This window comes from Bos taurus, chromosome 25, assembly GCF_002263795.3.
Source record: "Bos taurus isolate L1 Dominette 01449 registration number 42190680 breed Hereford chromosome 25, ARS-UCD2.0, whole genome shotgun sequence".
Taxonomy (NCBI): Eukaryota; Metazoa; Chordata; class Mammalia; order Artiodactyla; family Bovidae; genus Bos; species Bos taurus.
In genome coordinates, this window is record NC_037352.1 from 847,377 (window position 1) to 915,656 (window position 68,280).

General features: G+C 61.0%; 3 protein-coding genes across 3 annotated transcripts; 1 reads left to right on the forward strand and 2 right to left on the reverse strand.

The window, feature by feature from the left end:
- Positions 1 to 5,480: 5,480 nt before the first annotated feature.
- On the forward strand, positions 5,481 to 12,742 carry SSTR5 (somatostatin receptor 5). The gene is made up of 2 exons (XM_024985222.2): positions 5,481 to 5,558; positions 10,907 to 12,742. Exon 2 carries the CDS (start codon positions 10,956 to 10,958, stop codon positions 12,060 to 12,062), a length of 1,107 nt encoding a protein of 368 aa, XP_024840990.1. The 5' UTR covers positions 5,481 to 5,558; positions 10,907 to 10,955; the 3' UTR covers positions 12,063 to 12,742.
- Positions 12,743 to 19,060: 6,318 nt separating this feature from the next.
- On the reverse strand, positions 19,061 to 21,598 carry C1QTNF8 (C1q and TNF related 8). The gene is made up of 2 exons (XM_015460308.3): positions 20,696 to 21,598; positions 19,061 to 20,091 (listed from the first exon to the last, which is right to left on the reverse strand). The coding sequence occupies exons 1-2, from the start codon at positions 20,898 to 20,900 to the stop codon at positions 19,541 to 19,543; spliced, it is 756 nt and encodes a 251-aa protein (XP_015315794.1). The 5' UTR covers positions 20,901 to 21,598; the 3' UTR covers positions 19,061 to 19,540.
- Positions 21,599 to 25,012: 3,414 nt separating this feature from the next.
- TEKT4 (tektin 4) lies at positions 25,013 to 31,005 on the reverse strand. Its single transcript, NM_001038069.2, has 6 exons — positions 30,372 to 31,005; positions 28,539 to 28,609; positions 28,061 to 28,204; positions 26,873 to 27,095; positions 25,844 to 25,998; positions 25,013 to 25,282 (listed from the first exon to the last, which is right to left on the reverse strand). Exons 1-6 carry the CDS (start codon positions 30,903 to 30,905, stop codon positions 25,066 to 25,068), a joined length of 1,344 nt encoding a protein of 447 aa, NP_001033158.1. The 5' UTR covers positions 30,906 to 31,005; the 3' UTR covers positions 25,013 to 25,065.
- Between the last annotated feature and the right edge of the window lie 37,275 nt (positions 31,006 to 68,280).

Genomic DNA, 68,280 nt, shown 5'->3' on the forward strand with positions numbered 1-68,280 from the left:
GCTCCTGCCCCACAAGCTGCCCCCCACCCCGGAGAAAAGGGAGAGCTGGGTGGGCCCCGGACAGGCAGAGGGAACACAGCAGGGGGCTTGGGGGGTCCCAGGAAGAGGGCAGAGCAGAGGGCAGTGGGGAGCAATTGAGGGTTGCAGGGGAGGTGAGGTGGGGGCCCTTGATCTGGGTCTGTGCTCCCCGCCAACTCCCTACTGAGCCACTCCAGCTCAGACCAGGCCCCGCCCCCACCCATTTTCTCCCAGACCAGTTGAGAGCCTCTAATTTGTCCTAATGCCTTTAATTTGTCTTTTCAGCTGGTTATCACTGTGTCGGTTTGATGTTGAGAGAGTCCACGTGAGCGCACAGGCAGGGCCAGGTTCTTGGTGCCTTTGAACATTTTCTACCTGAGGCCCAAAGCCCCTGACCAAGATGGGGTCCCGGTCAGGGGGCTCTGGCATTTGGGGGGCGCTGCTGGGCTGGGGCCTTTACAATCGTGTCTCACACCAGAGGCACAGATGTGGGCGCTGAGCAGCAGGCTCTGGGGGCCCCAGCTGTGTGTTTCCCAACCCCTCTGTGTCAGGTCAGTGCCTTCACACGACACGCGTGGCCCGGCCTGAATCTTCAGTGGAAAGCCCAGTCTCTGCACCCCGTCCCGCTGTGGGATGGGGCGGGTAGCGGGCAGGGGGACACGGCCAGTGCCTGGGTGATTCCTCAGGGCCGCCTCCACACGCGAGTTGCTGTGCAGACCCTCCAGGAGGGTTTTGCACGTCTAACCGCACTTCTCATTCGGAAGGTTCCATCTGGTTGTTTTCCGAATCCCCTGCCTCTTTCCATGCTGTCGGTTTTCACTTCCGCTGTCGTCAGTTGAATCACTTTATGCTGATTGCCTGATCTCTTCTGACTCGTTCCGCTGTTTCATTTCTCGTCCTCAGAGTGCTGGTGTGCCTGCTGCCACCCCTGTGCGTGCGCTGATCCTCAACAGGAGCTGCTTCTTGCGTGGGGCCTCTGCCTTGCAGTGGCCACGTGCCGTTGCTGGGCCCTGGGTGCTCTCTGCAGAGGCCCACAGTCTCCTCTGCCCAACCACCCAGAGGAGCCTTCCCAGGGCCCCGCTGTGGCCTGGCGTGGACGCCTGATCACTCTCAGCCACAGGCCCAGGGCCTGGCTCTTATGCAGTGGACAGCAAAGCCAGCCCGGTGCTTGGGAGGGTGTCTCGGGGTGCCCCTTGCGCTGAGGCAAGTGGAGCTGGGTGGGCTCTGCCTGCACCAGGGTCAGCTGTCCTGCCCCACTGATGCTCCAGGTGGTCCCTCACAAAGGTACCAGGGGGACCAACCGGGAGCCCGGGGAGGCGTTGCTCATAAGCAGTGCTGACCAGTGATCACCACAGCTGGAGGCCTGGGGCTGAATCCAGCACTGGTTCTAGAAGCGGGTGGTGCGGGAGGACCGTGGACCTGTGTCCCCCCAGAGGGGTGTCTAAGTCTCCCTCCCAGTAACTGCGGTGGGACGCTATGTGGAAATAGAGGCTTGCAGGTGTGACCGACTCAAGGCTGTGAGGGCAGCTCCCGTCCAGTGACTAGTGTCCTTGTGAGCAGAGGGAACTTGGACACGCAGAGAGGCGGCCATGGACGGAACAGAGGCAGAGGTGGGTGAGGGAGCGCCAGGACGGAGGCGGGAGGGTCCCTGGCCTGAGGAGCGGGCGCGGCCCTGCCCACCCCTGCTGCCACCTCTGGCCTGCAGACCCTGGGAGCCAGGCTCCTGTTTCAGCCCCAGTGTGCTGCTCCTTTCCACAGCCGCAGTGACCGCGGTGGGGCTCTGCCCGTGGGGCCTCCCTGTGCCCCCAGCCCTCGGCCGTAGGCGTGAGTGAGATCTGCGAACAGCGCTTGAAGCCGGATCCCTCCAGGCACCTGGTGAGCCCAGCTTCAGCCCCGGGGGCCCGGCCCACCCCAACCCCCACACCAGCCCCCAGGTGTCATGAGAGTTGCATGCTCTGCTCCTGCCGCTGGGGCCTGGCCACCGCGCTGGATCTGTCGGAATTGGGTCAGATTTCGCCACCATCTAAGGGGCAGTGGCCTCGGTGTTTAGAGCCCAGCGGCAGTTCAGGCCTCTGGGCACAGAGCTGGTCCCACGGCCGCCAGGATCCCAGGCCGCTGGGCGTGACATCAGCTTGGGCGCATCCTGTGGCCCGTAGGCGGCGGGGCTAGGTGCCAGATCATCTGCAGGGACTCGGGGTCGGGCGTGACCGTGGTCTCTGTGGGGTCCCCGGGCCCCTGGGGCGTGACTTGGCGTGCAGGCAGCATCCCCGTGGGTATAGCCTTTGACCCCACAGCGATCCCTTCCTGGGAGGCCCCAGTCTTGCTCCTGAGGCCTCCAGGTGGATGAGGCCCACCTGAGCGAGGGCGTCTGTCCCTCAAGCCACCTGACGCAGGTGTAAGTGCAGGCACCAGGCCCACACCTGCGCCTGCAGCGGCGAGCAGCTGAGTGAGCGCAAACCTGCCCATCACAGCCGGCACTGTGGTGGCTCGTTTTCCATGTTTTCTCTGTTTCCCTTTACAGACGAGGAGCCAGCGCTCAAAGGAGACCACTGGCCTGGGTCCGCGGCTGGCCAGGGCAGAGGCAGGGTTCCCCAGCCACACCCCTACCTGGGCCGCCGCGAGGAGTCTGGGCTGCGGTCTGGGGTCGAGACGGCTCTGGGGCCCACACTGCCCCGTGGGCCAAGCGGTTTGCTTGAAGGAAGGGTGGCCAGCACCCTGGTGTCGGGGCAGCCACGGGGCCAAGACAAGGCCCTGGGTGTGCTGGGAGGCGTGATGGATGTCCTGGGTAGAGTTTGCTGATGGCCTGTGTGGATCCGGGCAATGAATGCAACAATTTTTCTCTTGAAAAAAATCAGAAGTTCTGGGACTTCCCTGCAGGGGGCCCAGGTTCAATCCCTGGTCAGGGAGCTAGATCCTGCATGCCGCAACCTACACCCAGCACAGCCAAATAAATAACTATTTTTAATAAAAAATCAGAATTTCTGGTGATGTTGGCCCTGTGTTCTCGAAGGGCAGGAGCTGAGAGGGGCTGTTGCTTAGCCAGTGGACGGCAGGCCAGTGGCCGAGCCTCACCGTGACTCAGAAGTGCTGTTCCTCCTCTGTTCCCCCGGCTGAGGATGAAGCGTTTGGGAGCCTGGCAGTGGCTCATGGCTGGGGGCTCAGATGCTGAGACAGGATGAGGGGGCTCCATCCCGAGTCCCAGCCCCGCAACTCACTGCTGGGATGGTGCAGTGGGGGCTTCATGCTTTTGTGCCAACTTACTGATCACTTTTCGTCTGGTGGAGAAATCTGCTTTCAAACGCCACTTGACTCTCAGATGTAAATGAAATGAAATAAACTGATGAATCACTAAATTCTAACATATTAGAAAACAGCGCTCCTTTGGCATCTGGTGACTTTTTAATTGATGTAAAAGTTGGTTGCTGTGAACAAATCGAGACAAATCTGCTCTTTCTGACTTGCCTCCGAGTGGGAAATTAAGCGACTTAAATGGACTCTGAATGCGCCGTCACCAGAACACACTAAATGTGGAAATACAACACAGAGCCCCGCGGAGCTCTCGTGTCTGTGGGGAGAGAGGGGAGGGCAGCCGCTCCCTGCCCCAGGGACGCAGCCCATCCTCCCATGGGGAAGCTGGGGCCACAGAGGACCCGGCAGGCTGTCCGGACATCCAGCCACAGCCAGTGGGGTGTCCAAGCAGAGACCAGAGCATTAAGCCCTGGGGTGAAGCCGCTGCACCCCACGTCCCACCCTGACGTCTGGGAAATTGCTTCTTAACAAAGCACGGACTGAAGCCTGAGACCACGGCCGAAGGCAGTGCACACAGCGGCACCTGCAGTCGCTCACTCACCAGCACTCACACCTTCTCAACCAGGACAGACGCTGCCAAGGGGATGTGGTCTGGGAGCTGCTGGAAGCTGAGGGACAAATAGGCAGCATGGAGCGGCCAGGGGCCTCCTGAAGGAGGGGGCGTTCCAGCTACAGGTGGGGAGAGGGAGGTGGGCTGGCCCGGGAAAGGCTCTGCAGTGGGAAGAAACGTGGCGCAGGGAGGAGGGCCTCCTGGCCCCCAGGACCCACCCAGCTGCGGGGTGGCTCCAGGTGAACTGGAGTCAGCCTCCAATGCTTCTGAATAGTCATGGGGCGCCTCAGCCCTGGTGCCCGAGCAGGGGCGGGGCAGGGTGGCTGGAGGGGGACGTCGTGTCCAGCAGCCACTGGCCTCAGACTCTGTAAAGGGAGACGGCAGCCCAGAGCGGAGCTCCAGCGAGGGTGGGCCCCATAAGAGGGGTCGAGATCATCCATGGGGGGCGCCTCGGGCACTGTCCCGTTGCCATGGCTCCTGGCTGCGGCTGGCGTAACCTCTGCAGAGTGTCCCCAGGTTTCACCTCAGCTAATCTCCTGGGGCTCAGAGGCCAGGGGACACCTGCCAGAAGTGGGGCACAGGGAAGAGACACACCACCTCTCTCTTCTGAGAGCCCAGGTGATGCCCTCCTGGGTGTTAAGGTGTGTGGGCATCGCAGCCTGCTAGGTGTAACTGACCAAGCACCCGCCCACCCACAGGGCCCATCCCTGCCGTGTGCCGGGTCCCGCCCTCGTGCGCGCTCCTGCACACAGGACAGTGAGCCTCAGAGAGGCTCTCCCTGGCCTTCCTGTCCCCACTGCCTTTCCCGTCACCCTGATCCTCTCCGTTGATGACAGTCTAAAAGTACCTCTATTAAGTCACTTTTGGTTTGTCGCCCGTCTCCCTGCTGGCCTCGGCGCTCAGAGTATGGTCTCGTCTGTTTCGTGCTAAGTGCCATCCGCACCAGCCCGTGCAGCCATGGCCCCTGGGGACGCAGGAACTCCGTGTCTCCCACCTGAACACGTCCAGAGGGGGTGTGTGAATCTGCTGAGTGTGCAACAGGCCACATGAGAGTGCCAGCCAAGCAGGAGATGCTGTCCAGCCCTGCCTTGCCACCTGGCTCCATCCAGAAGGCCTTGTGCACTAGGCTGCAGGGACCTTGGCAAGGGGACAGCTCTGCTCTGATGCCTGCGTTCAGGTGGCTCTGGCACCTGCTAAGGGGAGACCCCCGAGTGAACCTCCCGGCCAGCCGTCCTGACACCCATCGCTGGGACACGGCCCCACTCCATCTCTCAGAGTCAGCCTCCTGCCCTTTTCCATCCTCCTCAGACTTTCAGAAGGGCACTTTGAGTCCCCTCCGACCCCCAAGCTCTGGTCTGCCGCCCCAGCGGACCTAAGAGAACGAGGTGAAGACGCCACCGTCATCAGAGACGCCGCCACCGACGGGACAAGGGTTGTGGGCGAGCTGCGTAGACCTCAGGGAAAAAGCGGGCAGAGGACAGACTGGCGCGGGCCCGCGGGGAGCCGAGTGCCCGCCCCTACCCCGCCCCAGCCCCGCCCAGGCACCCCCACCTCCCTCCAACGCTCGCCCCGCCCCGCCTCCCCGCCCCGCGCGCCCCGAGCCCCAGAGCGCAGCTCGGAGTCTGGAGCCAGCGCAGCGGGTGCGCGTCTCCCGAGGGGCCACAGGCAGCGCCGTCCCCGGGTGAGTGCCGCGCTCCTGCCCCGCACCCCCGCCCTCAGAGCCCCACTACACTCTCCGTGGGTCTAACCTCCTAACCTCCTGAGGGCAGCCTGCACTCTGGCCCTGGGTGGATCCACACCGCCCCGCAGCCTCCCTGTCTTCCGCTTCTCTACACTCCTCCCTCCCATGAACCCCTGGAGTTCGCTGCCCGCTGCCAGGGGTCCCTCCCCACCCCTCTCATCGGCTGCCCTCTCGGTCTCCCCGGCCCACCACCTGCGCTCGCTGGCCACCCTCTACCTGGTCAGGGCAGAAGCCTCCGGGAGTCAGGGCCGGCCCCCTCTGCCCTGCGTGGGGGCCTGCCAGCCTTCCTGCGTTGGGCACCACAGTGGGGCTGCCCAGGATGGTGTGCGCAGCTGGAGGCTGTGGCTGGAGTAGGTGGTGGGGGAGGGGGGTAAGCGAGAGTATGAGGGGGGGGCTGGGACTTCTGCGTGGGGAGACAGACGGTGGTGGGCCAGCACTGGGGAGAGGGCGGTGGTGCTGGGCCAGGGCGCAGAGGGCCTGGTCCGGGGGCTCACCCTGGACTGGGAGGGAGTGGGGTGCAGCCCTGGGAGCTGGAGCTGGGGACGGAACCCCAGCATCTCCAGGGCTCCGGTGCTCTGGGCCCCTCCTCAGAAGGGAGTACACGGCCTGGAATTTCGCCTGTGGGCCATCTCCCCGCCCAGGGTCCAGGTGGGGCCTGGACTGCTGGCCCTGGCCTCCCGCGAGCCTGGGGCCCCAGAGAAGGCGAGGGCGGAGAGACTCTGCTACCCAAAGTGTGAGGCAATCCCGGGTGCTGCTGAGTCCTGCCGGAGGAGACTGTGCTCCTGGGGGCAGCGGCCACTCGTGCGGAGGACCAGGAGCCCCCCAGGCTGACGCGGTCGATGCGCCAGTGATGGTAAAGGCACCACTGGTTCCCAGGGACAGTGGCTGGGAGTTCTAGGGGCAGGAGCCCCTAGCCCTGGAGACTCCCCGAAGGGTGCGGAGGCCCCACGGAGACCCTGTTGTCACACGCGCACCTCAGGTCCCTTCGTGGGGAAGGGTGCCCCAGGCCAAGGCTGCCTTAAGGACAGATGGAGCGAGTTTAGGGGTGAGGAGAGGGGTGGCCATCAGCTGCCCCCCTGAGCTAAGCCCTCCCTGGGGAGGCAGGCCTGGGGAGTGGGGCTCTTGGGTGGTGCTGGGGACTGTCCCTGCCCCGCACAGGTGAGGACCCAGGAGCACCAAGCTGCCGTCTCAGTGGGTTCTACAACTGCCCCTGGGCAGCAGGGCCGGCTCCCTCTTGCTGACCAAGCATCATCTTAGCCTGTGAGGGGCTGGGCCCAGCACTGGTCCTCCTGGGGGCATGGAGCACTGGAGCACCAAGGTCTCCTCCCTGTCCCCAGGTCCCCGCAGAGGTTCTGGCTCCTCTGCGGAGCCCAGGGCTGCTGGTGCTGGGCAGGAGACGCAGGCTGTTTGGGGCAGGCAGGTGGGAGCAGCTATTCAGCACCCACTGTATGCGGGTCATCACAGCAGCATCCTGTGTCGGGATGGTTTTCTCTGCTCGGTGGCTTTGTACAAGTCTCTGTTATGGGAGCCTGGGCCCAGAGAAGTGGTATGACTTACCCAAGACCCCTTGGCCAGCATGCGGGGGGTGCTGGGGCAAGGGGGTGGGCTCTTCCCTGAGCCACAGCAGCGGTCCCTTCCTGGTGGGGGTCTGGGTCGGAAAGCCCCAGTGACGGCTTGTGGTCCTTCCACCGCCACCCTCCCCATCCCTTATCTGAGAGGAAGGGGCCGGAGGGATAAGTCCCCATGAGGGTGTGATTCCTGTGACCAAGATTGCTGTCCCTGAATAGTGACTCTTGCAGAATTGGGCTCCAAGTGGCAGGCATGGCAAGATCTACTTAATTTTGTTCTTTGCTGCTCTAAAGTTTAACTCAGGCCTTGGGGTGCCTGGGGGGAGGGGAACCTGGCAATCTGCTCAGGTCACCTTGGGTTCTGGGTGTCAGGCAGCCTCCTGAAGGCACTCATCTGATTCAGAATCAAACTCACATTCAGGCCCATTGAGCTCCTGCCCCACTCAGCCTCCTGAGAGCCCTTCCTTGGGTATTTTTTGAGGGAGGGTGTAGTCCCCAGGATTCTCTCCCCAGATGCCAACAAAGTCCACCCCACCATCTCCACACCAGAGTCTAGCATTCATTCCCCCGCAGCACCTCAATGGAGCTTTAAACATTATTTTACATTTAATTTTTTTTTATAATGTGAGGGAGCCTTCTGTGCTCAGCCCTGGGGAACAGAGATCAGCAGGCCGACCCCCCACCCACCAGAGCTCCACTGCCTTGGGTCCACTCTTGGGGTGTTGGGGTGGCCCTCCTGCCAGCCGGGTGCCAGTCCCGCCCACCCCTGCCCCCAACTTGGAGCGCAGCCCAAGGGACCCCCAGCTTCATCTTGAAATGCATAGACCCCAGGAGCCTGTGTGCATGCGTGCCAAGTCCCTTCAGTCATGTCCAACTCTTTGTGACCCCATGGACCATAGCCCACCAGGCTCCTCTGTCCATGGTATTCTCCAGGTAAGAATACTGCAGGGGGTTGCCGTGCCCTCCTTCAGGGGACCTTCCCGACCCAGGGATCGAACCCGCATCTCCTGTGTTGCAGGCAGATTCTTTTCCGCTGAGCTACTGGGGAAGGCCCCCCCACCCCAGGAGCCTGCCTTAACCTTTTTTAAACAGAGGTTTTGTCATACACCTCACATCCGGTCACAATACACAGCAGGAGTGCTGGCGACCCGGACCAGCAAATCCTGCAAGACTCATAGAAAGGTCTTTTTCCGCTTCCACCCGGCTGGGGGCCCTCCTCTGGGTGGGGGCTTCAGAGGGGACAGCGCTCATCTCTCCTTGGCTCCTGGGACCCTCGTGGGCGGGGCCTGCTGTCCTAACCCCCTGCGCTGCTCCAAGGTTTCTGTCCAGCCTCTCTGCCCACATTCTCCGGAGTTTTCTCTTCCTCCTCGACACTCTGTAGGTCACTCAGACACTGTTTCATCTTTACTTTATCCGCTCGGGACAGAGTTCGTCCCAGGTCAGTTCTGCAGGCGCCCCTGCGCCCCGACCTCTGCACCTGCTCTGAGGGAGTCCCTCAGCCCCTCTTCTGATTCTGATTCTCTCTTCATCTGTGTCCAGACTTTCCTGGATTTTTTTTTTTTTTTTGTCCAAATGTTGATGTTTTTCACATCCAAGAGTTGTAATTTTCAAAAATAGACGCTTGTTCATTTTACTTCTCAGATAGAAGCCAAATTCATTTCAGAGTATTTTTATCCACGCCTGGAGGATCCTAAACATTTCTAAACGTATCTCAAGCACACTTGTTCATTTACTTTTATGTCACCTGATCGAATCCGCTGATCCCCCTCCGCTCCGCTGATTTTCCGGGTCGAGCTTCCCGGCGGCCGTTAGCGTCTGGCCACGCCGCGGTCGGCAGCGTCCCCCTGCCCTTGCCAGTGTTGTTTATGCTGCACCCCCTTGTCTACCAGATGTCAGTCGCCCACCCCCAACCCCGGGGCCCCCGGCCCGGGCCTGGAGGCCGCTGGGGATGCCCTTGGTGCTGAGGTGACTTTGGGGGCACTGAGGGTCAGCTGACCCCGGCTGGTCATCACAACCCTTTCCAGTCCCCTCAGGGCCTTGTCTGGGCCCCCTGGGGGCGCCTAGACCCCCATCCCGGCTGAGGTGTCAGCCCCCATCTTCCCTTCCTCCCCTCTTCATCAGCGGAGGTGGTTCCTTTCTCATGAGGATCACTATTTTTGTGAACCATTTCAACGTACAGAAAAGTACCAGAGTGATACAGTGGATACGTGTGCCCGTCACTGTGGACTTCAGGTGCCACCTCCCCAGCCCTGCCCTGGCTATTTCTCTACAAACCCTATCAGCCCTGCTGCTGCTGCTGCTAAGTTGCTTCAATCATGTCTGACTCTGTGCGACCCCATAGACGGCAGCCCACCAGGCTCCCCCGTCCCTGGGATTCTCCAGGCAAGAACACTGGAGTGGGTTGCCATTTCCTTCTCCAATGCATGAAAGTGAAATGTGAAAGCGAAGTCACTCAGTTGTGTCCAACCCTATGCGACCCCATGGACCGCAGCCCCTGAAGCCTCCCCCAAATCTGCCTGCCCCACATTGTCCCCCCGACCACACAGACACACACAGACACACACACACACACACACACACACATGGACACAGACAGACAGACACACGGACACACAGACACACACAGACACACAGACACACACACACACACAGACACATGGACACACACAGACACAGAGACACAGACATACACACACACAGAGACACACGGACTTACGCACACACACACAGACACAGACATACACACATACACACACACAGACACAGCCACACACAGACATACACATACACACAGACACACACACATACGTGCATTTCTTCCTGGCCCGCGGCTCGGGCTGGAATCTGCCTCTGCCTGTCGTGTGTTACCTGTTCACAGGGTGGGGTCCTCACTGACCCACCCCCGCTCAGGGTCCTTTGCCTGGGGCTGCAGTCTGCTGTCCTGGGACTGGGGGTGCGGCCCCGCCCCAGAGCACGCGCAGCCCCGTCTCCGGTCGTCTCCTTGGCCCAGGGACATCCGCGCTGCAGCGGCAGCTGCTGGGGGCAGGGAAGCCAGGTCCTTTTGGCCACGCAGCTGGGCTCTGCTGGGTGACGCGGACACGGCTCACAGGTGGGCTGGCAGAGCCTCTGCAGCCTGAGGTCTTGCTTTTCAGCCACGCAGAAGGCTGGGAGCCTCTGGATGGTTCCAGGAGGCCACCTGGAGTCCGGCTCTGGGGTTCCCCAGCAGAGTGGGCCTGGGTGTCTCCACACTCTGGCTTGCCTGGGCTGGGGGTGCCTGGCTGCTGTCCCAGCCTCCTTGTCCCTCCCCTCCCACCTGTCCTGCGGGTCCCTGGGGAGGCAACTCCGAGGGTCCTCAGTCCGTTACCTGCGAGGTGAGGTATCAGTGCCCTCCCAGGACTCCGTGAAGGTGGCCTGGCTGAGCCGGGAAGGGGGCCTCTGGGTGCAGAGGGCTGAAGGGACAGTCAAGTCTCTGGGGGCTGCTGTGGCATCTCGGCTCCAGGGGCTACCTGCCCAGTGCCCCCACAGCCACCGACCCACTGCTCCTTCCTCTCCAGGTTTGTTTTCCAAACAATTTGCTTAATGTGATTCCCAGCCCAGTTGAACATGAGTAATCGTATTTACCCGCCGCCCCGGGGTAATCCCGTGCGTCCTGGGCAGGTGGGGCAGGCGCAGGGGAGACGCCCTCGGCTCAGTCGCTCTGTGTCCTTCCTTCTCTTGCAGTGGACGCCCCGGCGCTCCCGCTCAGCCTGCCCTGCCCGCAGTGGCCACGATGGAGCCTCTGTTCCCGGCCTCCCCGCTGACCACCTGGAACACCTCCTCAGTGGTGCCCAGCGGCAGCGGCGATGAGAATGGGACGCTGGCGGGGCTGGGGCCCTCACCAGGTGCCCGGGCAGTGGTGGTACCAGTGCTCTACCTGCTGGTGTGCGCAGTGGGGCTGGGCGGCAACACGCTGGTCATCTACGTGGTCCTGCGCCACGCCAAGATGAAGACGGTCACCAACATCTACATCCTCAACCTGGCCGTGGCCGACGTGCTGCTCATGCTGGGGCTGCCCTTCGTGGCCACGCAGAATGCCATCTCCTACTGGCCCTTCGGCCCCGTGCTGTGCCGCCTGGTCATGACGCTGGACGGCATCAACCAGTTCACCAGCATCTTCTGCCTGACGGTCATGAGCGTGGATCGCTATCTGGCCGTAGTCCACCCCATCCGCTCTGCCCGCTGGCGCCGCCCCCGGGTGGCCAAGCTGGCCAGCGCTGCGGTCTGGGCCTTCTCGCTGGTCATGTCGCTGCCACTGGTGGTGTTTGCCGACATCCAGGAGGGCTGGAACACCTGCAACCTCAGCTGGCCGGAGCCCGTGGGGCTGTGGGGGGCCGTGTTCATCATCTACACGTCCGTGCTGGGCTTCTTCGGGCCGCTGCTGGTCATCTGCCTGTGCTACTTGCTCATCGTGGTGAAGCTGAAGGCATCCGGCGTGCGCGTGGGCTCCACGCGGCGGCGCTCGGAGCGGAAGGTGACCCGCATGGTGGTGGTGGTGGTGCTGGTGTTTGCGGGCTGCTGGCTGCCCTTCTTCATCGTCAACATCGTCAACCTGGCCTTTGCGCTGCCCGAGGAGCCTGCCTCCGCTGGCGCCTACTTCTTCGTGGTTGTGCTGTCCTACGCCAACAGCTGTGCCAACCCCCTGCTCTACGGCTTCCTCTCCGACAACTTCCGCCAGAGCTTCCGGAAGGTTCTGTGCCTCCGCAAAGGCTACGGCGCTGGCGCCGAGGATGCGGATGCCACGGAGCCACAGCCGGGCCCGAGCAGCCGGCTGCAGGAGGCCATGATGCCCGTGCGCAGCTGCAAGGCCAACGGGCTCATGCAGACCAGCAAACTGTGAGTGCTGAGGCTGCGGGGGCAGAGGGGGCCCGGCAAGGCTGCGGGACCCACAGCCACCTCTTCTGCCTTTCCTCCCAGAGTTGGGGGGCTGGAGCTGAAGAGACTAGCCAGACAGCAGCGGGCAGGCGGAGCCGCCTCCCAAGGCAAACAGCAGACTGGAGAGGCCATGGGCGCGTGCAAATGCTGGACCCCGGAGGAATTCGGCTTTCAGTCTGGTCTGGCCGGAATGGTCCTCTCCACCCCCAGAAACACCAGCTCATCCCCCTCCACCCCTGGCCCCAGGCCTGAAACAGGTCCTAGAGAAGGTGCCTGGCAGCCTCACTGGGGGAGGCCTGGGCTCCTGGATGCCCGGGCCTCACTGTGATCATGGCTGGAAGGAGAAGAAGGACATGGGGGTCATTCGCCCCCCACAGGCCCCGCTGAGACAGCCCTGCCCAGTGTCCCTCCTGGGGTCCATGGCTGGACCAGAGGAGGAACCAGAAACCAGGGGGCGCGGGGAGTGGGCAGCGCCGTGCTGGGCAGGGGAGAGTCAGGGTCAGCGCTGCCGGGGCCTCGGCACGGACCCCAGACCGAGGCCAAGCCCTGGAAACAAGATCACGTAACAAGGGCGCTTGTGTTTGACAAGTGCTCCCTGAATAAATTAGAGAATAAATGTTTGACTCTTTCCCAGAGCAAATATTGTCCCTGGAGCCGATTGAAACTGGTGTACATCAGTGCGGGCGGATCGCAGGCAGCCGGGGCGGGGCAGGCAGCAGGACACCCAGATAATAGTGAGGGGAGCGTCCGTACCCGCGGAAAGGAGCCTCGGGGCTGGGCTGGCAGGAGCGGGGTGTGGCCCTGAGGATGTGGGCGGTGGGGCGGGGGCATCCGATCCTTCCACGGCTGTTGGGTGTGGGGCGTGGGCAGCTCCCTTGGGGCTCCTGTCCCCGACTCTGGGTGAGTGGGGTCCCAGCCGTCTCCTCAGCCCCAGCTTTAGTATCAGCCCCACCTGGGCTCCACCTAGAGGGTGGAGGACACAAACCCTGGTGTCAGTCACAGGGAGCTGGTGACCAAAGCCTCCCCGCCTGGCCCTAGGGGGAGAGGCATCCCGTGCAGGGGTGGATGCCTGGGAGAAACAAGTCTGTTTGACCAGTCACCCCCCTTCCGCCGGCCAGGCCACCCGTGGGCTTGGATGCAAAGTCCATCTGCTCAGAGTGACTTTGGGGAGCAAACAAATGGCACGGAAATATCTGCTCGGGTCAATTTCTCCCAATTGATTTGACACAGCGAGGTCCCTCCCTGGGCGGTGCGGACACTAGAGTGCCCTCGCCAGTCCTGCCTGTGAGCATGTTGGTGTGTGTGGACATGCCTGTGTGTTTGTCCATGTGCCTGCTTCTGGGTGTGTGTGCCTGTGTGTGTGCATGTGTATACACTCATGTGAATGTGTGTGTGTGTGTGTGTGTGCATGTGCCTGCTTGTGGGTGTGATGCATGTGTGGACACGTGTGTACACATATGTGAACTCAGTGTACCTGTGTGCATATACGTGTACTGGCATGTGTGTCTGTATGTGTGCACATGTGTATACATGTGTAGGTGTGTGTGCATGTGCCCCCTTGTGGGTGCCTGTGTAATGCATGTGTAGACATGTGTGTACCTCTGTGTACATGTATGTGTGTGCCTGTGTGTACCATGTGTGAATGTGTGTGTACCTGTGTGTACACATGTATGAATGTGTGCACCTGTTTGTGCACATGTGTGAATGTGTGCCTGTGTGTGCATGTGTGAACATGTGTCTGTGTGTATGTGTGTCGGTGTGTGTACACATATGTAAATGTACCTGTGTGTGCACGTGTGTGAATGTACCTGTGTGTGCACGTGTGAATGTGTGTGCCTGTGTGTGCCCAGGCCTGATAGACTCAACAGGTGGAGGAAGAGATGCCAGGTGGCCCGTGGACCCTGGGTCTGTGTGGGAGTTGGTGACTGGGCTCGGCCAGTGTGGACAGTCCCCAAAGCCCTGGGTGGGGGGTACTGAACAGGAGAGAGTGAGCACCTGGGCACCCCTGAGGGCCTGTCGAGGTGCGGGGACAGGAGTGTCCCAGAAGGATGTGAGCCCACGGAGCCGTGGACACGGTACAGTGGGTGTGGGGATGCAGCCTGGCCTGGCCACTGCCCTCCCCGCCCAGCACAGGCTGGGGACAGCTGCGGGGGCACAGAGCACCACACTGCTTGCAGGTCTTGGGGCCCCAGGCCCCGAGCAGGGTGGGGAGGGCAGAACAAACACCCTCAGCGGAGCGGGTGACCTGCTTTACTGTCTCTCTCTCCGCATCAATGGGTTTTATTGGCTATTGGGCTCCAGTGGCTCCCAGAGTGACCTTGCTCAGGAAATCCGGCCCACAGGACAGGGTGAGGCTGCCTCCGGGATCAGGATGGGCTGAGGGTTGGCTATTTGCCAGGCGGGGGGGGTGGGTGTGTGGGGGGGTGGAGGACCATGGTGCAGCCCCCATGGGCAGAGCTCATGCTATGGCCCACCCTGGGGGCTGAACGAGGGCATCCCTGGAGGGGTCAGTGGGGCCCATCCTGGGGTGTCTCGGGACAGGAGGCAAGCAGGCCGCAGGTAAACACCAGGAAGAGCCTCCTACAGAGTCTTGGGGCTGAGAGCTGGGATGTCTTTTGGGGGTGTCAGGCAGCTGACTGACTGAGAACAGGGTCTTTGCTGGTCACCTGTCGGGGCCACCGTGGAACCCGGGGCCTCAAGGGCTGGGCGGGCTGGGGCCCTGGGGAGGCCACTGGGGCTGTGGCCCGCTCCTCCAGCCCAGCCTGCCGCCTCCTCTCCATGCTGCCCTGGCTCCTCGAGGCTGGCCCGACCACCGTGAGCCACTGTCCAGCTGGAGTCCCCACCTTGAAGGTCCAGCGACTGTCCAGGAACCTGAGGGGGTCCCCATCGCTGCCCCCCGCCCTGGCTCTCAGGCTCACCCCTCCCCATTCCCTAGGCTGCACATCTGGCCGTGGTGGTGACAGCTGTGCATTTGTGGTATCTGCGCTGACGGGGGTCTGGGGGCTCCACCTGGGCGCCTGCGTGGGTCCTGACTGGTGCAGGGGGAGTGTCTCCACCGGAGGAAACCTCCTCCCTGGCTCCTGCCTCTGGGGAGGGGGCTTGAGTGCCCTTCTCAGCCTGTCTCTTCTCTGACCTCTGCACACACGGCAGACCGTGGCCATGGCCACAGGGTGTGGGGCGCCAGGCCTGGGTGCAGGGCGGGGGCACCACAGGAGGGGAGGGGCAGGGCCATTCACAGGGGCTGGCTGTGGGCGAAGGAAACTGACTGCAGAGCAGTGGGGACTGGCCCGATCCCCTTCTGCTCTGCACCCCGAGAGTCTCCTGTGCCCCCACATGTCCCCCGTCCCCCCATGCCCAGGAAACAGGCGGCCCCTCCTTTGGGCAGCTTGAGGAGGGTTTAATGAAAGGACATTTGCAGAGTGGACCCAGGGCAGCAGCCATCCTGGGGGCTGAGGGCCTGTCCTCCCCCCCCCACCCACGTGGCACCTGGAAGGTGACCTGGCCGTGGGGACCCATGTTCTGATGGTCATCGGGTCTGAGAGGGTAGCCAGAGGAAGGGTCAGCTTCCAGAGCCCCTTGACCTCCCCCCATTTGGAACCCAGGACCCACCCTCCCAGCTGAGCACCCAGGAGCCATGCCGAGGGGTCCCTGGCTCCAGGCAGGGGTCCAGTGGGTGCAGGTGTCACGAGAGGGGCCAAAGCTCCCAGGAGCCATGCTGTGGCTCCTCGGCCCCCTGGACAGTGGACCTGTCTGCCTGTGCATCCTCTGGAGGCCCTACCCAGAGGAGGGACACAGATGATGGTGACGACCAGGCAACTTGGAAAGGAGACTCTCTGGATGGACGCCCTTGTACACCTTAAATAATATTGAGTTGTTCCCTTTTGGGGCTCCCCTGCTGGCTCAGCTGGTAAAGAATCCACCTGCAATGCGGGAGACCTGGGTTCAATCCCTGGGTTGGGAAGATCCCCTGGAGAAGGGAAAGGCTTCCCACTCCAGTATTCTGGCCTGGAGAATTCCATGGACTGTACAGCCCACGGGGTTGCAAAGAGTTGAACACGACTGAGCGACTTTCACTTTGTTCACTTTAAAATGGTACATTTTATGGTGTATGACTTTCACCCAAATTCTAAAAATAGATGTTTTGTTGGAATTCCACCAAACGGATAAAAACTGAGACAGGAAACGGCTTCCATAGGATTCCGCCTCTGGGCTGCCCCGTGTTCCGGTCGTTTCCAGCTCTCTTCCCCAGGGGCAGGTGCATCCTGGTCCCCCCCACTCCGCCCCAGGCCGCCGTGTGGTGCATCAAGGATGCTGTTCACCCTCTCGTCTCCTGAGCGAGCAGCGCGGCACGGATTCCTGAGTCTGGAGCTTCCCATCACTTTGTGGACAGGATGACTTCCCCTCGTCCCACCCGTTCTCAGTCATGGGTTTTAACTAAGCCGGGGGTGGGGGGAGGCAACCACTCTCAGTGTCCCTGGCGCGTCCCAGGCACGCAGGCTCTGACCAGCAGCCTCCACAGGGTTCTCGCTCGCACTCAGGGGAGACCCCACCTGGCCCCTGCTCTCTGAGGGCGGGGGTGGCCTTGACTTTGGAGTCGATTAGACACCGTCTGTTTGGCCTGCTCTGCCCTCTGGGCCAGCAAGGGGAGCAGGGGGCTGTCCCGGGGGCTCGGTGGAGCCGCCCCAGTGCCTCTGGTCTAGGCCCCACGAACGGAGTGAGGTGAGAGGGAGGCCCAGCGGCCAGTGGATCCACAGATTTCATGGAAATGCCCCCCCATCCCTGCACCCTCAGGGCCCAGTGCACCTCGAGGTCAGACGGGGAGCCCGAGAGAGCCGGCTTTGCCCAGGCTGCTGGACCGGGCAGCCCTCCCACCCCCAGTGGCCAGGCTGGCCTGCAGCACTCTGCGGGCGGGGTCCCAGTTGGGGGCAGGGAGTCCAGACCTGGGAGGATGGAGGGAGGTCCTTCCACCCCTCATGCTCCTGTGCGGGTGCCTTTATCTCTGCCGTGGGACGCCCCTCCTTGGCCCCCGCGGCCCCTCTTAGCGCTCCTGATGCCCTGCTGGTTGCCAGGCACCCTGGGCATGTCCAGTTATTCCAGTCATAAAAGGACTCAGGCCAAAGTGCAGCCTGAGGCTCCTTGGCCCAAGTCAGCATCACTGGTGGGGGTGGGCAGTACTGAGCCGTCGGGAAGGGCTGGGGAGGTGTCCAGGGCTGCCCTCTGGCTCCCCGCGGGCTCTTCAAGCACCCTCTAGTCTCACTGGGGCCGGGCTCACCAGTCCAGGGTGCCCCACTCAGCTCCCAACCCCTCGGCTACGGCCAGTCCCCCAGAGTCCTGCGGCCCCCTACCCTGCACCACAGCCGGGCCCAGCTGGGCCTTGGGGCTCCTGGGAGTAGACATTGCTGTGAACCCATGTCCCTCATACCTGGGCCTCCCCCCGAGCCCCGGCTTAGTTAAAACCCATAACTGAGAACGGGTGGGATGAGGGGAAGTCGTCATGTCCACAAAGTGATGGGACATTCCAGACTCAGGAATCCGTGCCCACGCTGCTCGCTCAGGAGACGAGAGGGTGAACAGCATCCTTGATGCACCACACGGCGGCCTGGGGAGGAGTTGGGGGGACCAGACCCTGCTTGTGCTGGGGGTTTGGGGCCACAGCCCCGCCCAGGCCTGAGCTCAGGGACTCAGGCCTCTGAGTCCCAGCTTCCTCCTGGGATGTCCCTCATACCTGGGCCTCATACCTGGGACCCCAGGAGCCCCCAACCCTGGTCCAGAGCTGGCCTGAGAGCCAGCCTCAGAGGTGGGACTGTCACAGCCCTTGAGCCCCTGCAGAAGGCTGCTGGCTGAAAGCCCCCTCTCCCTGCAGACTCGGAGTCCCAGTAGCCCCTCTCCAGTGGGGGCCCTCCCCTCCCCCCATCCCAGGCCACACTAGAGGAGTCAGCCCTGTTTGAGGGGGATCCAGCTCCCAGAATCACACACACTTGGGGGTCTACACACCTTCGCTGGACCTCAAAATCTCCACCTCTCCAGGGCACCCCGGTCTGGGAATTTGGGAGGGTGGGCCCTGTTGCCCACGGGTGTGTGTGGACGCTCCTGGATCCAGCCTCACTCAGGGCAGATGTTCCTGAGGGTCACGGGGTTCCGTGTGGCAGGGGAGGGGCACCGTGCTCCCAGCTGTGTCTCCTCCCCCAGCACGGGGATGAGGGGCCCCCACCCCCTCCCCAGCCTCCCCCAGCAGATGACCATGGTCTGGGGAGGTCTGCCAGGGACCATCTCAGGATGGACTGAGCTCCTGGGGCGGGGCGGGGGGGGCTGTGATGAGGAGACAGGACCCGACATGCAGCGTTCTGTGGGCTCAGGGCCCCAGGGTGGAGCCTCCAGCGTGTTCATCACCTGGCAGCCCCAGCAGGCTCAGTCTGGCCAGCCTGCAGCTCCAGCCACATCCGCCTGGCCCGGGATCTCAGCCAGCACGCCAGGCTCTGGTGACTCCAGACGCTGCTCCTGCCAGGGCCCTGGCCGCCTCACCAGCTCAGCATCCTCACTTGGGCGGAGCGGCCACAGGAGGGGAGGCTGGGGAGGGCCCAGAGAGGAGGCGGTGGGCAGTGGGGCCACAGAGGCCAGACAGAAGATCCCAGAATGACCGGAGGACACGTGGCAGGAAAGGAACAGGCTCGGAGCGGACCAGAGGGCGGGCAGCCTGGTGGCTCTTACTGCTGGGCGGACAGAGGCCTCCAGTGGAGAAAGCTCAGCCAGTCCACACACGCCTGCCCGCAGGGATGGGGCCGGCCTGCTCACTGCAGGTCCCCACCAGGCCCAGCTTCAGCATGTAGAAGTGGGAGGTGATACCCCAGGGGTCTGGGGCTCCCCGGGCTCAGGCGTGCATGCTCCTCCCAGCCCACTCAAGACAGACCCGGGATGCCGCAAGCCCCAGAAAATCGACCCACCAGGGCTGGCAGTGTGTTCACCCAGGCAGAGGCCTGTCCTGGCCCAGCCCGGCCACCCACCTACTCCACGTCGTTGGTCCCGTGGCCTCTGCTGCCCTGAGCACCCTGGAATTCAGCATACTCCACTCCTCCCCCAGAGCCTCCCCAGCGTCCAGCCCAGCACTCAGTAGGTGCTTTGTAATTCTCTCACAGCGCGGGGCCTGGCATAGCCTTTATAAGAGGAAAGGGAACCCAACCAGGGGGCCAAGCTCCTTAGCGGGTGGAGGTGCCCCGCCCCAACCCCGCCCACCGCGCGCGGGGAACGCGGGTCTGCTCCGGAATCTCTTGCTGGGACCCCTCGGTTGGGGTCCGCGTCTAGCAGAGCTGGTGGGTCTGTCTTGCTCCTGCCGGGCCGCCCTCAGCTCAACGTGTGCATGCGGGCGGCGCTCAATCACAGCTGGCCCCAATCCTGGGCGGGGGGCTCTGGAGTGTGGGCCCTGGGAGCTGGCGTGGCGCCGGGCCGTCAGAGCTCGGCATCCGGCTTGACCAGGTGGCCGCTGAAGGTGATGTAGAGGTCGCCGCTCTCGCCGAAAATGGCGTTGTCGCGGTCGCGCTGGAACATGCGCACCCACACGGCGTCACCCGCGGCCAGCGGCAGCAGCAGGCTCTGCGCCTGCATCACGCTGCGCTCGCTGGGCTGCGCGTACAGCACGGCCGCCGCGCGCGCGTTGCGCATGATGTGCAGGTAGGTCTCCTTGTAGTTCCAGGTGTGCACGTTGAGGCTCAGGAAGTAGACGCCGGGTGCGGTGCAGAAGAAGCGGCCGGAGGCCAGGTCGAAGGCGCCGTCCAGGTTGACCAGCTCCGTGTCGAAGGTCACCGCCTGGAGGGCGTCGGCGCTGTGCAGCCCCTCGCGCCGGCCCACCGAGAAGGCCGCGTAGGCGCGCGGGCACTGCGCGCCCGGCAGCCCCGCCTGCCCCTTCTGGCCCTTGCGCCCCCGGAGGCCCCGGGAGCCGGGCGGGCCCTCTTTCCCGCTCCTGCCAGAGCGACCTCTGACCCCCGCCTCGCCCTTTTCACCTGCCGGGGAGGGGCGGGGCGTGAGCAGAAGCCCCTGGTCAAGGCTCCCAGGGTCAGATTCTCTGGCCACGCGGCCCTGCAAGTGATCTCGCCTTTGGGGCCTCAGTCTCCTCTCTCAGAGGGGCGCTAACCCACTCTCCAAGAGGCAAAGAGAAAGAAGCCACACCCCGAGGGCCTGGCTGTTCTGGGGTCTGTGCTGACGGTCATGTGAGGCCAGCGGGGTCAGGCAGCCTCCAGAAGAAGGGTCTGAACTGGTCTTTGAAGGAGGAGAGCTCTGGGGTTCAAGCTCAGTGCAGCCGGCAGTCCAGCCCCTAGGGTGCGGCCCTCCCAGAACCCTTCCTCTCTTGCCCCCAGAGGGGACCCAGCCCCCTTCCCCTCCCCTAGGGGCAGGGCTGAGGGCAGCCTCAGGCCCTCTATCCACAGCCCCTTCCCCGGGACACCCTCTGCCCACCCGGGGGGTGGCTGTGGGGAGCGGGGAGCAGGCACCCGTCCATTGTCTCCTCGGGGCCCCCCGCCTTCCCAGAGCCCGCCCTGGGCCCTGTCCCCTCCCCTCAGCACAGGTGTCCCTATGGGGGGGGGAGGCCACCCCTCTGGGGACACTCACCTTTCAGGATCGAGATGTCGATGGTGGGCCGCAGGCGGGGCAGCCCCGCCCACGCGTCTCCGTCACTCACGTGGGCACCTGGGCCAGGGGCGGCGGGGGGCCAGGCTGGATGGCAGCACTGCACGCACGGCCGGCGGGGCAGCCCCAGGCCGCGCCAGGCCCCAGCAGGCAGCGCCAGGAGCAGCAGGAGGGCAGGGGCCACCATCCAGGCCAGGGCCTGTGGCCGGGCAGGAAGGGAAGAGAAAGGTGGGAGAGGAAGGCGGGGAGTGGAGGGCTCGCCCTGCTGAGCCCCCAGCGCCCCCCACGGCAGCCTGGCAGCTCCCCTGTATGGGGGAGACGATGGGGGGCCCAGGGAGCCTCCTGGATGGGGAGGGACAGCTGGGACCCCTCGAGGGGGCTGCAGTGGGCTCGGCCAGAGGCTCCTCCCACACAGAGTGCTTGGTCAGCCCCTCCTGGACTCTCATCCCGCCCTGACACGCTGATGGGTCCCTGCCCGGGACTGAGACTCCTCCCTGACACAGCCTGGGGGCCACCACTGCTGGGAGGGCCCCGCACTGTCTTCCCCGAGCCCGGAGCACCAAGGCGGCCGCCCATGGGAGCTGACTCTTCCTGGGCACTGCTCCCTGCTCGTGCCCCTCCCTCCCCGAGGCCTTAGTTCTGGGTGGCAGCGGACACCCTCAGTGCCTGCAGTTGGGGAGTCCAGGTCCCCAAAGCCCCGTGGCCGGAGATCCCACGCCTGGGAGATGCAGGGGGCACTGAGTGGGGGTGGGGCTCTGAAACAGCCCCCCAACCCCTCCTCACCGGGACTGGCCAGAGCCCTCCGGGAGGGGCTACTTCAGGGAAGGGTATGCCCCCCACCCCCCGACACACACTCCGGGCAGCCGGGCCCCAGGCCCGTGTTGGGTGGGGCCCGACATGAGGCAGTTTCTGCCAGGCTGCCTTGCTGGGCAGACGGGACATGTGCATCCTGACCCCCTAGGAGGAGGCAGGGTAACCAGGGAGGCTGTCCCGGCCCCCACCCAGCTGTACAGAAGCTGGTCTTTAATCCCTGCCAGTCCTGAGCCTCCGGTCTCCATGTCCCCTCCCCCGGAAGACCCTGCCTGACCCCGGGCCCATCAGTGCCAGGTGGAGCCACACTTTCCAGCTGCTGGGGGCCCTGGGTAAGCTCCATATGGGCCCAGGCCTGTTTTCCTGGCAAATGGACTCTGCCTGCCCTGTTCTCCCAAGGGCTGCGTCCAAGAGGCTCAGGCAGGGTTGGTCTCCTGCAAGGGCAGGTGTGTGAAATCGGGGTCCTCACTCTTCTCTGTACCCTGGCCATCCTGAACAAATATCCAGGCCCCCTCTTCCAGGAAGCTCTCAGGACTGCAGCCCAAGATGCAGGCCTTCCTCTTCCTCTCTTCCTCTCTTCCTCTTCCTCTTGGGAGACCCACTCCCAAGCTGAGCTTTCCTGGCAGGTGGGACCCCTTGTCTCTACCACCTCCTTCTCAAACCTCACAGACCCTCACCCGCCCCTTGAGCCACATTGGACCCTGCAGGACTCTCCCAGACCCCTCCCATGGAGGAAACGGACCAGCTTGGGTGTCTCCTGGGCAGCCACCCCCCAGGCAGGCCTGTGCTGCTGGGGCCCCTACCACAGGCCCTGCTCAAGGTTGCTGTAAAGACCACCACCCACCCCCACCGCCCGTTACCATTTCACGACCGGGTGTTGCTGCCTGCCTGGCGGTCTCCGGCGTCTCTGCACAGCGGCCGGTGAAAGAGCCCTTTCACGCCCTCCCCAGGCACCCGTGGCTTCCCTCTTGGCCATCCAAGACCAACAGGCCTCGGGCCAGCTTCCGAGCTCCCGGCAGGAGGCTCATGGGGCCCCGATGCCCGCCACCCGGCCTGCCACCTGCCGCAGCTCTGCCTCAGGAGCTCTGAGGTCCTCCCCCAGCCCTGTCGTGGTGGGGCTTGGGGGCCTGGGGTGGCCAGGATTGTGGGGCTGGCTGCCATCTGGGGTGCGGTGAGTTAGGGGGAGTCGGGGAGGCTGGAGTAGTGGCTGAGTGGAGACTGGCAACGAGGCCGGAGGCCAAAGTTGGAGACAGACCACTCACCGGTGCTGAGCCCACCTGGTAACAGTGGCCCCCTCCCATCTCAGGCTGGGCCGTGAGGGCTGGGCCTGGTGGGTGGCGCTGGGGGGTGGGGGGCAGCGTCTGGCCAGGCTGTGGTGTCTGCCCCCACCTCCCGCCACACCCTAGCAGGGCCGTGGCGCCCAGTGGAGAGGCTGTGATACCCTGTCGGGGGCCCTTGGCAGTAGCCAAGCCTTTCAGAGGATGAGGGTTATGTCCCTGTGATGCCAGCCCCCTCCGGCAGGAATGACTCACAGGGCGCCCCGGGCAGTGGCAGGCGGGGGCTGTGACTACACCAGGACCTGGCCTCATGCTTGCTTGGGCCTGAGCAGCTGGACACTGGGCCCCGGGCAGCGCCTGGCGCCTCGGCCTCTGAGCATGAGGCCATGTGACTCCCTGAGAAGCATCCCCCCTCCTCGACCACACCAAGCCAGGCTGCCTGGCGGCGGGGCACCGACATGGCCTGGGGAGCTGGGGCCACCTTCCGGGAGGCAGGCTGTGGGCATCTGGGGCTGGCTTGCTCGCCCCTGCAGATCTGGGTATAGCCCAGGGTCCGGCACTCCCCACAGGCACCCCGTGCCCTCCTCGCTGCTGACCATGGAGGAGGCAGGCTGGGGGTAGCGGGGGAGACAGGGGACCCTGCCTGTGGGGGATTCTCATGCCAGGCTGGGGAGAGCAGAGTTGGTGAGGGCTGTGGTCAGGGGAGCCCGCCAGCTGGAGCTGGTTCCCGGACGCCCCCGGCTCCTGGAGGTGAAGGTTCTCACTGCAGCAGTGCTCAGCCGTCCCCACGCCTTGTCCTTGTCTGGAGCAAGGACACTTTCTGGTGGAATCCAGATCGGGTGGCCTGGACGGAGGCCTCTCTGCAGACGCCACCCCACCACCCTCTGCCAGGGCTGGGCTAACCCAGGCTCCGGCCAGAGCTGCTGGGCCCAGGGGTGGGCTGGGGGCTCCTCTCTGCCCGCTCTACTTTCGTCTCGGGGGCTTCTGGGGCACCCAGAGAGAGGGAGACGCCCGGGCTGCACTGCTCCCTGCGTCTGACCTCGTTTCCCCATCTAAAATGGGCACCATGGACTCAGCAGTGGCCAGAGTGTCCCCAGGCTTCAGCCACCCTCAGGGCCCTGGTGTCCCCCTGTGCCTCCCGGTTCCCCACTCCTGCAGGTCCTGAATCCCTGAGGGTGGGCGTAGCTGTCTGCCTCCTCCCCAGGGCTGCTGACTCCCCAGAGAGACGCAGCCATCGCCTCGGGAACCTGCTGAGCAGCCCAGGACCATCCCTCAGCTCCAGGGCCTGGTCATTTGTCTCTACAAGAGGACAAGATTTCCGGCCTCACGGGTGGTCATGAGACAACTGCGAACAATGAGTGCCCGGCCCCCCGGGCCGTGGAGATAATGAGCCTTGCACAGCACCTCCACTTGGCTCCCCGTCAGCGGCCCCAGTCGGGGGTGGGGGGTGCGGGCTGGGACACGGAGGCCCTGGGCACTGATGGGGGCTCCGCACAGCGCGACCTCGGCTGATAATGGGGTCTGAGAGCTGCGAGTGTGCGGCCGGGTTATTATCTCCTGGCCTCTTAATGCAGGCTGCCCGAGTCCTGCTGATGAGCTGCTGTTGGGGAGGGAAGTGGCCCCCTTGAGCTCGTCAGCAGGGGGCACAGGGAGAGAGCCTCAGCAGAGGGGGAGAGAGAAGGCCTGGTGCTGCTCAGGAGGTGCCCCAGAGACAGCGCCCACTTCTGTCCAGAGCCGTGGACACCCCCACCCCCAGCTCAGGTATGCCCTCTGGTGCCCAGCCCGTGCCAGGTAGGGGTGGCAGGGAGCGGTCCCACGGTTCCCTGGGTGGTCACTGCCCCAGGCCTGCAGTGTGCAGCCCAGGGGCCAAGTCCCTTGGGGGTAGCTGGGCCAGCACCATGTTCTGAAGCCCCTGCTAATGAGAGGGGAGTGCCAGCTGGCCTTGGGTGACCGTCCAGGGCACGGTGAAGAAGAACGGAGCTCAGCTGCCACTGCGGGGCCCGGAGGCCGTGACCAGTGGTGACGGGAGGTGACGCTCCCCTGGAAGCATCTGGCAGGTGGCCCAGGTGGTCAGCGGGGGCAATGAGGGGGACCTCGACTGACCCCTGTCCCCAAGTGGAGACTGGGGGTGCCCCAGGCAGGAGACCCCTGGCCTCCCACAGCGGGATGGGGTCCGCAGGCAAAGCGACCCTGCCCAGGTGCGCACCCTGAGTAGAAAGCTAACGTGCTCTTTATTCGAGGAGGGGTAGGCCCTGCGCCGGGCGGTCACTGGTAGCCAGCCAGCTGCAGCACAGTGGGGTAGTGGGCGCGGTGGGCCATGCATTTGTGGCGGTCGATGAAGAGGCTGTTGGTCTTGATCGCGATGTCCTTCTCCAGGCTCATGCGCGTGTCCTCCAGGTTGCGCAGGGACTGCTCCGCTTCCAGAAGCTTCTCCTTCAGTGCTGCCAGGGACAGGTTCAGCTCCTCCACCTCGCTCGCCAGCCTGCGGGCAGAGGCGGGCTGAGCAGGGCCAGCCTGGACGCCGGGCCTACCGAGGGCGCCAAGGGGCCAGCCCCAGGTTCAAAGGCCGGGAGCCCGGGCAGGGCATACTGCTCAATATGCTCGGCCATAGAAGGACCCCCAAAAGCCCCAGGGGAGACCCAGAAGCCAGGCTGGGAGGGGGAGGCGCATTCACCCTGATGTCAGAGGTGTGGAGGGCCAGGACAGGTGGTCGGGGCAGCCATGTGGCTCGGGGAGCTCTGCCTCCCAGACCCTGAGATTCCAGACCAGGGTGAAGTGGGGAGTGTGGCCGGCCCTGGCACTCAGAGATCCACACAGTGTCCCCCAAAGGACATGCAGTGTCCAGTACTGCTGGGGCAGGAGAGGGAATGTGGGAGCCCCGTGTGTGGGGTGGGGGGTGAGGTGGGGGCCAGCGTCTTTCCTCTTTACATCTGCAGGGCTGTGTGCCAGGGGATGTTCAAGGGGGCCCCAGAGGCTGAGGAGGCCTGGGGGCGGGTGGACGGCACCCGTATGGTGGAGGGTGACGGCCCAGCGGCCACAGCACCTGAACTGGGCAGCGTCTCGGCACAGCTCCACGTTGGGCCGGTGGGAGCGCTGGTACAGGCGGGTCTGGGCCACCTTCAGAGGCGCCTCCTTGTCCTTGATGGCCTGCTTCAGGGCCGCGATGTTGTGCTCCTGGTCCGAGATCTCCCGCAGCGTCTGCACACAGGACGGCCGGTGGGTCACCCCCGCCCTGGGTCTTACCCACACAGGACAGCCCAGTGGGTCAACCCGCACCCCAAGCCCTAGCCCCTGCTTCTGGGGGCAGTGCGGAAGAAGGGAGGGTGTGCACGGCCACCTCAGCCCTGCCATGGGCACCCAGAGGCCTGGGGTGGGGCCGGGGAAGGACAGCAAAGCTCAGCGCACAGCGACTCTGTCCTAAGAGCCCCAGCCTTGAGGTCACCAGACCCCGACCCTGGTCAGGTGCTGTGGAGACAAAGGCAGCAAAGGTCACCCAGAGAGCCTAGGGTCAGGGCCCTGCTGAGCCAGGGCCAGCATCAGGGACACCCCTAAAGAGCAGAGCCCGCCACCTCCTTCCACCTTCCCTGCTCTGGCCTGCAGCCCTCCCCTGTATCAGTCACGCCAGCGGCAATGCCACCATTCTCAAATGTCACTAGGTTTTCTCATCAGCTTAATGAGGGCCCTGGGGGAGGTGGGGGGCCCTGACCAGGGTTCCCTCAGGATGGACAGGGCCGAGGTGGGGCAAGGGCCAGGCCAGGCTGTGACCAGGGCATAGTGGGCAGTGGGAGTGTGATGGTCTGGGCTACCCATCCTGAGCCTGGTCTTTGTAGTTACTGGCGGAGAGCCAGTCTCAGGGCCTGCCCTGACGGGGCCAGGTCATGAGCTGGGCGTGGCCTGGCTGCGCGATGGGCGTGTCCAGGGTGTGACCAGGTTGCGAGATGGGCGTGGCTATATAATAGCCTGGGCGCGGCCTGGCTGCGGGCTGTGCGTGGCTATATAATAGCCTGCGTGTGCCCTGGCTGCAGGATGGGCGTGGCCTGGCCGCGGGCTGCGCGCAGTCGCGAGGCCCCACCTTGCGCAGGTGGTGTTCCAGCTTGTGGCGCGCGTCCTCCAGCTCCTCGCACCGCCGCCCGAAGGCCAGGTTCACGGCGTCGCACTGCAGCCGCAGGTCCTCGGACGTGTCCTGCAGGATGCAGTCGATGAGATTCCGCAGGTTGACCGAGGCCAGGCGCTCGCGCTCAGCGCGGTACAGGTGTTCCTGGGTGAACTTGGCCCAAGTCTCGGGCGTGGAGGCACTACGAGTGAGGGGAATAGGCCGACACCGCGATCGGTGGGGGCACCTACCGGGGCCTCCCCGCGCCCTCCACACCCCGAGTCCCCAGCGCTTCGGCACAGACGACCACCCGCAGTCCTAGGGCCACGCCGCGGCCCCGCGCCCTTGTGCCCCGCCCGCTACGGCACCCGTAGGGTCTCTGCGCGCGCTCCCAGCGCCTCCTGCGCCGCCCGCTGGTCCCCGCGCTCGTGCCCCGACGGCCGTGGCTGAGACGGGTGGTGGCCGCGCGCCCCCTGCCGGCCACACGCGGAGCTGCAGCCCGCTTCCCCCTACACATACACACACACACTCTCACTATCTCGCACACTCACGTGCATACTCACACACACATTCTCACTTTCTCACACATACGCGCGCGCCCACACACACACTTACACTGTCACACATACGCTCACACAGTCTCACACACACACACACACATACACACACCTCCTCTCACACACACACACACTCAATCTCACACACACTCTCACACACACTCTTACTCTCACACACACACTCTCAATCTCATACACAGATTCTCACACACACTCTCACACACACTCTTTCACACACATAGACATTCACACACACACTCTCTGTCACTCTCATTCTGTTACACACACACACTCACTTTCTCACTCTCACTCATACACATTCTTTCACACACATACTCTCACATACTCTCACACACACACACTCTCTCACACACACACATATACACTTTCTCTCACACACATTCCTCTCTTTCTCTCACACACACACACACCCCGCCCCACTGCTGGGTCCTGCCTCCCTCTGTGAAGCCCAGCCGGGACGTTCAACCGTGTGTGCCCGGCACTTGGCTGGGGGTCCCGCCGCTCGCCTGCCCACCCCAGGAGCAGAAGAGCTGCACAGAGGCCCCCCAGCGGAGGGACGGGGAACCCAGGTGGGATCTCGGAGCCCCACCTCTCCTCGAACTTGGCCGAGTGCGGGTAGAACTGCACGTCGGTGCTCTGGTTGTTGTAGCGGCAGCAGGCCTCGTCGATGTTGTAGGCCTCCACCTTGTCGGACCAGTCCATCTCGCAGGTTTCCTTGTGCTCCCAGTTCAGCCTGCGGGCGGACAGTGGGCAGGGCCTGCGTCAGGGCGGGTGGGGAGCTGGGCACACCCCGACGCTGGGCACAGCCAGCCCCCAGACGGCAGGGGAGCCTCATCTGCTGACGGTGGGCCCCGGGGTGCTGGTCTGGCTCTAGATGTCCAGGCCCCTTGGCCACCCCCACCTGCCCAGTGCCCCTTCCCTGCCCTGTGCTCCTGGCTGTGGCCGGAGACAGTCTGTCACCTCTTGGAGCCTCAGGGCCGGGTCAGCCGACCTCCTGCCTACAGTGGCCTGAGGGGTAGGGGGACAGGGTTGCCCCGAGGGCAGCTCTGGAGGCCACCCAGACCCACCGAATCTGGCTCACGGCCTGCTTGATGGTCCTTTTCAGGAGCTCCTGAATGTTCCGGATGAGCTCGGCCTCCTGGGGGAGAAGACCCCCGCCCTGGTGAGAGTCTGAGGACCTCCGGGCTCTTAGACCCTGAGGAGGAGCAGAGCTTGGGGTGACGCCCAGTGGGACTGGGCCCTGCTTGTGGCCCCAGTCTCTTTGGTGGAAATGGGGGCGAGCTTGGTTATCATAGTGGATTTATTCTGGGCTTGGAGCACCCTGTCTGGGGCACTGCAGTGGGTTCTTTGGGGGTCTTCTATGGGCTGTGGGGAGCATCAGCCAAAGGTGGTTCCCACTTGCTGGGCAAGCAGCACCCCCGGGCTCTGGGCCATCACTGGCGCCTGCCCACGGGCCCCAGAGAACCCGGCAATAGCCTCTGAGGACCCTATCGACTGAGTCCCCACCCAGGACTGCCCTCACACGCCCAGGACACACAGGAACCCTGTGTTTCCTCCTGCCTCCCTGACGGGTTCATTTCCTGCGGAGGAAAAGCCCTCCCCGGATCCGAATCTTCGCCTCCCCCGGGCTCTAAGCCCTTGTGTCCAGTTCTGACCCGTGGGCCCGCCTTCCTGTCCTGACTCAGTTGTCCATGTACTGCTGGGCGGGGCGCCCGGCTCAGAACAGAGCCATCACTCCTGGAGCCTTGGGAGGTTCTTGAGTGAATGAGTGTGAGGGTGGGGCTGTAGGGGGAGGGCAGGGGAAGGGCCTGGGCTTAGGGGAGGCACCCAGATTTGAGGGGGTCCCCAGGTGCCTGACTGTGTGCATGTCTCCCCGTCTCATGAGTGCTTGTGGCTGCAGCATGCTCGCAGCTGAGGCCCTTCCCCGCCAGCATCAGGGGCCTGGCCCGGGTGACCCCCAGTCCTTCGGGGCTGCCCCAAGGACAGGTCCTGCTGGGTCTCTGTGGGATGCACGAGGCCTCCACCCCACCTTCACCGTCCACACCTGCACGCTGGTCTGAGGCTAGATTTCCAATACGGACATCAATTGGCAGGGTGGGGGTGTGTTAGGGCTCCACCTCTGTGAACTCAGGGTTAGGCTTCATCTGCATGACCCAGGGTGACCAGAGGGGCAGTTCAGCAGGTGCCGGGACCCGGGGGTGACTGAGGGACCACCCAGTAGGTACCGGCGCCACCACGACCTGACCAGAAGGGTCTCCCTTCCTCTGAACACATTACAACCCCAGCCAGCCGCCCCTGGGGCCCATCTCAGGCCCTTCCTGGTTTCCTGGGGGCCGAGTCCTGCCCTGCCTCAGGCCAACATCATCCCGGCACACGTTCTAGGATGAATGCCACCGTGGCCTGGGCCCTGCCTCGCCCCAAGTGGGAGCCGGGGTGGAACGGGCACAGCAGGAACCCTGCACCCGGGGCTGGGCCAAGTGGACAAGCACCAGGCTCCAGCCCTGCCCGCCGTGCAGGGGGGCACCCAGGCCACGGTGCCCCTCACCAAGCAGGGCGTGAGTGGCCCACCTTGCAGGGAACTCAGCCTTGCCCAGCACCCACTGTGGGGACCAGGCTGAGGGAAGGCCAGGCCTGGCACCCTCTCCCCTCCCCCCAGGCAGCCTGAGTTCCACCCCTGCCCCCAGCTGGGGAGGCCCCAGGACCAGTTGGTTCTGGCACCCCACCCCTCTGTGCCTGGGTGTATGCTCGAGTGTCCCCACGTGTGCAGAGTGCAGGCTCCCGGGGGGGCCTGAGCACCGAGGCTCTGCACAGTCAAGTCGAGGGGGGAACACGGGGAAGGTCATGCTCCCTGGAGAGAGCTGGGAGGCTGGTCTGCGGCTCCGGGGACGGGGCAGCCGAACCTTCAGCAGCTCGATCTCCACACAATCGCGCACGAGGTCGGGGTGCTGACGGCGCTCACGGCACTGCAGGTTGTCTGTGACGATGGAGAAGGGCCCGGCCGTGGCATCCAGGGCACGCTCCAGCCGCTGCTTCTGGGCCAGCAGCAGCTCGGTCTCGGAGACCAGCTCCTCCACCTGGCGCTGCAGCTCAGACTTCCAGCCGTGCATGTCCTGCAGGCGTTCGCCCACCTTCCTCGTGGAGTCCTGCTGCGTGCGCTGTGCCAGCGCCTCGGTCTCCGCCGCCAGCTGCTGGCTCTCATGGCGCTGCCTCTCCGACTGGTCACGGTCGGCGAAGGCCTGGTGGTAGCGGGCATAGCAGTTCTGGAACCACTCGTCCAGCAGGTACTTGGCCGTGCGGAAGCCAGAGGTGGCCAGGCCCGAGGACGTGTGGGCGCCCGTGTTTCGGGCCACATCGTACAGCTTGCGGGGCAGCTGGCATGCTGGCACCGTCTGTGGGGCGGGCTCCTTGGTCAGGAGTATGTCCGTCTGTGCCATGGCGCCGCCCAGGCACTGGCGGGAGTGGGGAGAGAGGGAGGGGGGCCGTTCAGCTCGCTCAGCAGGGCAGCTCCAGCCACTGGGTCCCCAAGCAGGATGTGGCTTCTGGTCTCCCGGAGACCAGTACACACCAAGCCCTCTTGTTGCTAGGCAACTGGAATTCTCCCCCCCTCCCACCACCTGGTGGCCCTCTTAAAGGGCCAGGCAGGCCCCAGCCCCACCTGTCCTGGCCACGCCTGGTACCTGCCAGAGGAGCTGCACGAAGGCCAGGCCTTTGTCTCCTATGTCAGACTTGTTCCCGGGCAGTGCTCTCCTGGGCATCCACGTGTCCCTGATGGGGGTTGACTCAGCCTCCAGTGGGGGCCTTGAATCAGATCCGCAGATCTGCCCCATAGGAAGGAGGCAGGTCCTGTCATGGGGACAGTGTCCCCAAGACCACCCAGGGCCTGGCCTGTGTCTCCTGGTCCCTGGGCCGCTTGTTGTCTTTCAGTTGCTCAGTCGAATCCTACTCTGGGACCCCATGGACTGCAGTCTGCCAGGCTTCCCTGTCCATCACCATCTCCTAGAGTTTGCTCAAACTCATGTTGCTTCAGTCGATGATGCCATCCACCCATCTCATCCTCTGTCTCCCCTTATCCTCCTGCCTTCAATCTTTCCCAGCATCAAGGTCTTTTCCAGTGAGTCAGTTCTTCGAATCTGGTGGCCAAAGTATTGGAACTTCAGCTGCAGCGTCAGTTCTTCTAATGAACACTCAGGGTTGATATCCTTCAGGATTTTCTGGTTTGATCTCATTGCTGTCCAGGTTACTCTCAAGAGTCTTCTCCAACACCACAGTCCTAAAGCATCAATTTTTCAGCACTCAGTCTTCTTTATCATTCAACTCTCACGACACTGGAAAAAGAATAGCTTTGACAATATGGACCTTTGTTGGCAAAGTCACGTCTCTGCTTTTTAATACACTGTCTAGGTTTGTCATAGCTTTTCTTCCAAGGAGTAAGCGTCTTTTAATTTCCTGGCTGCAGTCACTGTCCTCAGTGATCTTGGAGCCCAAGAAAATAGTCTGTCACTGTTTCCATTGTTCCCCATCTATTTGCCATGAAGTGATAGGATGGGAATTTTCCACAGTTTATTGTGATCCACACAGTCAAAGGCTTTGTCATACCTGACCTGCCTCTTGAGAAATCTGTATGCAGGTCAGGAAGCAACAGTTAGAACTGGACATGGAACAACAGACTGGTTCCAAATAGGAAAAGGAGTACGTCAAAGCTGTATATTGTCACCCTGCTTATTTAACTTATATGCAGAGTACATCATGAGAAACGCTGGACTGGAAGAAACAAAAGCTGGAATCAAGATTGCCGGAAGAAATATCAATAACCTCAGATATGCAGATGACACCACCCTTATGGCAGAAAGTGAAGAAGAATTAAAGAGCCTCTTGATGAAAGTGAAAGAGGAGAGTGAAAAAGTTGGCTTAAAGCTCAACATTCAGAAAACAAAGATCATGGCATCCGGTCCCATCACTTCATGGGAAATAGATGGGGAAACAGTGGAAACAGTGTCAGACTTTATTTTTGGGGGCTCCAAAATCACTGCAGATGGTGACTGCAGCCATGAAATTAAAAGACGCTTACTCCTTGGAAGGAAAGTTATGACCAACCTGGATAGCATATTCAAAAGCAGAGCCATTACTTTGCCAACAAATGTCCATCTAGTCAAGGCTATGGTTTTTCCAGTGGTCATGTATGGATGTGAGAGTTGGACTGTGAAGAAGGCTGAGCGCCGAAGAATTGATGCTTTTGAACTGTGGTGTTGGAGAAGACTCTTGAGAGTCCCTTGGACTGCAAGGAGATCCAACCAGTCCATTCTGAAGGAGATCAGTCCTGGGATTTCTTTGGAATGAATGATGCTAAAGCTGAAACTCCAGTGCTTTGGCCACCTCATGTGAAGAATTGACTCATTGGAAAAGACTCTGATGCTGGAGGGATTGGGGGCAGGAGGAGAAGGGGACGACAGAGGATGAGATGGCTGGATGGCATCACCAACTCAATGGACATGAGTCTGAGTGAACTCTGGGAGTTGGTGATGGACAGGGAGGCCTGGCATGCTGCGATTTATGGGGTTGCAAAGAGTTGGACACAACTGAGCGACTGAACTGGAACTGAACTGAACTGATAGGATGGGATGCCATGATCTTTGGTTTTTTAATGTTGAGTTTTAAGCCAGCTTTTTCACTCTCTTTTTCACTTTCATCAAGAGGCTCTTTAATTCCTCATCTTTTTCTGCCATTAGGGTGGTGTCATCTGCGTATCTGAGGTTTCTGATATTTCTCCCAGTAATCTCATTTCCATCTTGTGCTTCATCCAGCCCGGCATTTCACATGATGTACTCTGCATATAAATTAATTAATCAGGGTGACAATATACAGCCTTGATGTTCTACTTTCTCAATTTTGAACCAGTCCATTGTTCCATGTCTGATTCTAACTTGCCTCTTGACCTTCGCTTGGTATTGGTAGGGTGACATCTCTAAGTGCCCCCTCCTGGGCGGGGAGTCCAAGAGCCCTGTCGATTCCCAACATGACCGGCAGAGGGAAACGTTGGCTGTGAAATGAGGTAAGGAAGCAGGGGAGGTGGTCTGGTTTTCCCATCTCTTAAAGAATTTTCCACTTTTTGTTGTGATCCACAGAGTCAGAGGCTTTAATGTAGTCCAGGAAGCAGAGGTAGATATTTTTTCTGGAATTCCCTTGCTTTTTTAGGATCCAGCGGATATTGGCAATTTGATCTCTGGTTCCTTCTTCTTTTCTAAATCCAGCTTGAACATCTGGAAGTTCTCAGTTCATGTACTGTTGAAGCCTAGCTTGAAGGATTTTGAGCATTACTTTGCTAGCATGTGAAATGAGCACAATTGTGTGATAGTTTAATGGCAACCCACTCCAGTATTCTTGCCTGGAGAATTCTATGGATGGAGGAGCCTGGTGGGCTGCAATCCATGGGGTCGCAAAGAGTTGAACACGACTGAGCAACTTCACTTTCACTTTGAACATTTTTTGGCATTGCCCTTCTTTAGGATTGGAATGAAAACTGACCTTTTCCAGTTCTGTGGCCACTGCTGAGTTTTCCAAATTTGCTGGCATATTGAGTGCCTCACTTTCACAGCATCATCTTTTAGGATTTGAAATAGCTCAGCTGGAATTTCATCACCTCCAGTAGTGTAGCAATGTTTCATAAGGCCCACTTGACTTCACAGCCCAAGATGTCTGCCTCCAGGTGAGTGACCACCACACCATCTGAGTTATACGGGTCATTAAGACCTTTATTGTACAGTTCTACTGTGTATTTTTGCCATCTCTTCTTAATCTCTTCTGCTTCTTTTAGGTCCTTACGTTTCCTGCCTTTATTTTGCTCATTTTTGCATGAAATATTGCCTCAGTGTCTCTAGTTTTCTTGAGGAGATCTGTAGTCTTTCTCATTCTGTTGTTTTCCTTTACTTTGCATTGTTCCCTAGAGAAGGCTTTCTTATCTCTCCTTACTATTCTTTGGAATTCTGCATTCTTGGGTATATCTTTCCCTTTCTCCTTTGCCTTTCACTTCTCTTCTTTTCTCAGCTATTTGTAAAGCCTTCTCAGAAACCGATTTGCCTTCTTACATTTCTTTTTCTTGCAGATAGTTTTGGTCACCACCTCCTGTACAAAGTTGCAAACCTCCATCCATAGATCTTCAGACACTCTGTCTATCAGAGCTAATCCTTTGAATCAATTTGTCTCCTCCACTGTTTAATCATAAGGGATTTGATTTAGGCCATGCTTGAATGGCCTAGTGGTTTCCCCTACTTTCCTCAATTTGAGCCTGAATTTTGCAATATGGAGCTGATGATCTGAGTCATAGTCAGCTCCAGGCCTTGTTTTTGCTGACTGTTTAGAGGTTCTCCTGGAGGAGGAAATGGAAACCCAATCCAGTATTCTTGCCTTGGAAGTTCAACGGACAGAGGAGACTTTGGGAGCTACAATCCATGGGGTGGCAAAGAGACCGACATGACAGAGCGACTGAGCATCACGTGGAGTTCCTCCATCTTCAGCTGCAAGAATATCATCGATCTGATTTCATTGCTTGATGCCCAACATGGCCAGCAGAGGGCGACAGTGACCGTGAAATGCTGGAGCAGGGGCAGGTGTAGGTATGGATTTATCAAATGTATCGGTTTCCAAACCTCAACTGTGTCAGAAAAATTGAGCTTTACAGGACTGCCCTGCTCCCTTCCCAGCGGTGTTCATTCGGACAGCGATCTGAGGCTGCGCTGGGGTCAGCAAAGCTCTGAGGCCCCAAGGACAGGCTGCTCGCACACCCAGGACAGGACGCTGCCCTCCCCACAGCGGGGCTCTGGAGGGCGCCCCCCCAGATTGCTCCTCCTGGAGGTCGGACCCTCTCATGAGCCCTTCCCTGTCTAATCCTTTAGGGTAAACTGAGGTAGGGGGAGGCAGGTGGGGGGAGAGGAAGGTGAGATGATGACACTCTTAAGCAGGAGCGCGCACCGCCCACACCAGCTGCACCAAAAGCAGAGCGGACCCCGAGCCACGGGCAGGCTGGCACAGCGGGAGGCCGCGGGCAGGCTGGCACAGGACCTAGCAGGTGGAGTGGATCAGAGAGGGTGTGGTCCCAGCACCTGGGGAGCTAACTGACAGGGAGAGGGGAGCCTGGGGTGGGAGTCTTAAGGCCCTTGTTGGGAGTGGAAGTCCCTGGACAGGAGGGAGAAGCTCCTGGTTGTTCTTCTTGTTGCTCAGTCCTCTCTGACATCCCATGGACTGCAGCACGCCAGGCTTCCCTGTCCTTCACCACCTCCTAGAGTTTGGTCAGATTCATGTTGATTGAGTCGGTGATGCCATCCAACCATCTCATCCTCTGTCGTCCCCTCTCCCCCTGCCTTCAGTCTTTCCCAGCATCAAGCTGTTTTCCAGTGAGGTGGCTCTTTGAATCTGGTGGCCAAAGTATTGGAGCTTCAGCTTTAGCATCAGTCCCTCCAGTGAATATTCATGGTTGATTTCCTTCGGGATTTTCTGGTTTGATCTCATTGTTGTCCAGGTTACTCTCAAGAGTCTTCTTTACCACCACAGTCCCAAAGCATCAATTTTTCGGCACTCAGCCTGGTTTATCGTCCAACTCTCACATCCATATAGGATGCTGGAAAAACCATAGCTTTGACTACATGGACCTTTGTTGGCAAAGTGATGTTTCTGCTTTTTAATACACTGTCTAGGTTTGCCATGGCTTTTCTTCCAAGGGGTAAGTGTCTTTTAATTTCATGGATGCAGTTCCTGTTCTCAGTGATCTTGGAGTCCAAGAAAATAAAGTCTGTCACTGTTTTCATTTTTTCCCCCATTTACCATGAAGTGATGGGATGGGACGGGATGCCATGATCTTCGTTTTTTCAGTGTTGAGTTTTAAGCCAGCTTTTTTTACTCTCTTTCACCTTCATCTAGAGGTTCTTTAGTTCCTCTTCACTTTCTGCCATTAGGGTGGTGTCATCTGTATATCTTCAGTTATTGATATTTCTCCTGGCAATCTTGATTCCAGCTTGTGATTCATCCAGCCCGGCATTTCACATGATGTACTCTGCATACTGGTGACTCAGCTGGGAAAGAATCTGCCTGCAGTGCGGGAGACCTGGGTTCAATCCCTGGGTTGGGAAGATCCCTTGGAGAAGGGAACAGCTACCCACTCCAATATTTTAGCCTGGAGAATTCCATGGCATATTATAGGGGTCACAAAGAGTCAGACACAACAGAGCAATTTTCACATAGTGACTTGATCTCTGCATAAAAGTTAATTAAGAAGGGTAACGATATACAGCCTTGATGTACTCCTTTCCCAAGTTGGAACTAGTCCGCTGTTCCATGTCCGGTTCTAACTGTCGCCTCTTGACCTTCGCTTGGTACCTGGGGAGGGTGACACCTCCCAGTGCCCTCTCCTGGGCGGGGAGTCCAAGAGCCCTGTCGATTCCCAACATGACCGGCAGAGGGAGACATTGGCCATGAAATGAGGTAAGGAGGCAGGGAAGGTGGTCTGGTTTTCCCATCTCTTGAAGAATTTTCCACTTTTTGTTGTGATCCAGAGTCAAAGGCTTTAATGTAGTCCAGGAAGCAGAGGTAGATATTTTTTCTGGAATTCCCTTGCCTTTTTAGGGTCCAGCGGATATTGGCAATTTGATCTCTGGTTCCTTCTTCTTTTCTAAATCCAGCTTGAACATCTGGAAGTTCTCAGTTCACATACTGTTGAAGCCTAGCTTGAAGGATTTTGAACATTACTTTGCTAGCATGTGAAATGAGCACAATTGTATGGTAGTCTGAACATTCTTTGGCATTGCCCTTCTTTGGGATTGGAATGAAAACTGACCATTTCCAGTCCTGTGGCCACTGCTGAGTTTTCCAAATTTGCTGGCATATTGAGTGCATCACTTTCACAGCATCATCTTTTAGGATTTGAAATAGCTCAGCTGGAATTCCGTCATCTCCACTAGCTTTGTTGGTAGTGATGCTTCCTAAGGCGAACTTGACTTCACATGCCAGGATGTCTGGCTCTAGGTGAGTGACACACCATTGTGATTATTTGGGTCGTGAAGATCTTTTTTGTGCAGTTCTTCCGTGTATTCTTCCTTCCTCTTCTTAATCTCTTCTGCTGCTGTTAGGTCCATTCCTTTCTTGTGCTCTTCTTTGCCAAAAATGTTCCCTTGGTATCTCTGATTTTCTAAAGAGATCTCTATTCTTTATCATTTTATTGTTTTTCTCTATTTCTGTGCATTGTTCCTTTTAGAAGGCTTTCTTACCTCTTGTTCCTATTCTTTGGCATTCTGCATTCAGATGGATATATCTTTCCCTTTCTCCTTTGCTTTTTGCTTCTCTTCTTTTCTCAGCTATTTGTAAGGCCTTCTCAGAAACTGTTTTGCCTTGTCGCACTTCTTTTTCTTGGGTATGGTTTTGGTCACCACCTCCTATACAAAGTTACAAACCTCCATCCATAGATCTTCAGGCACTCTGTCTATCAGAGCTAATCCCCTGAATCTATTTGTTGCCTCCACTGTATAATCATAAGGAATTTGATTTAGGCCATACTTGAATGGCCTGGTGGTTTTCCCTACTTTCTTCAATTTAACCCTGAATTTTGCAATAAGGAGCTGATGAACTGAGTCACACTCAGCTCCAGGTCTTGTTTTTTCTGACTGTGTAGAGCTTCTCCTGGAGGAGGAAATGGCAACCCAATCACCACCCCCCCCTCGCCCCCCCCCCCCCCCCCCCAGTATTCTTGCTTGGAAGTTAGATGGACAGAGGAGACTTGTGAGCTACAATCCATGGGGTGGCAGAGTCAGACAGGACTGAGCTCTGAGGACCACCGTAGAGTTTCCATCTTCAGCTACAAAGCGTATATTAGATATATTAATGATTTATTAAGTTTATTTGTTTCCAAACTGAATTTATGTTGGAGAAATTGAACTTCAGACATGCTGGGACTGCCCAGCACCCTTTTCCGCAGGAGCGTTCAGACAGTGATCTGAGGCTGCGCTGGGGTCAGCAAAGCTCTGAGGCCCCAAGGCGCCCGGACAGACTTTGCACACCCAAAATAAACTTCTTCCACACCCAGGGACAGGACACTCCCTTTCCCCCAGGGGAGATCTGCAGGGCGACCCAGACTGATCCTTTCTGAGTCAGCCCCCGCTTGGACCCTTCCCTGACTGGGCCCAATCTCGGGGAAGCTGAGGTGAGAGGAGGCAGAGATGGAGGAGGAGGAGGGCCAGATGATGACCAGCTAGCAGGAGCTTGGAAAGCACCTGCCCCTGCTCTCCGGGCTCAGTGACTGCTATCCTAGGCGCAGGGGGACCCTGAGCCACAGGCAGGGCAGCACGCCCAGGAGGTGGCCTGGCCCGGGCTGGGACATGGGCTGCAGCTCAGCATCAGGTCGCAGACCTGGCAGCTGGAGCAGCTCTTCAAGGATATGGTCCCAGTGCCTGTGGAAGCTCCTGGAAGGGAGGGCAAAGCCCCTGGGAGGGAGTGAAGTAGCTGGTAAGAAGGGGAAGCCCCTGGTAGGAAGGGGGGCCCTGGTAGGAAGGGGAGCCCAAGGTAGAAAGGGGAGCCCAAGGTAGGAAGGGGGGCCCCTGGTAAGAAGGGGGCACTGGTAGGAAGGGGAGCCCAAGGTAGGAAGGGGAAGCCCCTGGTAGGAAGGGGAAACCCCTGGTAGGAAGGGGAGCCCAAGGTAGGAAGGGGGTCCCTGGTAGGAAGGGGAAGCTTCTGGTAGGAAGGGGGAGCCCAAGGTAGGAAGGGGGGCCCCTGGTAGGAAGGGGGAGCTCCTGGTACAAAGCAGGAAGCCTCTGGTGGGATACTAAAAGTCCCTGGAAGAAAGATAGAAGGCCCTGTTCAGGAGGAGGAAGCCCCTGGTAGGAAGGGGAAGGTTCTGGTAGGTAGGAGGCATCCCCTGGTCAGAAGCAGGAAGCCCCTGGGCAGGAGGAGGAAGGCCTTGGTAGGATGGAGAAAGCTCTAATAGGAAGGGGGAAGTCCCTGGTAGCAAGTGGGAAGCCCCTGTGAGGGAAGGGGAAGCCCCTGGTAGCAAAGGAGAAGCCCTGGAAGAAAGGGGGAATTCCATGCTAAAAAGGGGGAAGCCGCCGGTCAGAAGGATGAAGCCCCTAGTAGGAAGGGGGATGTCCCTGATACAAAGGGGGAAGACCCTGGTACGGTGCTGAAGTCCCGGGAGAAAAGATCAAAGCCACTGGAGGAAAGGGGAAACCCCTGGGAGGAAGAGGGAATCCCCAGTTGGGATCGGGGTTGCAAAACTGCACAGGAGAACTACACCAAAAAGATTAATGATCCAGATAACCATGACTGTATGATCACTCATCTACAGCCAGACACCCTGGAATGTGAAGTCAAGTGGTCCTTAGGAGCATCACTAGGAACAAAGCTAGCGGAGGTGTTGGAATTCCAGCTGAGCTTTTTCAGATCCTAAATGATGATGCTGTTAAAGTGCTGCACCCAAGATACCAGCAAATTTGGAAAACTCAGCAGTGGCCACAGGAATGGAAAAAAATCAGGTTTTCATTCCATTCCCAAAGAAGGCCAATAGCAAAGAATATTCAAGCTACCGCACAATTGCACTCATTTCCAATGCTAGCAAAGTGATGCTCAAAATTCTTCAAGCCAGGCTTCAGCAGTACGTGAACTGAGAACTTTCAGATGTTCAAGCAGGATTCAGAAAAGGCAGAGGAACTAGAGATCAAATTGCAACATAGAGAAAGCCAGATAATTCCAGAAATGCATCTACTTTTGCTTCCTTGATTATCTAAAGCCTTTGACTGTGTGGATCACAACAAATTGTTGAAAATTCTCAAAGAGATGGGAATACCGGACCACCTTACTTGCCTCCTGAGAAAATCTGTATGCAGGTCAAGAATCAACAGTTAGAACTGGACATGGACATGGAACAACGGACTGGTTCCAAATTGGGAAAGGAGTATATGAAGGCTGTATACTGTCACCCTGCTTATTTAACTTGTATCTAGAGTAAATGATGTGAAATGCCAGGCGGATGAAGCACAAGATGGAAATAAAGATTTCTGGGGGAAATATCAATCACCTCAGATATGCAGATGACACCACCCTTAGGGCAGAAAGTGAAGAGGAACTAAAGAGCCTCTTGATGAAGGTGAAAAAGGAGAGTGGAAAAGCTGGCTTAAAACTCAGCATTCAAAAAACGAAGATCATGGCATCTGTTCCCATCACTTCATGGCAGATAGATGGGGCAACAGTGACAGACTTTTATTTTCTTGGGCTCCAAGATCACTGCAGATGGTGACTGCAGCCATGAAATTAAAAGACGCTTGCTCCTTGGAAGAAAAGCTATGACAAACCTAGACACTTATTAAATTGCAGAGAGAATACTTCGCCTGGGTGGCAAGGGGAACCCCCTGAGATGGATGGGTAGCCCCTAGTTGGGAGGCAGGTGGTAAGAATACACAGAAGAACTATGCAAAATAGATGTTAATGACCTGGATATGATATGATCATGACAATGGTATGATCACTCAGCTAGAGTCAGACATCCTGGAGTGTGAAGTCAAGTGGGTCTTAGGAAGCATCACTAGGAACAAAGCTAGTGGAGGTGATGGAATTCCTGCTGAGCTATTTCAAATCCTTAAAGATGATGCTGTTAAAGTGCTGCACTCAAAATGCCAGCAAAATTGGAAAACTCAGCAGTGGCCACAGGACTGGAAAGGGTCAGTTTTCATTCCAATCCCCAAGGGCGACACCAGTCTGGACTATAAAGAAAGCTGAGTGCCGAAGAATTGATGCTTTTTAACTGTGGTGCTGGAGAGGACTCTTGCAAGTCCCTTGGACTGCAAGGAGATCCAACCAGTCCATCCTAAAGGAGATCAGTTCTGAGTGTTCATTGGAAGGACCTGATGCTGAAGCTGAAACTCCAATACTTTGGCCACCTGAGGTGAAGAACTGACTCATTTGAAAAGACCCTAATGCTGGGCAAGATTGAAGGCAGGAGGAGAAGGGGATGACAGAGGATGAGATGGTTGGATGGCATCACCGACTCAATGGACATGAGTTTGAGCAAACTCTGGGAGAAAGTGAAGGACAGAGAAGCCTGGTGTGCTGCAGTCCATGGGGTCGCAAAGGGTCAGACACAACTGAGCGACTGAACAACAACAGCCCCCCGTTGGGAGAGGGAAGGCCGTGGGAGGGAGGGGGCGTCCCTGCAGGAAAGCTTGGACCCTCTGTGCCCGTGTCCCGTTTATGCACTTGGGGTCCGATGGGTCAGCTGAACCCCTGAGCTGCGTTGGCTGGGTTTCCAGACCACAGGGGCCTTGGGGGGCATGCTGCCTGAAGTCAGCCCCCTGGTTAGAGACCCAAACACGGGAGGGCAGGGCCAGGTTCACCCCAGCCACAGCTGGAGTTTTGGGTCATGTGTAGGGGCTTGGATGCAGCCATCAGCCGTGTCCCTGTGCAGGTGACGATTAGGATGGCTGCCCCGCAGGGCCCTGGGAAGGGTACCCCGTCCACTCCCCGCCCCGAGCTCCCAGAGGACGCCCGGCCTGGAGGGGCCTCAGAGCACGGAACCTAGGTCCTCAGACGGACGCCCACGAGAGGCACCCTGCCCCCTCCATCCGCTTGCTGAGGGCCTGGCCCCAGCCTGGCCCACAGGGCTGGGGGCGGCAGCCCCGTCCCCACACCGGGCTGACGCAGAGCCTGTCCCTCTGGAGCAGCGTGCCTTGTCGCCATCCCCAGAGGCTCCTGCTGGATCCAGCCTGGGTCACGTCTGCCCAAGGCCCCACCAGCTGTGTCCCCACCGGAAGTTCCCAGATGGGGACCCAGGGGCCTGCGTCTCCTCGAGAGGCCCAGGTGGCCATGACGGACCCAAGGTTGCTCTGCCGCCAGAGGCAGAGACGAAGCCATCTGGTCTTCTTGGCTCCCCCTCGCCCTCCCACTGTGCCACCTGGAATGTCAGCTCAAGGAGCCGCTGGCCTCCAGGCAGAACACCGGCCGGGCGCGGGGGACAGGCCCCGCCTCGCCTGGCTCTCCCAGGGCCAGAGGAACGTTTTCATAACGAGAGGATTTGAAGTGGCTCAGACAGCCCTGAGCCTGGCCTTGGCACAGTCAGTGGATGTGGGGATCTGGGAGCAGGGAGGGGCCCGCGTGCAGGAGGAAGACCAGGCCCCGCCCCTGGGGAGGAGCTCAGGAGGGCTTCCAGGAGGAAGCATCCCCTGGGTGAGGCTTGGTGGGCACCCAGCCCAGGTGGCGGCAGGCGCCCCCAAGCCTGGGTCTGACCCCCTAGGAGGTGGTGGAGCCTCTTCCCTCGGGGATGTGAGGCTCAGGACCGGAAGAGACAGGAGACATGAGCCTGGGCAGGCAGGCTGGCTGGAAGCAAAGCTGCGGCGAGAGGCTGGCCCCCCCCGAGCTGGGCTCTGAGCCACGTCCCCGATCTGGGCGGCCGGGTGGACAAGAGGGAGGCTGACAGGCTGAGGATGGGCCCCAGGCAGCGGAGCAGGCAGGGGCTGAGGGCCGCGGGCGCTGCCCTGTCCATGCCTCACCAGGGAGGGCGTCACATGCAGGACCCAGTTCACCTGCCTGAAGGCCGGGGCTGCGTGTGGCTGCTGCAGGCGTCATGGCCGGGTCAGCCCAGAGGCTGTGTGGCTGGGAGCCATCCTGTGACCCTGCCTCTGTTTCCCCATCTGCGAAATGGGGGTGCGGGCAGTCTCCCAACCTGGCGAGGGAGGATGGAGGGAGGTGTGTGTGTGCAGCTCCTGGGTGGCTGTTGCCTCATCTGGGCGGCCTGAGGCCCCAGCCTGGTTCCCACCCTCAGGTCTTTCCCAAGTGAGGTCTCTGCTGTCTGAGTGGAGAGGTGGCCACGGGTGGGCTCAAAGGCTGGGAGGGCCTGAAACCAGCGATCCTGTAACAGAAGGCACGTGGACGCCTCACTCTTGATGGAGGAGGAGGAATCACTGGACGCAGAATAAACGGTGCTTATTAAGGTGGCTTCACAGAGAAGCTTCTGCCCAAGGCCCTGGAGCAGGACAGAGCTTGGGATGCGAGGAACAAGACAGTTCCTGCAAAGCAGGGGCCGTGGCTCCCCTGGCAGGCTAGCCAGCCGGGAGGCCACCCGCAGGCCTGTCCCCATCTGTAAGTCACAATTATAAGCCGCCATGGGAGGTGACAGCCGCGCCTGCCGGGCACAGAGCAAACACCGCCTGAGCATGCCACCATTGGCGCTGCTTCTTTACATGACCCTGATCCTGGGAAAGACTGAGGGCAGGAGGAGAGGGGGCGACAGGATGAGATGGCTGGATGGCATCACCGACTCAATGGATGCGAGTCTGAGCAAGCTCTGGGAGTTGCTGAAGGACAGGGAGGCCTGGCGTGCTGCAGTCCATGGGGTCACAGAGTCGGACACAACTCAGCGACTGAGCAGCAACACACAGAGCATTCACCGTGTTCACCATTTTGAAGAGTCCAAGTTGGCCGCATCTATCACATTCATCCAGTTCCAGAACTTTCTCGTCACTCCGTCCCCGTTAGTGCTCACTCCCAGCCTCCCTCCCCCAGCCCCTGGCACCCCCCGATCCACATTCTGGCTGTGGGTCTCCAGGTTCTGGGTGTTTCGTGTGAATGGAAACACAGGTATGTGTCCTGTGGCATCTGGCTCCTTTTGCTGCACACGCCAGTTTCAAGGTTCATCCAGGCTGTAGCCTGTGTCAGCACATCACTCCTTTTCTTGGCTGAGTAATATTCCACCACATGGATTATCCTCATCGCTGGTGGGCATCTGGGTTGTTTCCACCTTTCAGTTGTTGTGAACATGGGCATCAGGCTTTTAGTTGAACACTACTTTCAATTCTTTAGGGTATGTTGTTATTACCCAGACGCCACCCGAAAGTAATAAAAATCTGACGGGCTGCCCACCACTATCACACCCTCATGAGTTTGCAACCCAGCACAGGCGGGGCTGTCCCATGAGCCCAGCCAGTTGGGTCGGCTTTTCTGGAAGTGGTTGGGCAGGACATGAACAGATGCTTCTGCACTCAACGTGGCACTTCCAGCCCCTGAAATCCAGTCCTAGGAAAGATTGCAACTAAGAGGGAAGCTTTAAACACAAGAAAAAAGTCACCTGTACCAAGCTGCACCGCAGTGGAGTTTATAAGCAGAACAAAGCGGAAAGAAGCAGTGTATCCAACAGTCAGATCGGTGCAGCGACAAGGAAGACACAAGCGTGTCCTTGATGGACACACGCGTCTGGGATCTGGATGCAGACGAGTGAGGCCTGAGACGTGTCCATGGAACAGAGAATGCTGAGACGCAGGCTTTTTAATCCCAGCCCGGGGCAGCACGGCTATGCTTCTCACAGGGAGGGAGCTCCCCGTCTGTGGAGGAGTTCAAGCAGTCAGGTGTGGGGATGTGGGGTTGAAGCCTGGAACCAGAATGGACAGGCCCTCTGTGACGCCTGAGGGCGCTCTGACTGCCCACTGCAAGGACGCTAGCGTGGAGCAGGCACAGGAGCAGGACCTGGAGTCCGCCTCCAGGGGCTGGACAGAGGTGGCGTCACCAAGGGAGAGCCCGTCCAGGTCTCTGGGGGCCCCCGTGAAAGATGAGTCCCTGGGGCCCTTCACCCATTGTCCAGTGCACCTGGACTCCGTCCACCTGTCCCGTGGAATTGCAGAGGGAAGGGGGAGGCTGGGGGACGCAGCTTCTCAGCGGGGGACCTGCCGTCTCTGAGGTCGAGGTGGGCCTGGTGCACAGGGACCCTGGACAACAGGGGTCTTCTCCTCATGGCCGGAGCCAGACCCCAAGTCCCGTGTCTGCACGGGTAGCTTGGGAGAGGCCCCAGCAGCCCCTGGAAGCTGGGTGAAGCCCCATGCCCTGCTCGGGTCAATAACACAGGAGCAGAAGTGACCCAAGTCACTCACAGGCAGAGATCAAAGAGCTGGCACCGGTTCTCCTTCTGCCCTGACCCTGCTGGGTGGCCACTGACATATCCCTGAGTGAGGATGGTGTGGGGCAGGCCCTGGACAGCCCGCCAGGGACCGAAATGCCTTTACTGTGGGAAGTCACCATGATGACCACAGCTGTCACTATAGCAAAGCCAGGACCTGGGTCACCCCAGGCTTCAGCACCCATCCTGGGGTGCTCTCCACCCCGCTTCCTGCAGACTCACTCCTCCTCCAGGAAGTCTGCCCTGATTGCCTCCTGCAGTCTGAATTGGCTCAGGAGCTCCTCCGTCCTCTGCCTTCAGCAGTCCAGAGTCAGGGGCACATCCAGTATTCACAAACTTTTGCTTGAGTAAAAGGATCTCAGACTCAGCTAAGGAAATATAAGAAACCAGCTTGAGGTGTGTGCAGGGAGAGACGAGACACTCCAGAGGCAAAGAGGGTACAAAGGGGTCCAATGGGCAACTCACAACACTCTTGGGTTTGAGCCACCTCCTGCCCACCGGCTAAACATCAGTTCAGTTCAGTTTAGTCACTCAGTTGTGTTCAACTCTTTGCGACCCCATGGACTGCTGCACGCCAGGCCTCCCTGTCCATCACCAACTCCTGGAGCTTACTCAAACTCATGTCCATTGAGTCAGTGATGCCATCCAACCACCTCATCCTCTGTCATCCCCTTCTCCTCCTGCCTTCAATCTGTCCTAGCATCAGGGTCTTTTCTAATGAGTCGGTTCTTCGCATCAGGTGCCCAAATTATTGGAGCTTCAGCTTCAACATCACTAGCATTAACTTCACTTGCATTAAAAAGACAAATCCAACAGTAGTGAGCAAACCAGACAAAAACTGCCCTACCCACTAGGATTTCTGAGGCCCCTGGTGGACATCAGCCAGGAGGTTTCAAGGCTGACAAACCAAATGTCATCCGGGGTCACATTAAAAGATGTATATGTTCCCAAATGAGGGAGGTTATCATCCTACTACCCCACTCAGCTCTGGCCTCACGTGTGGGAGATTAGAAGAGACTAGTCCAGGGCTGAGGGTGTTGGCTAAGTCCAGGGCAGAGCAGCCAGTGAGGGCAGGATTGACACCCCTTCTCCCAGGGGAAGGGTCTCTGGAGGCACAACTTTGAGAAGAGGGTTCAAAGGATGGCTGAGCATCAACAGCTGCCCCCTGCCCCGCCGCATGTAATTCAGCCCTTCAAGTCTTGCTGTGCACGGACCCACCTTCTAACAGTGCCTTGAAGGTGCTCCTTGGGGTCTGACCCCCATGTGTGTCCTTCACATCCCTCACCCTGGGGAACCTGCTGACCCAGCTGTAGACTCTTCAGGCCTGCTGGGGGTGCTGTGTGTGCTCTGAGTGGGCTCCTAAGCTGACTCAGTCATCCTGGACCCGCCTTCCCCCTCCCAGTCCAAGTTTCTGCAAGAACAGCCAAATCCCTGACTTATCAGCTCAGCTTTATCTCCAAACCCTCCTACAATTTCCCAGAGAACAAAATTAAATACAGGATTTAGGGGAGATTTTGCGTCTGCATGAGCAGGGCCAGAAACAGGCTGACATGGCGAGGCCGCTGATGCCGGAGGCCGAGGGCAGGTGGGCAGGCAAGGCTACCCAGCTCAGCCCCCACTTGGCTGCACTCAGCGGCCACGTGCGGGGTCACAGGCCCCTGAACCCGTGTTCCCCTTCTACACCGCCCCCACCTCATCACCCTGGAGAGCCTTCCAGAACCCCACAGAGGCTCCATCAACTTGCCCTCGATGTCCAGCATGGATGTTAAGGGCGGACACACGCATGGTCCAGGGCAGGATTCAACCTACCTCCCACCCAGTCCTTTCCTGGGCGAGGAAGCTGAGGCTGGGGGAGGTGAGGGCATCTCCAGATCGCAGAGCCCAGTCAGCAGAGTGGCTGGGAGTGGCCTCGGAGGCTCCCGCGGGCCTCCTGCCCACCTGCACCCAGGGGTCCCCAAGCTCGTAGCATCCCCAGGGACACCCCTGCAAATGGCTTGGAGCGCTGCCCGTGTGCCCTCACAGACATGCTAGGGGTGTGTTGGGGGTGACAGGGGGTCTGAGGTCTAGACCCTGACCCACCACTGCTCTGTCCCGGTGATAAGCCATGCCCCTGAGCATCATGGGACTGTGCCCCTGAGCATCATGGGACCATGCCCCTGAGCATCATGGGACTGTAAGTCCTGAAGATTCTAGGAAGCTTGGGGTGGTCTTGGGGACCCAGACTTGCAGCAGGGTCAGGAGTGAGGGCCTTAGGGTGGTCCCTAACTTGGCAGTCTCCTACAGGCTGACAGGTGGAAGCCGGTGGGCCTGGCAGGGAGCCTGGGGAGGGGAGCGCCCGCCCGGCCTGCCTGCCCACCACCTGTCCAGACTCCTCATCCCCAGGCTGGCGCCCACCACCACAGGCTCTGCTGGCCTCAGAAGGGCTGCGGGCTCTGGCGCCTTCACCCTTTCACCTCTTAGCCAGACTGGGCCTGGCTGAGCCCTGTGGAAATGACTGGACTGACTGGTGACGGTCCTCCGTGTCCTGGAGGCCCTGGTCCCTGGGGGGCAGGCGTGGGGTCACAGCAGAGGCTGTGGGGTGCAGGGCATTGAGCCACGAAAGGGTCCGGGGCCTGCCCAGCACCCACCAGCTGGGCAACTTCGCCTCTCTAACGGGAATAACGGGACTTGGGGGCCTTTGTGGGGAGCAGGGGCGGACGGGTGACGATGAACTGCTGGGCTGAGGTGTTCCCAGGGCGTAGGTGCGGTTGGGCCCCAGCCGGGGGACAGAGGAGCTGTCTGGACGCTGTTAGTTCTGGGGCCTGAGCCCTGGCCAAGCCCTGGGTCTCAGGCTCTGGAGCTGGCTCTCCTGGACACCCTGACCTTTGATAGGTCTCAGGGCTGCTCACACCCCTCCCCACCTTATGCCTCTGCAACCCCAGGAGAAAAAATGAGTGGGGGTCCCGGGGCGGCCGGGGGGCATGCCGCATTCCTGGCTGACCCTGAGTGGAGACTGTGAGACCCCTGGGGACAGGGCCTGGAGGGGCCTTGAGGGGTCCCCTCTCCCCCTCTGCACAGGGTGCCTCCCCCCACCCCAAGCTCAGTTGGCCTATCCCCAAGGGGGGCACCACATTTCCCACCCCCATTCTTGACACCCACTGCAGGAGTGGCCCCAGTGACCTTGGACCGTCCGGCAGAGAGTCAGTGGGGGGAGCCGCGTCTGATGTTAAGAGGCTCCAGTGACGTCAGCTGCAAGTGCTTCTGTGGGCAATCGAGCCGATTAGGGGTGTGCGGGCTCCAGATAAGAGCCCAGGTCACTCGGAGGGCACGCGCAGAGGAGGACCAGTGCAAATACATTCTCTCCACCCAATCCCTGCCTCCTACCCACCCCCTCGCCCAGCCCCTCTGGAGGCTCCCGTCAAGGGCATGGAGCTGCCCTGAAGTCAGTCCTCCCAGACGAGCCCTCATTTGGCCTGAGCGCTGTGTGACTGCTGGCAAACCCCTAACCTCTCTGTGCCTTGTCTGCAAACTGGAGACATGGTCTGCTGTCAGTGACTATGAAGGGGTGTCCGGCTCTCTGCCTGGCAGGCTACAGGCCACGGCGGGCCGGGGGCTCCTGTCCTCTCGTGTGGGGGACTCTGGGACTCATCAGGGAGGAGGGTGAAGTCTGACGCTCCTCCAGTGGCCCCCGGGGGACCAGGAGTGGGGTCTGGGCTACACTACGGCCCCCGTCAGACAACAGGGGTCAGGGTCCCACATGCAGTGCGACTGGGGGTCCCCAGGCCCCAAATATCCCCACACAGGAGTCCCCAGGAGACCTTCACATCACCTTTCTGTGGGATCCCCTCACACCCCCCCTACAGCAGCAGTTCTCAGCGGGGGGACTCTGCCCAGGGGACCCTTTGCAACGACTGGAAGCATTCGTGGTTGTCACGATGGCCGGGGAAGGGGCCTGCCAGCATCCTGTGGGTAGCAGCCAGTGGCTCTGGTTACCTCCTCGGCACCCGCCCCCACCACTGGCTGCATCAAGCGGATGGATTGGGGGTGTAGATCCTGCCCTGGAAGGGGCCTGGCTCTTCCTGCTGGCCATCCTGAGCACAAGCCTTCCTCTCTCTCCCAGACCACACTTTCCCAGCAGGAAAGAGGAGCTGGCGCCACCCCCCACCCCCAGCATCCTTGGCCAAGGGCATCCCAAGAACATCTGAAGGGACGTCCGGCCCCTGGAGGCGCCAGGAGCTCGAGGCCCCAGAGAGGACACAAATAGCCCCAGTGCAGCCCCCCAGGGGCCGTGGTGGGAGGCCGGGCTCCACCCAGCACTCAGCCCAAAGAGCCCTGAAAATAGACGGAGGACGGTGGCTAGACGCATACCGAACCCCAGAGGCCCTCACGGCAGCGGTGCACGTGGCGTGGAGCCACTTAGCTGAGAACCAGGACCACTCAGAGTCTCCAAGAGGGAGCAAGCGGCCGGTTAAGTGCTTGGAGGAGGGGGGGAAGGTCACCGCCAGGCCTGGCCAAGGGGGCAGCTGCAGGCCTGCCAGCCTGCCCTCCTCTGTCTGCCTGCCACCCCCACGCCAGCACCCCCAGCCTCCCCACAAAGCCCCCCACACCTGCACCCACTGCCCTGCCCCGGACTACGTGCGCTCTCTGCCGAGGGCCCCTACCCAGCTGGGTTTCCCAAGCTCGGGGCCAGGGTGAGGGTCCCCAGGTAATGTTTGCGTTCCTGTTTCATCTCCTCAATTCCTCTGGTCTCTGGGGCTGTGGAAGTGACCTCAGGAGTAAATTCAGCTCCTGGGTGTTGTCCCTCCCCACGCAGGTAGGCCCAGGCAAGCTGGGTCACCGGCCTGGGCCCCCCGGGGGACGATGGGCTCCAGAGGTCAGTGCAGACAGAGTCCGACAGGGACGGGGCCCCAGGAGGAGGGGGCTTGGTCGCTGCCCTCTGAACTCCAGGTGCTCCCCGAGCTTGGGGACCCTCCAGGGGACTGTCAAGACCGTCCTGGAGGACCAAGGTTCGGGGGCCACGCAGGCATGAGGAGGCCCCCGACCCAGGCCCTGAGCCCATTGGAGGCCAGGGGAGGCCCCGAGGTGGGCCTGTCAAGACCAGAGCCTTCTGTCTCTGGTCTCTGCTCGGCCAGGTACTTCTGGGAGCCGACAGTCCCAAGGCCAGAAGGGATGGTGGGCAATGGAGCCCAGATGGGACTCCCCCCACCCCACCCGGAGACCCACAGCTGCCCACGGCAACAAGTCACCCTGGGAGCACCCAGTGTGTGCCCAGAACTCCAGGAGTTAGCTGGGGCTTGGACGGGCCCTGAGTCCACCAGCCCATTGGAGACCGGATCTCTGGCGGCCATGTACCTCCGTGCTGGGTCTAGCTGACCACGGTCCCAGCTAGTGTCCACACTCTGGGTCCCCTAAGAAGGGCAAGGAGGCGCCTGGGAATAGGGGTCTTCCTTGCAGGTAAGGTAAGTGCAGACAGGGCCTACTGGGGAGAGGGGTGGACCTGGCACGGGGTGGGGGTGGGGGATGCCGGGGGCGGGAAACAGCCTCTGCCAGCCCCCAGCACCCATGAGAGCCGCCCCGCCCGCACAGCTCTGGCTGGCTCTAACTAGCTGTCAGCTAAGGCATCGCAGCCTTGAAGCCCATGAGGAAGGCCGGCCGCCAGTGGGGGGCCCCGGCCCCCGCCCCCGCCACCCGTCTGCTAATGCACTTTGCATTATTGTGCATCTTACTTCCCCGAGAAGAGTGGAAGGGTGCTCTGGGGACCCTGCCTCTGCAAGGAGCTGGCGCCTCGTCCGCACAAACACCATTTACTCCTGATCTGCAGAAAGTTTCCTCCCCGTGGGTCCTGTGTGCCCGCCCCCTGCCCCACTGCCACAGCCCCTGCCAGCCCCCTGGCCGCCCACTCTGCCAGCCAGGCCAGCCTCGTGGGACCTCAGAGCGCAGGCTATCCTGCCCCTGGGTCTCCCCAAGGCTGCTCACCCTCCCGTCTCTCTCCATCCTCAGGAGCCTCCAGGAAGCTCCCGGGCATCCCCAGACCCTCCTGGGCCTCCAGCTGGGCCTCCGAGTTGCCCACACTTCAGCCTCCAATGCAAGTGGTCACAGAGTGCCCAGGCTGACCACGTGGGGGTGACCCCACCAGACTGAGCCGGCGTCCCTCCTCCAGGTAGTGGTGTGACCACTGTCTGAGGGGCCCCTACTCAGCCTGGAAGGGCCACCAGCCCGGCCGGCCCCTCAGCCACTCCACAGCCAGCTGACTGGCAGGAACACCTCACAGACAGAGTGAGACCCGGCCAGAGGCACCTGAGCATCACTGCTTCCCTGAGAGCTGGCATTGAGGTCCTAGGGGGCGGGGGCTGCCTTGAGTATACGCTTCCTTTGTATGTTACACACCAAGAAAAGCACCAGAAGATGTAAAGAGGCACGATCCGTGCTTATAGGAGCCCTTGACTGTGTGTATCAGAGACTATCAGGACGACCATGATTTAAGATAGATGTTAGCTTCCAAAGCGTTAGTTGCTCAGTTGTGCCTGACTCTGTGTGCTGTCGCCCACCAGGCTCCTCTGTCCATGGAATTCTCCAGGCAAGAATACTGGAGTGGGTTGCCATGCCCTCCTCCAGGGGAACTTCTCAACCCAGGACTCGAACCCAGGTCTCCTGTATTGCGGGCGGATTCTTTACCTTCTGAGCCACCAGGGAAGCCCAGCATTAGCACCCCAACCGGGGGCTTAACCCAAAGCTCATCCTCACGCAGTCTGGAGACTGAAAATTCCAAAGCGAGGTGTCTCAGCACCCCACTCCCTCCACAGCTCCTGGGAAGATCCTGTCAGCCTCTCCCAGCTTCTGGGGCCCCTGTGTTCCTTGGCTTGTAACTAATTGAGTTCTGAGGCCAGAATGGGCTTCAGCTCAGCATGTTGCTGGCCAGTGGGGGCTGGCGCCGGCATGGCGTCTTAGAGGGACCAGAGAGATGTGATCGGGGGGAGGATTTGATTTCTGCGTGACAAGAAGCTGGCCCATGTGGGTGGTGTACAAGCGGGGCCTTGACCCCATTCGTCTCATTAACAGATGCAGGGAGGAGAGGCCGCCTGTCCCCACTCACTCCCAGCCCTGGCCAGAGAGGGACACAGATGGCCGTGGTTTACTCTGGGAATGTGGTCTGTTTCTATGGTGACTGGGCCTCCTGGTCTTGGTGGAGAATTGCCCACCAGGCCTTGGGAGTAGGGTGAGGGGGTAGGGGTCGAGCCAGGCCCCCGACCTTTGAGCGAGGAGCACACCCTGCTTCTTGGGCTTCTGGGTGCCTGGGGTCCATGAGGTGGGGCTTGGGATCGGCCAGAGCAAAGCTGCATGGGTCTCTGAGCAGACCTGAGCTCCCCAGTGGAGGGTCTGCCTCTCCCCAGCCACCAGGGCAGGACAGGTGCCCCCCACTGGGGACCCAGATTCACCACATGCCCGCCCCATGTCCGGAGCGGGGCACTCACAGTCAGGTGCATGGTACCCCACCCTGAGCTTCAGCCTCGGCGTCTGTGGTGAACTATTACTCAGTCTTTAGCGGTGCGTGAGGAACAATGGGGTTTGCCATCAGGGAATTGTGCTGGATCGATAGGGACAGTCCAGGTTTCGCGGCCCCCTCCTCGGCCTGCCATCTGACCCCCGAGCTCAGCCTGGAAGACCCCGGAAGCTTCCAGAGACTAGAAGGGCAGTTATGGGGCTGGGAGCGGGAGGGCTTTGCTATGTCCTGTGAACGCTATGGCCTGCAGCCCTCCCCAAGCCCCCAGCCTGTCTGCAAGCCACACCCATGGGAGGCATCAAAGGCCTCAGAGACCCCACAAAAGGCGCTCCCGTCAGGAGGTCCCTGTGGCTGACGGGGACCCCAGGGTCTGCGTGGAGCAGAGCGGGTTCCATGGCCCGTGTCTGAGAGTCTTCACTGAAGAGTCCCCACTGCCATGTCAAAGAGACACTAAAAGAAACTGCTTCCAGGGCAATGCGTGAATACACACAGCCAAGCCTGGGCAGGGGGCGATGGAGCAGGCCGCCCATCCGAGACAGGGAGGGGCTCCCCAGGCCAGGTGGTTCTCGCGGACCAGCCGCCATGGGGGTGGCCCGAGGCTGGGGCCGTGTCACCCTGGGCTCCTCTGCCATCCAGGACAGGCTCGTCGGAGCACTCAGCCCGGATGGAAACCTGGAGTCTCTGCCCTGGGGGCAAGGGCTGGCCCCCCTCTCAGGCCAGGAGTCCTGCCGGGGCTCCCCGGAGAGACCGTGTGGGCAGCCAACCTGGATGCTGGGGGCCGGGGGCCATGCCGCTTGGCCTCCCTCCAAAGGCCCCTCGCACTCGGGTCTCAGTCCCGGGGTTCCCTAGCCAGCTCTTCCAGGGTTCCCCAGTGTCTGGGCCCTGGTCCCCAGGCTGCTCCTAGGGCCTTGGACAAGCCCGGCTAGTGCTCAGTCAGTGTTATTCCAACGATCATAAATCCAGGGCAGCGGGGCCTTACCCAGAAGGACAGTGGGGGCTGGGAGCCTCCTACGTCCAGAGGCTGGAGAGAGGACTGCCCCCCTTACAGGGTGCAAGAGAGTGGACCCTGGTCCCGACATGGGCTCAGAGGGACCAGGCACATGGGGAAGCCTGGTCGTAGGGCAGGTGGCTGGCTGGGACCTCCAGGTCCAGGCCCCAGGGGTCGGGGGCTGGCTGAGACCCCCAGATCCAGGCCCTGGGGGTGGGGGCTGGCTGGGACCCCCAGATCCAGGCCCTGAGGTCGGGGGCTGACTGGGAGCCCCTCCGTAAACACCCCCCAGCTCTGCAGAACATCTGCTGATCGCCAGCACTTGGCACCAGGCTCAGCGTACATTTGCACGTGGAAATCTTGGGTTTGCGTTTTACACTCAACAAAGAGAAGGACTCGAGTCTGTCTGGCTCACGTGTGTGAATGTGTACGTGTGTGGCGGCCCCCCTCTTGAGCCCACATCCATCTGCTGGTTTGGGCTGCGACTTCACAGGCTGGGGAGGGCCCTGCCTCCCGGGAGATGCGAGTCCTCAAACATCAGGAAACCTGGACCCCCTCGGGGAAGCTCAGCTGAGGCTACTGGCCTCCAGGGGGACCACGGCCTGGGTTGTCCAGGTGCCCTTGAGCCGACGGGGGGGCTCGTGCCTCCAGGACCCTTGGGGGAGTTCGTCCACTCAGCTGTCTGCCCCCGCTGCGGGACATCCCTCAGTGCGTGGACAGTCCTTGAGAACTGAGAGTCTCCATGATGTAGAGACCCCCACGTGGACCACAGAGTCCCGTTGTGCGGGCATTGAGACCCCCTACCCCCCGGGCAAGGGGGTCATCACGTCATTTCCCCTTCAAAGCCAGCGCTCCCCACCCCCCTACATCACACCCTCTGACAGGGGGCCTGGGGGTCGTGTGGCCTGGACCAGGTGCCCCATGGGTGGAAAGCTGGGATGCCAGCAGGGGGAGCCCGCAGCCCGGCCCTGGAGGCCCCGCTTGCCTCACTCCTCGGCTGGGGTGGCTGTGTACTCAGCGCTGGCCGGCCGGGGCGGGAGGCACCCTCAGATCAGGGACGCCCCGGTCTGCATGAGGGTGTGGATATGGAAGGAGCCGGTGACTCGGGCCTGCGGCCAAGCACACACAGCCCAAGACCTGGGCGCTTCCCCAGGGGCAGGTCAGCTGGTGGCGCCCAGGACGGCGGAGAGCCCGAGGCTGTGTTGCCTGCAGGTGGGTAAGACTGCCCTGCATGCTGGTGCCCAGGGAAGGCCAGGGTCCCAGCCAGTGTGACCCTCCTACGAGACCAGCCTTCTCCCTCATCCAGTCCCGGTGCTTCCCAGCGGGTCAGCCAGGACCAGCCCTGCCTACCTCACCCAGCCCCACCCTGGTTGGCAGGAGGACCAGGGCAAGATGGAGCAAGCCCACAGCGGGGCTGAAGCCCAGCCACCCCGCAGAGTGGACAGCCCAGCTTACCTGGCCAGCGGCTGGGGTTTGGCCCACGAGGAGTGGACCAGGGTGGACCAGACTAGAAGCTTGGTGGGCAGTATCCCCAAGCCTGGATGGAGGCCCCCACTGTCCTCAGCCCTCCCCCCGAGGAAGCCTGGCACATAGTTAGTGCTGTGGGCAGTTCCGGGCCCCCAGGGGGGCTGGCTTCGATCTTGCCTCCTCCACGGCAAGCACCTTCTTTCCTGGAGTCTGTGGGGTCTCCGTCTTCTGGCCAGTAGGGCCCTGGGCCACAGGTCACCCTGGATCCTCATGGAGCAGACAGACCCCCCAGGGCCCTAGAGCACCTACGGGAAAGCTGGGGTTTCAGATGTCTGGGTCCCCCACCAGCTGTGCAGCTGCACTCAGAGCACCAGTGGGGGAGGCTGTGCTGGTGAGACATGTGCCACTGAGGACCACCAGGAGCGACTGGCCCCAGGCTGGGTCTGACCCTCACTTTCAGCCAGGCTGAGGGGACAGGCGGCCCTCAGTGTCCACTTGGGCTCAGCAGGAAGGCCCTGGACCTGAGTTCCACCATCACAGACTGTGGGCCCACAGCTCTAAGCCACTTGGAGGACTCCCGGGCCCCTCCCCTGACAGCAGGACAGGGGAGACAGCGTTCTCCTCTCTGGGGACGCCGGGGTGTCCGGGACACATTCCCCTCCTGCTGCCTTAGCGAGCAGCCAGCCCGACTCCTGGCACCAGGGCTCCTCCGCCCCCCGGAGCCCAGACACAAGCGATGTAGGATGTACGTGGTGGTTGCCTGGCAACCCCGCTGCAGCACCGCGCCCCACGCCCACGCAGGCCGGTCCCGCCTCCCCCGGCACCTCCGGCTTGGCCAGCCTGAGGGAGGGGCCGTGGGCAGGGGACACCCCGGGGCCTCGGCCGGGGCTGGCCCCTCTGCAGATGAGCTGCGCAGCTTCTCTCCTGCCCCCTGGGGTGGGCCCTGGGCTGCAGGCCCTGGAGGGACAGGTCTTGGTCAACGGTCGCATCTGCTGGTCCAGTCTCTGTCCTCAGCATCCGATGCCCAGTCCCAGCAAGAGGAAGAGAAAGCAGGGCGCCAACCACCAGGAGCCCCTGCTGTCTTAAGCCTCGGAGCGGCCCCTGGCATGCAGGCCTCTGGGCAGGCCTCAGACCAGGAGACAGGCGCCCAACGGCTGTGCTGGGTCAAGGTCTTGGGCTGCTTGGCCCTGATTGAGGCTGCACTGCTTTTTTGAGAAGTGGAAGCCCGATTTTAGGCCGGCGGGTGACAGCTCCCCCAGGTGTGAAGTGTGATCTGCGCTCACCTGGCGGGTGCGATGCTCCCAGTTAGAGCAGTGACGTCTTCAGAGCAAGGGTGAGGTCCCCCGCCCCATCACACCTGGAGAAGGAGGCCACATGCCCCTCATCACCTGGGGTCACACGCTGGACCAGAGCTGGGATGGGACCCAGGGCACCAGGTCTCACCATTCTGGCTCCCACCCGGGAACACACCCTGGTGCGGGGGCTGCCTTTGTGCCATCAGTTTAGCCCTTGGGTGGCCCTCCAGCCACCCGCACTCCCCACCCTGCAGTCCCCACTCTGATGGGGGCTGGGGCCTTGCTGCCATCCGCCCGGAGGCAGGCTGACCACAGACACCGGCTCTTCCCTCCTGGTACAGGGCCTCCAGCCTCCTGGCCGAGCCGCACCCCCACTGGCTGGGCTTCCCCTCCAGGACACACAAGCTGTTCTGGGTTGGGGACCGGGGATGGCACGGGCCCTGGCTCTCCCCCACCCCCAGCCCCACTGACCCACCCTGGGGGGACACGCACCACCCTGCAGTGTCTCTTTATTATTATTTGTTTATTTTTGGCTGTGCTGGGTCTTCGTTGCTGTTCGCGGGCTTTCTCTAGTGTGGCGGGTGGGGGCTACCCTCAAGTTGCAGGGCACAGACTTCGCTCTGCAGAGGGGAGAAGTGGCCCCTCTTGCAGAGCACAAGCTTTAGCCGCACGTGTTTCAGTAGCTGTGGCCCACGGGCTCGGTTGCTCCAAGGCGTGTGGATCGTCCCAGACCAGGGGTCGAACCTGCGCCCCCACACTGGCAGATTCTCACCCACTGCGCCTCCAGGGCCACTCCCCACCAAGGCTCCTACCTCCCCTCTGACCTCCACTCTGGATGAGGTCAAGGTGCTGGTGAGGCCTAGCTCTGCAGACACCTCGGGTCCTGTGGGGCTGTGGGGGGCACCTGAATGGGCGTGGCATCCCCCCAGGCAGCGAGGGTGGTTGGCTTGGAGCCCTCTGCCCCTCCCTGCTGGGCCCTTCCAGAGGCACCTCAGAAGGTGCTCCAGGTAAGGGCAGGGCCCACGCGGCTGCCTTGAAGGTCCCTGGAGCTCAGCAGAAGGCCCAGAGGCTGGGATTTCCAGGAGTCCCCACTCCTCACAGCCTGGAGAAGGTGTGTGCCCCCCAACCCGTCCCCCTCCATCGGGGCTTGCAGCAGGGCTGGAGTGGCTGAGCCCAGCAGTTCCGTGACTCTGAGATGAGTCCTTATCCACAAAACCACTGGGGGTAGGGTATGGGGGGTGTGGGGGGTCCCGCCCCCATTCCAGGGTGTTGGGGGCAGAGGGGCCGCTCCTGCCTGGCTCTCAGCAGGGGTGGTAGACCCCGGTTATCTTGGCCGGTAGGCAGCCAGCTCAGGGCTCCAAGAGCCCGTGTGTGACTGTTTGTTGGAAACAGAGAAGCAATATTTGCATTTCAAGGCCATCAGCCCTGGAAACCAAATATTTTGTTTGGGAATCAGGCCTGGCGCACTGTGACGAGCAGACGCCCAGTGCCCGCTGGGGAGGAGACGAGGCCGGAGTCTGGGAGCCCCAGGCATCTCCGAGCGCCCACCCCGAGGCGAGGGTGACAGCCACACACTCACTGGCAGGTGGCGCCCTGCCCCCTGCCCCTGGCCCCACCCCGCCCCCTCAAGTGATGCTCTAGACTTCGGCCGACAGCGCTTAAGGGCCTCTGACCCGGCCCTGGGTGTGACCTCAGCCGTCTGCAGGCTCCTGAGGGCCTCCCGAGGCCTTTGCACCCAGTGGGCTCCCCCACAGTTCTGGAAGCCTTCATTCACCTGAGCCCTCCTCTCAGGGAACAAGGGGCTCTGAGCCCCCCTGAACCCCTGCCTTTGCTCCTTCCACTGCTCACGGAGCCCCCCAGGCTCAGCCTGAGCCAACACATCCCTTGGGTGTTATCTTGCTTAACCCTCGGGGTGAAGTCCACACGAGATTGTTTAAGGAGCGTCCTGGCAGGCATGGGTAACCTCTAACCCTGAAGTCTGCCCCTCCCAGCCTGTACTTCCTGTTGGCGGGACTGGGGGTCCAGCCTTGCTCGATTCTCCCCTGGCAGCCAAGCGGTGTCTGCACACACGGTGCTCCTTAGGCACTTTTGGAATGAACAGTGAGTCGGGACAGCTCCAGGGCTGCTCAGCGAGAGCCGCCTCCTCCTCCTGCCCCGCCCCTTCCTGCTCACATGAGTCACTCAGTCGTGTCCTCCTCTTTGTGACCCCGTGGACTGTAGCCCGCCAGGCTCCTCTGTCCATGGGATTCTCCAGGCAAAAATACTGGAGTGGGTTGCAATTTCCTTCTCCAGGGGATCTTCTCAATCGGGGATCGATCTTGGGTCTCCTGCCTTGCAGGCAGATGCTTTACCATCTGGGCCACCAGGGAAACCCCTCACTACTTTTCACCAGACCCCTAGCTGAGCCCAGTCCAGCCCTCCTCCTCAGAGGCCAGCTTTGCCCTCTCCCTGGAGCACTGGACAGTCTGGTCTGCAGACCAGAGGCATCGCTTGTGTACGAGAGCTGTGTGGGCAGGGACTGACCATGCACCCTCCTGGGGAGACCCCCGGGTCTGGGCCGGGGTCAGGTCACCACGAAGCTCGACTATAGGCTCTGAGATACTGGACGAGACCGTGGCCTTTGTCGGCCTTGGTTTCCCCTCTGGGAGGAGGAAGGGCCCCACATCTCCATGGGGTCCATTCACCCAGGGGAGGCCCCCGCTAGTACCCACAGACCTCCGGGATGCTCTGGGGCCGTCTCTTCTCCAACTCTCGCTACCCCGTGGATGGGCCCAGGGAGGAGACACATGCCCTCCCCCAACCATGCCCAGGCCTCCTGACCCCATCAGGTGTCTGGCGGGGCAGTCGAGGAGTCAGAGGTGGGGTCCTTGCCCTGTCGCCAGGTGAGGGACACTTAAGTGGGGCAAATGGACGGGCTCGGGGGTCCCGGGGCTCTGTTAGCCTCTGAGTGCGGGGCTAGGGCCCTTGGAGCCCACAGTGGGGGCTGTGGGCCTCCTGGCTCCACACACGCTTCCGAGAGCCTCCGCCGGCCCAGCCCTGGATCCGGAGGGGATGGATCTGGGGCAGCCTGGGTGCTGGCTGTTAGAAGCTCTGTGGTGTCTGCACGCGCAGCCAGGTTGAACAGTGATCGGGATCCTCCCCAGGCTCGGCGGGTGAGCAGCCCCTCCCCAGGAGGGCCTGATGACATCACTGTGGCCCCCAGGAGCGGCCTGGGCACCTCAGGCTCCACAGGCAGACATGGGGCCAAAGGCCTGTGTTAGGAGGGAGCCGAGCTCTGCCTGGCCACCCAGCCCCCAGCCCAGGCCTCTCCCACCCGCCCTGGATGCCCCCAAACTCCGGCACCAGGTCCCCACTCGGGCTCTCTGTAGGGCATCAGCCCACGACTAGTCGCCATGGCTGTTTCCGTGGAGACCACCCCCGCCTGGCCACTCAAGCTCTGCCCCCAGGATGGCCGTGGAGGCAGAGATGGACAAGTGAGGGGAGAGGGGGCCGGAGCTGCGCCAAAGCCAGGCTGGAGTCCCTGAGGTTCCCCAGGACATAGGCAGAACTTGGATGTGGCCCAGGACCCCGGGAGCAGCCGTCCAACGGGTGAGCAGGACCCCTCCAGCTCCCCTTGGTGGGGACGACACCTTCCCCAGCCACCTCTCGCAGGGAAGGAGTGGTGGCTCATACCAACCCAAAGGGTCTCTTCCAGGAACCCACACTGTCCACACCCTCCCACTCAGCCTCGACTCCCAGAGACGGAAATAGAAGGTACTCCGGCTTCACTATTTTTTCCAAGATCTTTACCTCTATTGAGGAATAATTGCATGTAGTGAAAAGCTCAAATTTCAAGAGTACAGATCTCATGGGGTTTTGAAGAGTGAATAGGAGTTTGTTCTGGTGGACAGAATAAAGAAAGACATTCTTGCTAGAGAGACTGACCAGCAGCAGGTCAGTTTTTTTGTTGGGGTGGGGGGATCTTAGTTCCTCCACCAGGGATGTAACCTGTACCCCCTGCAGTGGAAGCATGGAGCCCTAACCACTGGACCGCCAGGGAAATCCCAGCATGTCAGTTTGCCGGTATGAACCCTGAGGGGCAGTGATGCTGTGAGCTGCGTCTATGGTGTCCCATTCATCAGAGCTAAAAGAAAGATTCAGGGAAACAAAGAAGAACACCCCCCCCAGGTTAATTATGGGATGTTGGCTGTGTGACTAGGTCACACAGCCTGTCTAGGAGATCCAGTGGAAATGTGGATTACCTTCTGGTTGCCCTTGAATCCGTGTCCAGGGAACTGTGTCCCAGCCGAGGATGCTGGTTAACCCCCTCACTCTCAGCCCATCTGAGTGTCTGCTACTCTCTAGTCACTGCCAAGGAGCCAGCAGCTTCGGGTGTGAAGCTCGGAGGCCTTTCCTGGGAAAGTTAAAAGGCCCCGGGCCCCCGCCCCCAAGCTGTCCCCATAGCCCTCCCACCGCGCCCGCCCAGGAACAGAGTCATCGCCTGGCTTCCAGCTCCAGCCTGCTCCCCACTTTGTGCTGTCTGTCTGTCCCCTGGACTCTGAGGCTCCCAGGGGCACAGAAGGGTCTCCTTCACCCAGGGGATGAGAGGCAGGCAGCGTCTCCTCTTCCCAAGAAAGCCCCCCCACATACCCCCTCCTGCAGCCCCTGTGGCCTCTCCCCACTCAAGGTCTGTGAAGAGGGTGGTTCCATCCCCAGGTCCCTCTCAATGGACCCTGACCCCTGACCTCCGACTTCCCTGCCATCCCAAGAGCGTTGCCCCCCCGACACTGACACTCTGGGACGGGGGCCTGCAGAGCAGGTCAGAGACCAGGAGGAGGGTCGGAGGCAGGGGCCCAGGATGCGGGGCGGCCAGGTGGCAGGAGGAGCGTCTGAGCTTCCTGCCTGAGACCAGCAAGGGGGAATCTGGGTCACGGGCTTCCGGGCCTGGCTGCCACTTCCCAGCAGCCGGCGGTGGAGGCGGGGGGCTACAGAGGACCCTAGGCCTCTGCTCCTCCCGGGCTCTGACCTGCTTCCCCCTGCCTGTGTGTCTGTCTCCCTCCAGCAGGAGACCCTGATAGATGGACAACCAGGGCCCAGTCTCAGGGCTCGTTTGTCGCAGCCCGTGACCGCCCCACCGCAGGCACGGTGGCCCAGCCCATCTTACGGGTGAGGGAATTGCAGCGAGTTGTGCAGCCGTGAGGTGTGACCAGTCCTTGGCCTGGGCCCACACCTGCTCCAGGGTGCCCCCCATCCCCTGTGAGGATTTGGGCCCCTCTGGGCCTCCCCCACCCTGCCCTGCTGCTCCTTCAGCCTTGCTCATGCCCTTGAGTCCAGCCCCAGAGCTGGACAGCCTCAGAAAGCTCCGGGTCTACCTGGAACACAGCCGTCATCCTGGCCCGGGGCATGGGCTGTCTCTCCCAGTTCCCAGGTTCTGCAAGACATCACGAGGGGCCGGCCGCCTTGCTCACTTCCTCCGAGAGGCCCTGACATTCCGCAGAGACGGCTCGGTCTGGCCACGTGGGTGCTGCGTGTGGGAAGCCACCCGCCAGGGCGGGAGCCGAGCCGGACACCTGGCGCACCTCCAGCCCCGATCTGGCTGCACGATGGCCTCCCGGCTGCAGCCGCCCACAGACTCATGGCGCAGGGGGCGCCAGGTGAGGGCTCCCGTGGCCCCCCTGGGAGTTGCTGAGTTCTTGTCGGGACCCTGGGCCCAGGACTGGACGTCTGCCTCCTGCCAGCCACGCAGAGACAGTGGGGTGGGACTGGAGACCCAAGGCCAAGGGGCTGCACCCCAGCTGCCCCACCCCCTCGGTGCTCAGCTCGCCGCACCTTCTGGAGGAGTCGGGGGCATCAGACTGGGAGAGGACAGTGCAGCCTGGAAACTCCAGAACAGCCCCTTGGCAGCACCAGCGCTTTCTTAGGGGACAAAGACCAAACCTTCCAGTTCAGAAGGAAGGTTGAAGGGAAGGGGAAATTCGGAGATGGGTCATTCTCAGCCTCTGGGGGCACAGACCATTGTCTCCGGTCACTGAAGGTCCCAGCTGTCCCCAGCACAGTCCTCACATACCCTGCCTGGTCTCCCTCCGCTCTTGGACTCCAAGTCAGGAACTGGGGACCACGGGCTCGGACCTGCCTGCCTGTCCATCAAGGGACCAAACTTGGGCTCTTAAGGGGCCTGGGGCCACCCAGGGTTACACACGGTTGACCCCCAGCTCAGTACAAGTGACACTGGCTGGTAGGCTGAATTTTTTCCCCCAGGAGATAAGTTGGAGTCCCAACCCCCAGCAGATAAGTCTGAGTCCTGACCCCCAGGGGATAAGTCGGGATCCTGACCCCAGTACCTGAGAATGGACCTTATTTGGAAATTGCTCTTTGCAGATGAATCACTGGGGACCCTGGTCCCTTGGGTACTGTCCTTATGAGAGAGGAGACTTGGAGATTCAGACACACACGGGAGGCCCAGTAATGACTGAGGCAGGGGCTGGAGGGAGCTGGGTGGAACAGGAAGAGCCCTGAGGCCTCCTCGCTCCTGGACTCCGGCCTCCAGAGCGTGGGAGGATGAGCTTTGCGCAGGCTCCGGCTGCCCGCAGCCCCAAGGGAGACACACGCCCCGTGTCCTCGCCCCGCCCTCCCGCTGCGGTGCCCCCAGCCCCGCGTCCTCACCCCATTCCCTGCGACGGTGCCCCCAGTTGCCGGCCCCCAGGCAGCCTCCCTGCTGGACAGCGCTGGACGTGAGCCAGTCTGGCCCCACTGCACCCCCTACCCCTCACCACTCCGCCCCCCACCACGTGTCAGACTCAGGTGGGTCCCCAGGACTCCAGATGGGAAGCCTTAACTGGCGCTGCCCAAAGGGAGCTGGTGCCAGAGGAGCCCAGCCAGGTCCCCCTGCTGGGAGCCGCTAAGTCAAGGGCAGTGCTGAGCACTGGCTGCACGTGGGGCATTGCCGATAACACCAAGCCTGCAGCACTTAGAATCCTCACGAATGGCACGGGGCAGGGGGGTGACAGTGTGTGTAACAAGGAACCAGCCCGGTGCCGGAGGGCTTCCTGGAGGAGGCAGCGCCTCACAGTCACAGGAGCACTTGCAAGGCAGTCCCAACCCCCAGGCCTGCTTGGCACAGTTGGTGCTCAGTAAACAGGGTCCCACGGAAAGGGCTGGAGACACTGTGTCAGCACCCACCAGTGGTCAGCCCTGAGGGCTGGGACCGATCGTCCCCTTGGAAGGAGATGCCTTGAGCTCCTGCTGTTTCACTGGCCAAGTGAGGCCTGCCCTGTCTTCAAGACTGGTCCCCACATCTCCCTGAGCCACCATGCTCCCTGTCAACTCATCCTGTTTAAATATTTAATCCTGTTAAATATTAAACCTCTTCCAAGCCCCAGTTACGATCAGATCGATTCTGGGCTGTGGTTGTGCTGTCTGCTGGCGTTCTGCCTCCTGGCGCCCGGGTTGGCCCTGGGTGCGTGTGGGGGAAGAGGGCGCACAGGTGCTGCCCAACGCATGGCTGGGGGCAGGAGGTGGACGGGGCCCAGGACCCCGGGGGAGGCCCCTCCGCAGGCCGAGGCAGGCGTCAGCCTGGAGCCCAGGGGCGGGCAGCCCTGAGCCCTCATGGCTCTCCTGCTTTCGTGGCCACGGCCGCAAGTGGGCAGAAGCAGGGTCTGGCGTTTGTTTCTGGCTGTTCTGTGAACCAGCAAACCCTCCTCTCCACTCTCACCAAGACCCTGTCTTTGCCTGGGTCCTGCAGCCGCCCCGGGTCCAGCCTCAGCAGGAATTTACTCCTAGTTATCATATCCATCCATGTCCATGTTTGGGCTCCGTGTGTCTCTGGAATCTGATGTATCTCGGCTCTCACCAGTCCTGGAGAATTCTAGGCTGTAACGGTCCCACTCCTGCATCTCCTTCCTTTCTTCTCTGGCGCTCCTTCCAGGGCAGGCTTCGCAAGTATTTCAGGTTGTGTGGGCCCGAGTGTCTTCATCAATGATGTGACTGCAGCTTCAGCGTGAAAGAGTTCACAGACGACATGTGAGCTCTTGGGTGAGGCTCTGGTCACCCACCGCTGATCTCCTGACCTCTCTTTCATTTATTCCCTCTTTTGGCTCCTCTGTGGGGCACTCGGGGTGGTCCCCAAACCTTTATCTTCCAATTCACTAATTCTCTCCTCAGCTTCTCACAACGTGATGTCCACCACCCAAAGCTCAAAGGTCATTCTCACGTCTCCGAGCGCCATTGCTCTCCCCACCATGTCTCATCCTTCCCTGGGGTCTTAGGCTCCTTCTTGTGTGTTCTGAGCACTCTTGCACACCCTCTTCCTATTCCTTGTCTCTAATGTATGTTGTGGTGTGTGTGTGTATGTGTGTGTGAGTCACTCAGTTGTGTCTGACTGTTTGTGACCCCATGGACTGTAGCCTGCCAGGCTCCTCTGTCCATGGAATTCTCCAGGCAAGAATACCACAGTGGGTTGCCATTCCCACCTCTGGGGATCCTCCCAACCCAGGGATTGAACTTGAGTCAGCTCTTTCAAAAACTATTTGTTTGTTTTTTTGGCTGCACCATGAGGAATCCTAGCTCCACACCCGGGATGGAACGTTCCCCGGGCAGTAGAAGTGTGGAGCCCTACGTGCTGGACCACCAGGGAATTCCCCAGCTCCTGTTTTGGAGCTCACAGAGCTGATCTCCTTGTGAGCTGAATGGCAGTTCGTGGTCCAGGGACCTGGGCTTGTCGCTGGCCCAGTTTCTCAGTCATGTCTTGGTTGGAGGACTCCTAGGCCTGCAGGGCCTGTGTGAAGCCAGGCTGCTGTCTCAAGTCCCGGGACACACCTCTCCCTCCTGCCCGGGGGCCAGACGGACACAGACAGCACCGGCGCCTGGACCTCTCCAGCCTCCCGGTCCCCAGTTCTAATCCCCCCCACCCGCCGCCAGATGGAAAGCCTTGCCTCTGCATGGCAGTTGATGTTGAATCCCCTGGTCGGGAGGCGGGAAGGCAAGCCGTCCCAGCCCCTAATCCAGACAGAGGGAGCACATCCCTGGCTCACTGCCTGGTTCCCCGTGCCCCCCACCTCCTCTGGTCTGTGTCCCCCAGATCCATGTGTGCGAAACTGAGCCCTGGGTGACGGTGTCAGGAGGCGGGGCCTTCGGGAGGTCACCAGGCTGTGAGGGTGGAGCCTCGGGGGGGAGCAGCGTCCTTATGAAGGAGACCCCATGGAGCCCCTCTCTCCCCACCCGGGCACAGAGACAGGTTGGCCGCTGGCAGCCCAGCCAGGCGGGCACCTGGCCTTGGACGTCCAGCCTCTGGACCTCAGGGAGGAAATCCCTCTGGTGGACGAGCCGCCCAGCCAGCTGTGTTCTGCATCGGCCGCCCCAGCAGCCGCCACTCCAACACTATCGCTCCCTTCCTTCCTGGGTGAGCCGAGCGAGCCCTTAGAGCAGCGTATGCGGTGGTTTGTTCAGCGTTTCCAGTGTCAGTGGGTGGGGTTTTCAGCTCATCCTTTGCTCCTCACTGCTGCTGCCCTGGGCGCCCCCCCCCCCCCGCCACCCTGTCCATCCTGAAAGTCCCTGCGGGGCCACGAGCCCCTCGGCCAGGACCCGGTTCCCACTGGAGACCCAGAGGGAGCGGAGGCCACAGCATCCAGAGGGGACGTGGTAGTCAGCGTGGGTTCTGGGGACGCAGGGCAGGCTTTGTCCTCATCCCAGCGGGGCTGTTAAACACAGGCTGTCCATGCTCCAGCTGAGGAGGAATGAAAGAGAGAGAGGATGCAGGTCTGGCACTGCGGGGAACTGACCGGCCGGGCGGCCGTGTCGATGCTCGACAGAGGTGTAGGAAGCGGGGGCGATGGACCACATGGCGGCGGAGGGCACCTCCCGGGGGGCCTGGGGCACCGTGGCCCCTGAGGCTGCAACAGGGCTCGAGCACAGGCCACAACGGGGCCAGGTCTCCAAGGACGACCGAGGAAAGGAGGGCTGAGTGCTGAGGGGAGTCGGGAGTGAATGCTGGGGTGGTGGTCAGGCGATGGGGGTCATGCGGGCAACAGCCTCAGAGAGAGCCCCCTGAGAGTCCCCCCACCTGGCTGTGTCATGGGACAAACACTGCCCCCCAAAGACACAACCCCTCTGGATCCCGGGACCTGCAGGCGGGACCTCACCTGGAAGAAGCATCTCTGCAGATGGAGTGAAGGATGTTGATCATCCAGATGGGCCCTGAGTCCAGTCCCTTATGAGACAAGAGCAGGAGGTGAGACATGGCCACACACAGGAGTCGGCCGTGACCAAGGGGCAGGGACGGAGGCAGACGGGCCTCCCCTGGCAGCTCCAAGGGTGCACAGACCCGCAACCCCTGGGTGTTGGACTCTAGCCCAGGCCAAGAGGGTAGATCCTGCTGTTTGAAGCCCCCTGGTGTGTCGCTGTGGACCCCAGACACCACTCGGCGCTCCTCTAGAGCAGAGACCCCGTGGGAAGCATGAGTGCCAGCACTGATTACAGTGCGGACTAGGCGCGTCCTGTTCAGGGACTAAGCATCCCGTGTGGGGACGGAGCTTCCCGTGCGGGGACCAAGCATCCCGTGTGGGGACGGAGCTTCCCGTGTGGGGACAGAGCTTTCCGTGTGGGGACCAAGCATCCCGTGTGGGGACAGAGCTTCCTGTGCAGGGACCAAGGATCCCATGTGGGGACCAAGGATCCTGTGTAGGGATGGAGCTTCCCGTGTAGGGACGGACCTACCCGTGTAGGGACCAAGGATCTTATGTAGGGACAGAGCATCCCATGTAGGGACAGAGTTTCCCGTGTAGGGACCAAGGATCCTGTGTAGGGACGGAGCATCCCATGTAGGGACAAAGGATCCCACGTAGGGACTGAGCATCCCATGTAGGGATGGAGCTTCCCGTGTAGGGACCAAGGATCCCGTGTAGGGACGGAGCATCCCATGTAGGGACCAAGGATCCCATGTAGGGACTGAGCATCCCGTGTAGGGATGGAGCTTCCCGTGTAGGGACAAAGGATCCCATGTAGGGAATGAGCATCCTGTGTAGGGACGAAGCTTTCTGTGTAGGAACCAAGGATCCCGTGTAGGGACAAAGGATCCCGTGTGGAGACCGAGCATCCCGTGTAGAGACCAAGCTTCCTATGTAGGGACCAAGCACAGTCCCTGCCCAAGGTCCTTGGGGACCCTCGCCCACTGCCCATCTCCTCTCGGAGTCTGGAGGCCTCCAGGAGAGCCATGTCCACCCCTCCCCTGGCCACGGAGCAGCCCCAAGAGCATGTGCTGGAGGCCGTGGGTCCCAGCGGGGGCGGCCGAGGATCCCCAACCCACGCGCCCTGTGCTGTCTCTCTCGGGGCTGAGATGTCGCTTCCTCTGCCCCAGGCACAGGATCAGAGGGGAGGAAAGATGAGAGCGTGAGTGAGAGGAAGTGTGTGGCCTGGAATCAAAGCCTCTGCGGAAACCGCGTGCCTGTGGGAACCTCGGGCACTTCAGGACACACGGACTGGTGCTCAGCCCGGAGCCCCGTGGCCACACCCCACACCGGCTGCCTGCCCCTCCCTGCTCCAGCGTGAGGCTCCCTCGGTCTCCGCTCTTTGTGACTGAGGACAAAGGGATCTGGAGCAGAGGATGTGTGCAGGCCCCTGGAGACCAGGCCAGCATCTCTGCATGCCTTGCTGTCATGCAGCACCCGGAGGTGCAGATCATGTGCAATAAAACACACGC

What these genes read in the sequence shown, in the direction of transcription:
- SSTR5 (XM_024985222.2), top strand. Translation starts at nt 10,956, where the DNA reads ATGGAGCCTCTGTTCCCGGCCTCCCCGCTGACCACCTGGAACACCTCC.
- C1QTNF8 (XM_015460308.3), bottom strand. Translation starts at nt 20,900, where the DNA reads ATGGTGGCCCCTGCCCTCCTGCTGCTCCTGGCGCTGCCTGCTGGGGCC. An exon ending in CGACATCTCGATCCTGAAAG is followed by an intron (nt 20,092 to 20,695) that starts GTGAGTGTCCCC and finishes CCTCCCCGGCAG; the next exon opens with GTGAAAAGGGCGAGGCGGGG.
- TEKT4 (NM_001038069.2), bottom strand. Translation starts at nt 30,905, where the DNA reads ATGGCACAGACGGACATACTCCTGACCAAGGAGCCCGCCCCACAGACG. An exon ending in TCGGCCAAGTTCGAGGAGAG is followed by an intron (nt 27,096 to 28,060) that starts GTGGGGCTCCGA and finishes CCTCACTCGTAG; the next exon opens with TGCCTCCACGCCCGAGACTT. An exon ending in TGGAACACCACCTGCGCAAG is followed by an intron (nt 25,999 to 26,872) that starts GTGGGGCCTCGC and finishes TCCTGTGTGCAG; the next exon opens with ACGCTGCGGGAGATCTCGGA.